General features: G+C 42.4%; 3 protein-coding genes across 3 annotated transcripts; 1 reads left to right on the forward strand and 2 right to left on the reverse strand.

Annotated features, from left to right (window-relative positions):
* Positions 1-20,100: 20,100 nt before the first annotated feature.
* On the reverse strand, positions 20,101-35,223 carry cldn19 (claudin 19). The gene is made up of 5 exons (XM_086117719.1): positions 34,104-35,223; positions 29,874-30,038; positions 28,992-29,076; positions 24,566-24,712; positions 20,101-21,584 (listed from the first exon to the last, which is right to left on the reverse strand). The coding sequence occupies exons 1-5, from the start codon at positions 34,324-34,326 to the stop codon at positions 21,548-21,550; spliced, it is 657 nt and encodes a 218-aa protein (XP_085973845.1). The 5' UTR covers positions 34,327-35,223; the 3' UTR covers positions 20,101-21,547.
* An 11,014-nt stretch (positions 35,224-46,237) lies between these two features.
* On the forward strand, positions 46,238-49,445 carry c8h1orf50 (chromosome 8 C1orf50 homolog). Its single transcript, XM_086117849.1, has 5 exons — positions 46,238-46,620; positions 47,497-47,612; positions 47,684-47,770; positions 48,405-48,536; positions 49,215-49,445. Exons 1-5 carry the CDS (start codon positions 46,572-46,574, stop codon positions 49,398-49,400), a joined length of 570 nt encoding a protein of 189 aa, XP_085973975.1. The 5' UTR covers positions 46,238-46,571; the 3' UTR covers positions 49,401-49,445.
* A 2,108-nt stretch (positions 49,446-51,553) lies between these two features.
* On the reverse strand, positions 51,554-59,134 carry ap5b1 (adaptor related protein complex 5 subunit beta 1). The gene is made up of 3 exons (XM_086117848.1): positions 58,869-59,134; positions 56,133-56,921; positions 51,554-53,542 (listed from the first exon to the last, which is right to left on the reverse strand). The coding sequence occupies exons 1-3, from the start codon at positions 59,004-59,006 to the stop codon at positions 51,626-51,628; spliced, it is 2,844 nt and encodes a 947-aa protein (XP_085973974.1). The 5' UTR covers positions 59,007-59,134; the 3' UTR covers positions 51,554-51,625.
* Between the last annotated feature and the right edge of the window lie 1,688 nt (positions 59,135-60,822).

Genomic DNA, 60,822 nt, shown 5'->3' on the forward strand with positions numbered 1-60,822 from the left:
TTTTCACTTTTTAAAAATTCATTTTCACAACAACCAAAAGCTGAAATAGTCAATACAAAATCATTACTTGACACTACTGTCTTTTCTAGCGGAGTCAATTCCGCTAAAGCAAAACTATACAAACTACACTTCTGTAAACACAGAAAAACACAACTGTGTCCAAGTGGGCTTATGGATCCGTGGTCTTACCATACACAGTACTGAAACAGCAACACGTTATCATGGTATGTTTCACGAAAACATTTGTTGAAAACAATAAGCATTAGCCACCCTGCAAAACAGTACATCTGATACGATAATTGAATTTGGTATAGGACTGTAATTCCTCTCGAGACAGTCTAATAAATTGAGTAGAGAGCTGAAGACATACCTGTTTTGTAATCGGAATGTCCTGACTTATTATGGATGAAAACGGGAAATGGGTTAGATTTGGATGTACTCTCCGCCCATTCTTCTTCATTGTCAGGCCATGGTTTAGGCCACGGTCCACCAAAGTTGGTTTTATGGCATCAGAAGTAATGGTCCTTGCATGGCCTCTTGGAAAACATCCTCTTCTCTCTCTGTCTTCCTCTTCCTCTGGCTCTCGCTCTCCCTGTCTCCATGCTTGCAAAGTTCTCAAAATGGCTTAACTGAGTTCATTTTGCAGCGGGTTGCTTGGTGTTCAATTTTGTAAATATTTTCATGTGTGTGTATTTTCAAATAAACAATGTGTTATATTTTGAATAGATGTCTTTTCCCAGCTGAGCTGTCTTCTGTGGTGAGGGAGGGGAGGTCAAGTTAGAAGCAGTGAGTGAGAGGATATTGAGCAAAGAATGAAACCATCACAACTCAAAATACTCATTTTTTTCCCAAGATGGAGAAAAATGAACATTAAAATACAGTACAGTACACTGTAGTTAAATGCAGTACTGTACTGTATTGGTACTGTACTGTACTGGTACTTGTACTCTATTTTTTAAACAGTACCATGGTTTGCATTTTCATACAAGTCTTGTTATTGACCAGTTCTTGCCTTGTTTCCACAGCCTTTCCATTTTGAGTTGTAAGTCGCTGATACTCAAATAAATATATATCTTTTTACTTTGTACCCTGCAACTGTGTCCAATTTGACAGTACACACTGGCCAGTATGGACACAACATGGGCAGAGAAGCTAGCTGAAGCTCTATCTGCACAGGGGACTCGCTTGTCCCAACAGGAGGAGCAGGTGGCTGCATCATACCATGGAGTCAAGGGGCTCACTCAATACCAGGAGACCTTCAAGGAAGCCATCACAGCCCACATAGGGCATCGTAATGAACAAATACAGCAGCTGTTCGTTGTCTTTAAAAAAAAAAAAACAACCACAGAAGCCGCCAAGCCTCAGACCCAGCCTGTCCCATCGGCTCCAGGTCACCCTATCTCCCATGTTGGAGCTGGAACCCAGCTAGCTTCTACTAAGTCTTTTTCGGGAGACCAGGACTGTGCCAGTCATTTATCATAGACTGTCAAATGCATTTTGAATTGTCACCTCAGGCATTTCCCACTAACCGAGCCAAACTTGCCTACATGACTTCTCACATGGCGGGGAGGATGAGAGCATGGGCCATGGCTGAATGGGCAAGAGACTGCCTGATGTGCAACTCCATTGCAGAATTCACAGAGGCTTTCCGTAAGACTTTAACCCTGTTTAATCTGAAACAGACAAAGCAAGGCAGCTGAGTGGACTGAGGCAAGGAAAGGAGTCCGTCTGTGACTATGCCATTCACTCGAGGACTCTGGCTGCTGAGAGTGCGTGGAACACCACAGCACTTTATGATGTCGTTCTGAAAGGGCTGGCGGGCAATGTTCAAGAATAGCTATTGCCGTTAGATTTACCCGCAGATCTGGATTCTCACATTGCCTTTGCCATTCAAATTGACAACCGGAGTTCTGGACCCTCAAGGAGGACACCAACAGGGGCCATTCCACCCGCAGCAGGTTCCAGTCCTTAGTTTGCCTTCCAGTCATCCACCGGCAGAACAATGCCAGTTTCTGCAGGTGGAGGAGGAGAAACCCATGCAGCTTGGTAGAACTCAGCTTACCCAGGCCGAACGCAAGTGTCATCTCAAGGAGAGGTGCTTTTACTGTGAGGAATCTAAACATCTTGTGGCTGTCTGCCCAGCCAAAGCGTGTGGTGAGCCAATTCACTTCCTCAGCTTTGCCTTCATGCAGTTTGACCCCTCTCAAAGTAAGACACCAATCCACCATCACAGAATTGAAAGCTTTAATTGACTCTGTGGCTGATGAGAGCTTAATGGACTGGAGGCTAGCCAAAAAGCTGGGGGCAAAAACAGAAGCCATCATGCCACCTATTATGAGCAGGGCCTTTAATGGTGATAACGCATGTCACCGAACCCATAGCCAATACCATATACAATCAGTGATCTGATGAGCTTTTACCTGCACCACTGACCTGCACACACTCTGGTGCTATGGTATCCGTGTCTTATGAGGCACAACCCTAACGTAGACTAACCTACTGGCAAGATTCTGTGGTGGGGAAAGGATTGTGGGAGCAAGTGTCTGCAACACAAGACTCAGGGGGAGGCTACCACCATTCTAAGTGCTGTCTCATTTCATCTTGTTACAGAAACCCAGTTCCCTGACCTAAGATCTGTGCCAACCTGCTACCACCATCTCAAAGAGGTTTTTAATAAAGTCAAGGCCACATCACTCACACCACATAGACCATATGATTGAAATAGATCCCATCCCAGGATCCACCATTACGAAGGGGCAATGGTACTCTTGTGTCAAGTCCCGAACGGCAGGCAATGAAGGACGATACTGAGTCTTCACTGAAGGCAGGACACATCCGGCCATCGCCGTCTCCTGCTGGAGCTGGATTCTTCTTTGTAAGCAAGAAGAATGGGTCCTTTAGACCATGCATTGGCTACAGTCCTCTCAATGAAATCACTATCAAGAATCGCTATCCACTCGTACTCGTAAGCGGGAGCACATAACTCCTACTCTGGCATCCCTTCACTGGCTCCCCATACATTTTAGAGTTATTTTCAAGATCCTCTTATTTGTTTTCAAATCTCTGAATAATCTCGCGCCACCTTACCTCTCTGAGCTCATCCGCCCCTACACACCTGCCTCAGGTCTGTGGACCAGACATTATTAGAAGTACCAAGAACTAAACTGAGGCTCAGAGGGGATCGAGCCTTTTCTGTTGCTGTCCCTCTCTCTGGAATGACCTCCCACTGAACATTCGGCAAGCCTCCTCGCTGCCCATCTTCAAAACCCTCCTCAAAACTCACTTGTATTCTTTGGCATTCGACTCAGCATGACTTCGATTTGTTCTTGGTTTTACTGTTTGGTGCTTTCTACCGACTTTATTACGGATTTGTCTTACTGTTTATTGTGCATGTTAAATTGAAAATGTTACAGCACTTTGTATGCAGCGATGGCTGTTTGAAAGTGCTCTATAAATACAGTTGACTTGCCTTGACTTGACTCCTGCTAATGTCATCTGTCTTTGCTCAGCTTCAGCAGGCCACCATTTTCACTAAACTGGATTTAGGAAAATCATATCTCTTCTGAATTAGAGAGGGAGATGACTGGAAGACCACATTTAATACTTCCCTTAGGTCACGGCGACCTGGGCTGTCAGGGGTCGGCCCTAGAAGGGCGGTACTGTCACACCGCGGTGAGAGTTGTTGGTGCTTGTCTGGTCAATTCCTGTTTTATTTAGAAAGAATGACTCTCCTCTCGTTTTCAGGTCACTTATCCTTCCTCCTGTGCCAGTGTAATTGGAGGCCCCCATCCTGATTGTTTCCACCTGTTGCCCCTTACCTTGTGTTTAAATAATCCATGTCTCCTTTTGTCATGTGCCAGTAGTACGTTTCATCCTTGTGCATTCACTCCAGTCTCTCGCCACAGACCTGACCAGTTCTTGTCTTGTTTCCATAGCTTTGCCATTTTGAGGTGTCAGTTGCTGATCGTAAAATAAATATCTTTTAACTTTGCACCCTGCAACTGTGTCCTGTGTCCAAGCTTAGTTCTATTCTATTTACACAATGCATTATGTAAATAGTAATGTACAGCAATGATTAAAAAACAAGAATATCAATACTTTTGTATTAATGTAAGATTTGAATAAAAGGGATGAGGAGAATATACGCATGTAGTAAACACAATGGAAAAATGTCAACATCATTCGTCGATGTTTAAAAAAGATTTCTGTAAACATGGAAAAGGTATTTTTTATCATGACAGCATAGCAAGGTGAGATGGCAAAAAATTGGAAATAAATTTTAAAAACGTAAAATTTAGCTGTTGTTCATGAATTAATGCATATTGAAGGTATTTACAAGTTTGTGTAAAATTGGACCAAAATTGGACATTCAAAAATGTATCACTCATTCCTGCTCATTTTAGACTATGACTGCAAGGGAGCTGGGGCTACGTATGCCTGCGGAATTTCATACGCTCTGGAATTGGATTTTGTTTACCCACTCTCAGTGGTGCAACAGAGCCATTTTGTTTTAGTTCATGACAACTTTGAAATTTCAGAATTTTCATCAGGCCCGATGAGTGTGCAAAATTTCGTGAGTTTTTGTAACTACTACTACTACAACTAATAATAATAATAATAATAATAATATCCATCCATCCATTTTCCGATCCGCTTATCCTCACAAGGGTCACGGGGGGTGCTGGAGCCTATCCCAGCCATCTTCGGGCAGTAGGCGGGGGACACCCTGAACCGGTTGCCAGCCAATCGCAGGGCACACAGAGACAAACAACCATCCGCACTCACACTGACACCTAGGGACAATTGTGAGTGTTCAATCAGCCTGCCATACATGTTTTTGGAATGTGGGAGGAAACCGGAGTACCCGAAGAAAACCCACGCAGGCCTGGGGAGAACATGCACACTCCATACAGGGAGGCCGGAGCTGGAATTGAACCCGGTACCTCTGCACTGTGAGGTTAACGCACTAACTACTGGACCACCGGGTGGCCCTAATAATAATAATAATCATCATCATAATTAATTATCACAATTCAAGCAGTGAGGAGCTTTAAAGGGCCTTCACAACCTTGGCCACAATGGGGTGTTGTCTTGTTGGAATACTGGCACATAGAAGCTGGAATTTTTCAAAAATGAAGAACATAAATTAAAAATATAGTTTGACAAAGTATGAGCTCTGCAAAGTGTGATGTGCCTGCAAAGTTCCTTATGTTTTCGCAAATGTTAAGACCATCAAAATCAGCAGCAACAGCAACCTCCATAAAAGGCCAAAAATGGGGCTGAATATGAAAGAAATTCAAAATGGCAGACTTCCTATTAGCTTCAGCATTTGGCTGCAAGAGACCTTTTTGTCGGTCTGGCGCTGTTACATATACCTTCAAAATGTCATTGATACAACCAGGACAGTGTTGCTAAAAATTTGAAGAGGGCGTTGTTGAGACATCATTTTAAAACTGCACAATAATCTGTTGCCTGGCCTGATGAGTTTGTAATGTTGCATATTTAGACCCTTAAAGGTAGTGATGTTTTGTTTGCAAACAACGCATTTCCATGACAACAGCTTTTGGTGAAAACTCACAAACTTCGTATTGCAAAATCATGAAGGCCTGCATTGTTTTCCAAACAAATATGACGTAAAACTGGTCAGCTGGGAGAAAAACATCAAAACGTAAAACACATATTTCCTTCAGTCAGTAGGTGGTGCTGCAATTATGCTAAAAATAAGTTCATACAGTCTACCTTCATACCTCAACTATTACAAAATTTGAGGAAATCTTTATGAACACGTGGGTCAAATTACAGCATCTTTGGTATTCAAGGCAGAGCTGACTTTGAAAATAAATTTAAAAAAATGGGATTTCCTATTATTTGTAGTATATGGTTCTAAGATATGGTTCTTTTTTGTAGGTACAGTATTGACCTGTTACATTAACCACCAAATTTTCATAGATGTAGATAAAATTTTAACTGGCGCTAGTGAGTCATTTCTGAAAATTCCACAACAAACATCTAAAATACGAGTGATTTTGCGAGGCTTCCAAACGTTCATCCAGCTTGGTGACACAAACAACCAGAGCAGCTTCTCTAAACATTTGCAGGGGCCATTGCTGACCCATATTAGATATAGCACAAGAAACCATATAATTTTGATGCTGTTGCTAGGCTTTAAGTATTTACATTTTAAGTTGTATGAGTTTTTGTGCCTGTTTAAACCCTTAAAAGTAGCTTTGTTTTCTTGGGGAAGAGCATGTTTTCTCCAAATAATAATAACAATAATAATAATACTTTTTTTCCAAAACAATGGGGACCTCGCAGCCATGACTGCTCAGGCCTTAACAATCCCCAATTCAACTTTACAATCAGCCTGGATGAAACTATGAGCCCAACAGCTGGACTAAGGGAAAGCATAGCCAGCATGCACATGACCACATAATTTCTGCCTAAAAAGCCTTGTTATTCTCAGTCTTTTTTTTTTTTTTTTGCCTTCCCTAGGACATTGTGTTGCAGCCATCTGGTGGAGATCACCACACTCCTCCCCGCACCACCTGATTGGCTATAATCTAAATGAGTCAATGTTCTTTATCAGGGCTTTTGACTACATAACTACTTTGTTAATATTTGGAGGAAGTGCTGGAGGACAGGGCGCTCTCAGCCAGTTGACCTTGAGGTCATAAGAACCTGCGCTGCAGAGTGGCACATGGCGGTGAATGACTGCTAATGATTTAGATGGTATCTTTTACACAGCCCAGTGAAAGTAGATATATCTGGGCAATCTGGCTGCTGAGAAAAAACAGAGGCTAGAAAATAAGTCCCACTTGTTTCAAATTGGGGTAATACTGTTTCATCAGCGCAGCGCGTCAATGGAATTCCCATTTGCAATGATGAGTAATTACCTACAGATGACCACACAGCAGCTCTGAATGCTTTCCTGCCAAGATGTATTGTGTGTGCAGTTGTTTCAGTAACTTAATCAGGAAATGCAGCAAATTTGGGGATTGTTTGTTTATTCCAAGGATAAGTAACTTCGGCGCTTTGTTGAAGAAGTCGAACAAAATCTTTGATGGCAGCTTCCCATCGGATTAGATTTAGCATTTCCTTTAGTGGAGCGAATGAGTACTTTGTATAGCCATATACGACACGTGTTGATGCATGGTATTACTGGAATTTCTTTAAAATACTCAAATAAACATTGGGTTAAAGCACAACGCCCAAGCCATGACCTCAAAGAGCACCCTCAAAAGCTCTTTCTTCTATTAATACATGTAAACACAGAAAATGTCATCGTCTGATTCCAACATCTGAGTGCCATTTACTTCTTCTCCATCCACATTGAATTCAGAACCACTGACATCATTTTCAAAGTCTTATGTGCAGCGATTTTTTACAAGGGGCCACGGCCCAATTGTGGGCTTTTAGCGCCATGCGGAGGGCTGTTAAAAATATTCCAGGTTTGCACCTCTTTCTCATGAAGGCCACAGGACTAGACAGGTGATCAGTTGTACAGTATATTCTAGAAATATTTCCATTTTCCATGAGACACAATGTTACAATTAGAGATGAAAGTCCTCCGGATTTTCCCGGAATTCCCGATTTTCTCATTTTCATGAAATTTCCTCCGGAAAATTGAGGAAAATTTGCCTAAAATTAATCCAGATATTAGTTGACAAAATTGAACGAACACGCGTTTGAGTTCGTTGTTTTGCTTTCACGAGCGTAGCCATGTTGAGGCACGAACACAAGTAACAGTAACACCCCTCCCCTTGCATTCTCGTGGCCTCGCCATATCTCAGAGATTTCGACATTTCGGCAAGAACGGAAGCCACAAAGGGTGCACGTGTGCACACAGAAGGCAGATTAATCATTGAATGTCGAGTATTTGAATAGCGTTTTCTGTAAACTAATTCATGCATGGTCGGCCAGGTTACGGCCCCAGCACAATGTTCAAACAGGTAGACAGGCAAGCTGACATACGTGCAATAGACGCGAGTGTTAGGAACACGTACAAATGGTCATGGCTTGCGGAAAAGGACTTGAACGGAGATTTATTTTGTCCGACTACATTAGAAAGGTCGCCAAAACTGGTAAATCGGTTAAAATTATATATATATATATATATATATATATATATACACAGTATATATATATTTGTATTTTCAGGAAAGTCCACTTTCATCTCTATACAATACAGGTAGTAGTAACGGCAGTTTCAAAGCTTTATATTTATTTGATTAAAAATATATATATTCCTGATGATGGTTGCATGGGGACCAACTGTTTAGCACATCTGCCTCACAGTGCAGGGATTGTGAGTTTGCATGTTTTTCCTGTGCCTGCGTGGGTTTTCTCCAGGTACTCCGATTTCCTCCCACGTTCCAAAAAAATGCATGGTACGTTAATTGACTAAATTGATTAAAAGACTCAACATAAGCAGAAATAAATTCACTGGTCCCCATTCTGAAGATCGAAGTATGTGAGGTAAGTTTATAAGGAACTGCAAGCAGACCTTCACTTGCCATGTTATGCCCATGCCTGCATGGATAATGGAGGGATGTATAGTCGACACAATCTAATGTGACAAAATCAAATATGTCATTATTTATTTATTTATTTTACCAGTAGTCAGATGTTCCTGTTTGCCATTTCCATGTCTATGTGTATCTGTGTAGATAGCCTGTACTATTTTTTGATATACCTGTACAGATGCTGTCATCAATATAATAAATTCCTGTGACTTTAAACGCTATACAATTAGCAGATATGGGCGTGTGTTGCTTCGAGAGGCCAAAAAGATCGCATTTAGGCTCCATGCATCCAAAGTCAGGTGTAAAACAGCATCATGATCTAGTTCAACAATATTTTGAAGAATTTATTGTTGGTGTAGTACATTAAAATCCATTGATATTTAACTCTGAGTGTGACTGTAGATTCATATTTATGAATTCTACAATTTATTTGGTTAATAGCTATTAATACCCTGCCTACTGCCCGAAGTCAGCTAGCTCCAGTACACCCGGATATAATGGTTCAGATAATGGATGGATGATATTTATTAATTGTGACACACCAATCAACGATATAAAACAGACACTATGTGGCGACAGATAGACAGGAGCTCCGCAGTTGGGACGAAATGCCTGCAGTTGGTTTCTCGACAATCATGGCACATCACACAGGGCAGCCTCATTCTGCGTGGCAAGTTATCTAGACAAAGGTGCCGGAGAATCCGGTGAAATTTACAAGCAGAGGGCCCGTAGACGGTAGAACCCGTGGGAGAACAAGAATTAAGTGCTTGCAATGTTGTTGTCCAGTGGTCCTTCTTCCCTTATTTCTGACTTTTAACTACCGGTAGTAATGCCCTGTCTTTTCTCCAGTACACATGGCATGAGTGACATGCAAATGCACAAATGAACACCTGCGATAAAACTCCTGCAAGGCATGAGTTCATCTCGTGTCCGGTGTAAATGCAGCATTAGAACGCTAATATGAGGGTGGGGACTGCTTGACTCACTCATTAGCCTGACTACCTCATTGAAGGGATAATGGCAGCACGTTACTATGGTTTTGCAACCGCGTGATGTTGTTTTCAAACAAATATTGAACAAATATGCAGAACAGATGCAGTGTGGCAAGCTGTAGCAACATGCCAAAAGAAAGTGTCTGCTTAAATGACCCAAGTATGAGAAAGTGAGTAAACGTTGGACCTCTCGAGTCAAAGTGACATGCACAAACTGGGATGGACCTAACAAGACGAGTTAATTTGCACTGCACATTTTAATGATCCTGACTTGGAAGATGAAGTGTTTTGGTTGGAATTTGGAAGGAAATGGCTAATTTTAAAAAAGGATGACCAGATGGTCATCCTGCTCTGCAGCAATGGTTTCTTTCCTGCTTAAATTGCCGTACTGCCTTTAACATCCGTGCGCCTCCTTGGACTGTCAGATTTAGGAGACAATTGAGCACAATCTTCGGACACTATAAGCAATGTACATTCAGTGATTTGGACTGTACCGTATTGGCCCGATTATAAGATGACCCCCTCTTTTTCAAGACTCAAGTTTGAAAAAAGACTTTTTGAACACCAAATTAATTTTTATACAGAAAATAATTACCGGTACAGTACATCTGAAACAAATGATTATAACAATATATTTGAGAGAAAAAGCATGTTATTTTGCCTCATTCAAATCTTAATATCTGAACATTTAAATATGTAAACTAAAGTGCAATCACATTCGTAAATGAATAGCTTCTGGTTTTTGAAATGTAAATGACATCATAACTTCTCCTCAGCTGCCAGTTAACCTGGCCGATCTTTGGCCCACTTTTCTCCAGATTGTCGCTACGTTTCTCCATTTTCTGTTATCTCTTCTATTATTTTCTTCTCTTTTCTTTCCTACCACTATTTTTTAATTTTCTTCTTCGTGCTACCCAGTGGGGGTTCTGGATCAATTTCACTGAGGGGGCCGGGCTGGGGCCAGGGGTTTTGATGGAGGGGCACATTCAACCCAGGGCTAAAAAGACAGATTCGAAATCTTATTTGTCTTTTTATTTCTTCAAACTTTGAAATTGTAGTCATAACATTACAGTGATGAAAAAAAAAACAGTATTCGGAGGGCTAAAATGTCTGCAAGCGTAACAATACGCCGTGTCCATCTGTTGAGAATATTCAAGCCAGGGGATGATATGGTACCAGCCTGCCGGGGACAAAAATTGCAAATACACTGAAGCTAGATGTTTTACATGCATATAATTATCCAAATTTTAAAAGGCAATGTCTTATATATTGATCCTGTTAAATAAAAATTTAAATAAAAAGGGAGACTAAAAAAGTTACACACTCACACGCACACACGCACACACACACACACACACACACGTGCACACACACACACACACACACACGCACGCACATGCACCCACACACTGTGTGGGTGCGTGTGTGTGTGTCGGCGACACGCGTCGTCGACTCGGCGCGACTGCGTAATCTACGCTCGGAGGGGGGGCCACAGGGGGGGCCAGAATCAGTGCTACAGGGGCACTGGCCCCCGTTGCCCCTCCCCCAGAACCGCCACTGGTGCTACCGCTATTTTTATTTTTATTCTTCAGGACAGGGGTTCGCTTTGGCCTGGGGAGTCAAGTTCAGCATTCGCTTCAAAGATATCTGGCGCCATCTAGCGTCTGAATGGATATAATGTCTAAAACACCGTCTTATATTCGGGCCAATACGGTACAAATTGTGTGAAGTTCCTCTGCAGACATCTCCCCAAGGTATGGGGGACAGAAGTCGTATATCCATATTGCTGATTAAAAAGAAGCATTCCAAGATTAGTTAGTTCTTTACTGGTTTCTCCCCAAAACATTGATGTAATTCAAAATGCAAGCAAGTTTTTCCTGATCAACACAAGTTTGTTAAGGAAAAATGGTCCATCTGGGCCAAATTGTCTCTTTTCCACTTCATTTATGTTGTAAATGCAAGAGTCAAGCTAACTCTTTGTGCTCCTGTTTGACAGTGGACAGTGTGGGATTCTGGTGGTGATAGTAAATACAATCTTCAACGAAAGGTTGATGCTGCGTTGCCATTAGTGTATATGTTTACTTGCTTGGCAAAACACTTTGGACAAGCTCTGACATAGATGATGCACTATAAAAGAACGATCTGTGACGTGATTTTAGCAAAAGTACAACGAGTAATCCATTCAAATGGATGCAGGATTCCATGGTTAAATGGTTAATGAATAGCAATCGTGGACTTGAGATATAAGTCCAGCCCCTAAGCACTATATATGACAATACTGTATGCATGACATCAATAACTGGTCTGGCGTATCACTTGAGCAATTTTTGAGAAGGCACAGGCAACTACTTGAACCATTTCCAACATGGCGCCTTGCATTAAAATGAAACAGGCTGACTACTAGTGTGCTATTTCGGCGAATAAAAGGCTTGACACAAATATTGGAACATCAGATATTTGTCAAACTTCACAGTATTGCTCCCTTTCACCATCAATACCTTAATTTGGAGGTCCCCATTAAGTCACCACCTCTCCAAGTAGTTTTGCTTTTTTTCAACTACGTGTACATGTCCCGTTTTTTGCACAGTCTGATTAAATACAGTCTGGTCACCATAAGATAGTCTGTAGAAGCTTCTGTCATCTGAGTGACGTCATTTCCACAAGGCCTTTTCCTCTCGGCAATTTGTCTAATGGGGCCTCAGTTTATGCATAATTTGGAATTCTACCATCAACAATCGGGAGTCCTCAATGTTAGATTTGCTTTAGGATTTACGATTGCTTTGCCCCAGAGGGATCACATGACCCATAAAGCCAACTACCATATTTTCCTATAAGGCGCACCTAAACACATTCAATTTTTCCAAAAGCCGACAGTGCGCCCTATAATCTGATGCGCCGTTTACAGTATATGGTGTCATATCTCTTTATCGTCCCCATTGAGTTGTTTCCCTGTTAGTGTTCCTATGCCATCTAGTGGTGATTATTAGCAGGAACCAATTGTAATCTGAAAGGGTTCTGCCTGACACAAATTCACATGTGCGTTCGTCCACACCCACTCAAACAATCAACTACTTTGTGAGCTCTGCACAGCCATTATGAAATAAAGATAATTCAAAAGTTGTTCGGGTTTGTAGCTGTTCGGGGTTGACCCCAAAAGCACGACAACAGACAGGGATGGCATTAGCCAAAACTTGGCATAATTTCAAGCTCAAGTTCATCTTTATTGTCAAATATGCTTACGTATGACATGCAGCATAGATGAAATTTCTTCCCCTCAATCCTCAGTGCAAAGATGCATGCAAACATGCTGTGCACACAGCTAAGAAGATAGCAGCTACACTGTATAAAAAGACATAATATGTAATCTGAACAGTATGAACAATATCGACGATATAGACAATACAAACAGCATAAACAATGGCACTTGTGGCTATTGTGGGTAAAGTGAAGTAGTGCATTGTGCAACATGCAATACGCAATATGCAGATGTCAGATAATGAGGGGAGGGTCATAGTCTGTGACAGGAGGCAGGGGTCGGGCAGAGGCAGAGGGTGGGGAGTGCGGGCAGAGCAGGGAGGGAGTTGAGTCTCCTGACCGCCCGGTGGAAGAAACTGTTTTTGAGCCTGCTGGTTCTGGCACGGAGACTTTGCAATCTCCTTCCCGACGGCAGTAGGCCGAAGAGGCTGTGGGATGGGTGGGTGGGGTCACCTGCGATCCGGATGGCTTGGCCGGTCAGACGGGAGTAGTAGATGTCCACGAGTGGGGGGGAGAGAGACACCAATGATCTTCTCAGCTGCTCTCACGGTTTGCTGCAAAGTCTTTTGGCAGGACACAGTGCAAGCACCATACCACACCACAGTGATGCAGCTGGACAGGATGCTCTCAATGGTGCCTGTATAAAATGTCTGCATGATGGGGGCCGGGCTCTTGCTCTCCTCAGTTTGCGGAGGAAGTACAGGCGCTGGTTGGCTTTTTTGGCCAGTGATGAGGTATTGTGGCTCCAGGACAGGTCTTCAGAGATGTGCACTCCCAGAAACTTGGTGTTGCTCACTCTCTCCACTGTGGCACCGTTAATGGTCAGTGGAGCATGCTGGGGGTGCGTCTTCCTAAAGTCCATAACAATCTCCTTTGTCTTCTCCACATTCAGGTGGAGATTGTTGTCTTTACACCACAAGGCCAGCCTGCTCACCTCACTCCTGTAGATTGTCTCATCGTCGTTGTTGATGAGACCCACTACAGTCGTGTCATCCGCAAACTTAACGAAGAGATTGGAGCTGGACGAAGGAGTGCAGTCGTGGGTCAGCAGTGTGAAGAGGAGGGGGTTCAGCACACATCCTTGTGGGGCACCTGTGTTCATCATAATGGTGCTGGAGGTGTTGCCGCCGACCCGAACTGCCTGTGGTCTCTCCGTCAGGAAGTCCAACAGCCAGTTGCACAGGGAGGTGTTGAGCCCCAGGTGGTTCAGTTTGTGGATGAGCTGCTGCGGGATGATGGTGTTGAATGCTGAGCTGAAGTCGATGAACAGCATTCTGACGTGTGAGTTCTTGGTCTCCAGGTGGGTGAGGGCTGAGTGGAGGGCGGTGGAGATGGCGTCTGCAGTCGATCTGTTCTGCTGATATGCAAACTGGTAGGGGTCCAGGGTGGGGGGGAGGGCAGACTTTATGTGCTGCATGACTAACCGCTCGAAGCACTTCATGAGGATGGGGGTGAGTGCGACAGGGTGGTAGTCATTGTAGCTGGAGGGCGACGACTTCTTCGGGACCGGGATGATGGTGGTGGCCTTGAGACAAGTGGGGACAACAGCCTGGTTCAGTGCGGCGTTAAAGATGTCTGTGAAAACATCTGTGAGCTCCTCAGCACAGTCTCTCAGGACGCGACCAGGAATGTTGTCAGGACCTGCCGCTTTCTGTGCGTTTGTTCTCCTCAGGGAACGCCTCACACTATCCTGGGAAAGCGTCAGCACCTGGTCGCCAGGAGGGGGTGGGGTCTTCTGTGCTGGGGTGTTGTTTTCCGTCTCAAAACGGGTGAAGAAGTCGTTCAGGTTGTTCAGCAGAGAGATGGAGCTGTCGCAGGTGTGCGGAGAGGGCTTGTAGTAATTTATTCGCTTTGCAAGGTCAACTCAGGAGAATTCAACTTAAACTTACTTAACGTGCAAAGGGGAGCCCAAAGAGTCCACAGGGAGAGGAAAATATCCACAGAGGAGGCGAAAACTTCATGAGGTGTCTACCAGGGCTTCCTGCAGGTGGTTACGACACGAACTTGCACAGAGAACTGGTTTGGGAGGCAACTTATACTAGCCCAAATGAGCTAATGATCAACAGGGTGATGAGCTGACGAGCCACCTCCTCACTAACAAAAGCTAAACTACTAACTAAACGAAGGAATTGTCTTCATAACTTTTGCCTTTCATTTAATTGTTTTATAATGCCATTTGTATTTATATGTTTCATGTCCGTGTTTGTGACCAGTTCTCATGGCTTTGTTATAGCTGCAGCGGTTGTGAAGGCTCCATATCAATAAAGCTGTATTGTATTGTATTCCATTTAGCGTAGCTCTATCTAGTGGATGCATAGCGCATCTGCAGCCACTATTGCAGCTTCTATTTCTATGTGCCTTATAATGCAATACTGTACGCCCTATATATGAAAACAGTTTTCAAAAGTTGGCTATTCATTGAATGTGCGTCTTATATTCTGAAGCACCTTATAGTGCAGAAAATACGGTATAATTGACAGGCTTGTTTTGTGCCTCTTCTATTCCATTTGTGTATTAATCATTTAGAGTGAACAAATCTTTAAAATCGTCCACTTACTGCAGTACATTAAAGCATTTTTTGAAACCTCGCTCCACTGATTATCATTTTATAGGATGTATTATTTCAGGGGTGGCCAACCCGCGGCTCACAAGCCGCATGCGGCTCTTTGGCTGGTTCAATGCGGCTCCCGGGCTCTCACACGACACGCGTCGAAAACGCCTCGGCAGTGGCAACGCCATTCAAGCAAGGCGCCAACTTCACAGAAGGTACTCCGTCAGCCTATCATCAATCCCGTTACTTCATTGACATAGAGAGCAACCGATCAAATGACTGCATCACGGCTCATGCGCAAACAACGGCGCTAAGCGCTAAGCTAGTCAGCCGATCATCAATCCTGTTACTTGATTGACATAGAGGGCAACCAATCAGATGACTGCATCACCGCTCATGCGCAAACAATGGTGCTAAGTGCTAAGCTAATCAGCAAATTACCTCTGATTTTAAGGCAGGGGTGCCCAATACTGCCATTGTGTGACAAAAGAAGAGAACTGAAGAAGGAGAAGAAAGACCCAAAGGGAGCCAAGAAATACAGGGAAGCAAACAATAAAGTCAAGAGAGAGATGAAGAAAGCAAAGGAGTCCTGGACTGAACAAAAATGCACGGAAATAGAGGAGGGCCTAGAAAGGAACAACACCAAGAAGGCCTACCAAGTGATAAAAGACCTTACCGCTGAGAAGCAAGGAAGACCTACGAGTATCCAGGACAAGGCAGGTAAATGCCTCACTGAAGACAAGAGATTTTAGACAGGTGGACAGAATACTGTTTTGAACTTTATAACCACCAGCTCAACGGAGACCCAACGGTACTGAATTGCCCTGTGCCAACAACAGAAGAGGGCTCACAATCCATCCTTAGAGAAGAGGTCGAAGCAGCAGTAAAATCACTGAAACAAAGCAAATCAGCAGGTAGTGACAACATACCTGCAGAATTAGTGCAGGCAGGAGGAGAGGCAATCATCACCGCTCTTACCATAATTTGCAACAACATCTGGAACACTGGGATATGGCCATCCTCTTGGACACAGTCATTGATCATCACTCTGCCCAAGAAAGGGAATCTTCAGCAATGTAACAACTACCGCACCATAAGCTTGATCAGTCATCCAAGCAAAATGATGCTGAAGATACTGTTGGAACCGACTGAAGCCCGAAGCTGAGACCATCATTGCGGAAGAACAGGCTGGTTTCAGAGCGAAGAGAAGCACCACAGAACAGATCTTCCACCTGAAGATAATCTGCGAGAGTTATCTTCAGCACCAACAACACCTCTACCACGTATTCGTCGATTTCAAGAAGGCCTTCGATAGGGTTTGGCATGCTGCCTTGTGGTCCACCATGCGGAAATATAACATCAACGCCAACCTTGTCAGGGTGATCGAAGAACTGTACAATAAGGCCACAAGTGCTGTCCTCCTGAACGGTAATAGAGGCGACTGGTTCCACACTGCTGTTGGAGTGCGCCAGGGATGCATCCTCTCCCCTACCGTCTTCAATATTTTCCTAGAAAGAATTATAAATAACGCCATAGAAGATCATGAAGGGACAGTTTCTATCGGAGGAAGAACCATCACAAACCTCCGATTTGCCGATGACATTGATGGCCTCGCAGGAAACAAAGAAGAACTGGCAAGCTTGGTGGAACATCTAGACAAAGCATCCTCTGCATTTGGCATGGAGATCAGCGCTGAAAAGACCAAACTCATGACAAACAACCCTCAAGGCATCACAACAGAAATCAAAATCAATGGAATCAAACTTGGCACTGTGAAAACCTTCAAGTACCTGGGTTCCATCATCTCAGATGAACGCTCCAGACCGGAAATACTGGCAAGGATAGCACAAACAACAACAGTGCTGACAAAACTCCAATCCATCTGGAGAGACAAAAACATCAGTCTGCGCTCCAAAATCCACCTAATGCGCTCACTTGCCCTCTCAGTCTTCCTATACACCTATGAATCATGGACCTTCACGGCGGAGCTACAAAGAAGAATACAAGCGATGGAAATGAAATGCTAAAGGAAGATCCTAAACATCCACTACACTGAACACGTGACAAATGAAGAGGTCCGCAAGAAGATCACAGACGCAATTGGACCACACAATGATCTTCTTACTACTGTGAAAAACGAAAGCTAAAATGGTATGGTCACACATCCCACTCATCTGGCCTCGCTAAGACCATCCTGCAAGGCACAGTCAGAGGAAACCGAAAACGGGGAAGGCAGAAAAAGAGATGGGAGGGCAACATCCAAGAATGGACAGGATTGGGCCTGGCAGAGTCCCAAAGAGCAGTGGAGGACAGAGACTGGTGGAGGAGAGTGGTGGCACAGGCTTCGCAGGCGCTCCAACGACTTTTAGAGAAGTCAAGGGATAAGTGAAGTGAAGAAGGTGCCCAATACGTCGATCAGAATCGACCGGGAGCCAGCGAACTGGTCCCAAGTCGACCGCAAGGGGTGGGAGGAGGAAATGCGTGGGGAAAAAAAAGATTTGTTTGTTTGTATCTTGAGTTTTCATTCATTTTTGTCCCTTTTCAACTCTTGCACATTGTGGTGTGCGTGCATATGTGCGCGAATGCACTGGTGGGCACCCGCGTGAGTGCGTGCTTGCGAGCGCTTGTGTGCGTGCGTATGCTTGCACGTGTGCGATCGGGTCGTTCGTGAGAAGTTGGTCGCTTCAAAAGTCGATCTTTGGCCAAAAAAGTGTGTGTGTGTGTGTGAGTGTGTGTGTGTGTGTGTGTGTGTGTGTGCACGCGCGTGAGTGCACGAGGAAGGGTATGATGTGGCTCTTTGCAGTAACTCAGTGAAAAAAATTGGCTCTTTGTCTGTGACTGGTTGGCCACCCCTGTATTATTTCATGTTAACATATTAAATAATATATTTCACTGTGCATTTTCCATAAAATATTACTTCCACCCAAGGTTAACATACAGTATATAGCAGCCTTCCTCAACTGGCGGACCGCGATCCACAACCGGACCGCCGACCTCCTCTGTCCGGACCCTCGGCAAATTGTATAAAATAACAAATTATAAAGTGATTTTTACGTTATACATTTTATATTTTTGGACTATAATCTTTACCGCGATCGCTTGTTAAAATTATCCGTTGTATTCTTTGCGTGCACTAACAGATGTAATGCAGAGGACCGCAGCAGCGCGACTGTGTGTGTGTACTGTACTGTCAACACAAATGCTCCATACAGGAAAGGTCAGAGCAGACTCTTCCTGCTCAGGAGATTGAAGATTTTCAGTGTTCCAGAGGCACTCCTGAAGAACTTTAAGGCTCAGTGGTTGCATCGGTTATCGGTCCTGTGCTGTGCTGGACTCAAGTGACACAGTGGGACACAAGAGGATGATGGCTAAGCTGTCATCCGTGCTGCGAAACCTTATCCAGCCCTCGAGGACGCTGACACCACCACAAAGCTCCTTCATAGATGAAGTGCATCAGCAGATTTCTACACGCTGACGCTGTGTGGAGAGATTCCACTGCTCTTTCATGCCTGCAGCTGTCAGAGTATTTCACCGGAACTTGGGATAATTTATTTTCAGATTCAGATTCAGAAAACTTTATTTATCCCCGTGGTGCAATTAGGACTTAACAGGCACGCTCTGCACAAGAAACATGAAAAACAATGGCAAACATGGGATACAGTGCAAAGGGCCTGTCGGTACTCATGTGTGCACAGCGCCCCGAGATCTTAGTTCAGAAAGGAAACCATTAGGGAGGGAGAGGGGAAAAAAATCATGCTCGAACTATCCTCTTCTGAGGATAATTAGAGTCTAGTCTTTATGCACGGACAATAGCTTGGGTTTTTTATTTTGTGGAATGTGCCTTTGTGGTATATACCCTGATTAGGTGATACTATTTTTTTTTCTTTCAGCAAACTGGTATATGAAGCAGTGAGGCAGGACTGGTGATCATGTTGAACCCACAATTGTTCTTCTGTTGTTTATTTTTTGTTAACACATTGAAACAAAATAACATAATTCATATGTGGATATTAGATTCCCTGAGGGAACAGGAAAATAACACCATACAAAGGCATGATCCAATATGCTCGAGATCTAAAACATGATTGGGTGTTATGTCTGCTCAAGTTGAGTAATTATGGTGTAATCATGACATGAAATGTCAATGAAAGAGTCCTGAGCAAAACCAAATATAAGATAAGATAAGAAAACCTTTAATCGTCTCACAATTGAGAAATTCCCAAATATGTGTCAGTTGTAATTTTTGTGCCATAAAAGGCCTTGCCCAATGTAATAAAACCAATTTTATTCACAAAGGTTTTCCAAGTACAGTGGAACTGCTGTGGTAGAATGGCTCCTATGTCTTGCAATTTGGAATCGGACCTACAGTACAAAGTAGGCTTTCAGAAATGTATTCCCCTGAAAGGGGCATATTACAGGAACAAAAAAATTCAATTGCTGATGTCGAAATAGTTGGGTATATGCAGTAGAAGTTGACATGGGAGTGGATTTTCGCTGCTGTCCAGTCCGACTACCCCAGAGAAAAATCCTGTCCTGGCCCAGACTGACCATAGTTAAATAAAAAAATAAAAATTAATCCTATCCTGTCCTGGTGAAAACGACTCCCATCCCATTCGGCTCCCATTCAGAATGTTTTCCACTCCCATACCATTCCCATTTTGGAGGTCAGCTATATTTTAAAAAAAAATAAAAAATTGTGCCCTCTGCATTTAAAACAACAAAAAAACCACTATTTGCAAATCAAGTTCAACCGTTATTAAATTGAATACACTACGAGGTATTTAATGTTCAAACTGATCAACTTTATTGTTTAGCTGGGACAGGGTCACATTTACAATCGTGGTAAGATCATCTTTTCTTTTAACAACATTCAATAAACCTTTGAGAACTGAGGACTTTAATTGTTGAGGCTTTGTAGGTGGAATCCGTTCCCATTCTTTCTTGATGTGCAGCTTCAACAGTCTACGGTCTCCGTCGTCATATTTTACGCTTCATAGTGCGCCTCACATTTTCAAAGGGAGGCAGGTGTGGACTGCAGGTAGGCCAGTCACGTACCCGCACTCTCTTACGATGAAGCCACACTGTTGTAACACGCGCAGGATGCGGTTTGGTATCGTCTGGTAGCAGGGGCATCCATGAAAGAGAGAGCGCTTGGATGTCATCATATGTTTCTCCATAACCTTCACAGACGTGTAAGTTACCCATGTCATTGGAATGAGCACAGCCCCATACCATCACAGAGGCTGACTTTTGAACTTTGCGACCATAACAGTCCGCAGGGTTCTTTTCATCTTTGGCCCGGTGGACACGACGTCCACAATTTCCGAAAACAATTTCAACTGTGGACTCGTCAGACCACAGAAAAGTTTTCCACTTTGCATCAGTCTATCTTCAATGAGTTCGGGCCCAGAGAACCCAGCGGTGTTTCTAGATGTTGTTGATAAATTTTGCATAGTCAAGATTAAAGTTGCACTTAGAGATACAGTACAGCGCTGAACTGCATTTACTGACATTAGTTTTCTGATGTGACATCTGAAGGATCAAAGGTCACTGGCATTCAATGTTAACACTAGATGCAGTGCTTACTCCGGATTCTCTGGACCTTTTGTTGTTAATATGGACTGTAGATGTTGAAATCCCTAAATTCCGTGTAATTGTACAGTGAAGAAAATTATCCTAAAACTGTTTGGCTATTTTCTCACACAGTAGTTCACAGCCATAAAATTCTAAATTCATGATCATTTTCTAATAATCTTAGTTGATCAGTTTGAACATTACATATCTTGTCTTTGTAGTGTAGTCAATTAAATATAGGCTGAACATGATCTGCAAATCATTGTATTTTCTTTTTATGTCGAACACCACATCCCAAATTCATTGGAATTGGGTTTGTAATAATAACAAAGTACTGTGTAGTTCATAATCGTTAAAAGGAAAATCAAAATTCATTGTAACAATTCACAGTTCAAGTTTCAGACTAATGTTTAACAGGAGATGCAAATGAATTTAAAAAATTAAATGTTCAAGCAAAGTTTTTCAATGAAGCAGATTTGGTCATGTCAATAATATCAAAATGCAAAAGATGGAGGTCTGGTGCAGGACAAGACGAATAAAATCTCAAATAGGTGTACAATATTCAGTCAGAAATAATGTATGTGAGTCAAAGGCAAAGAGGAAAAAGGAGAAAAAGTGGTTGGACAGTCGGAAAATCCTTGATAAAAAGCAGATCAGTCAGGGAAACTAGTTTCACTCAACAACTCTGCCCTGAATTAGAGAGAAGAAGTAAGAGAAGAATAGTATTAAAAGACAGAAGTGTATACAATCGATAAACCTGCCTGTGAACCAGAATACAGTACTGTAAGGAGAGCCGAAATGTAAAATCTGTAATCTTGATATATTGCATCTGATCTATTCTATAATATGTTGTTCTGATTCTTGATAGAGAAAAATAACTCTTGATTTGTTGAAAGGTTGAAACATTTCAAATTGGTAGACCACCGACAACCATACCTTTATTAATGTAACAGTTAGGTATGTAGTATTGTCTCATACACTGCAGGCCAAAACAACAAAACATAAAAGAGTAGAATCATTCTTGCAAGTGGCTTTCACAGAACTGTGATCACCGTGGACCGTCACTCTACTCACTTGGTATATGTTCATCATTGGCTCACCCAATATCCAAAAGCATTAAAAAAAAGGGTTGTGGCTTGCATCACCTCTTAGCAATGTTAATCACTTCGTCGGCCTCTGTCGTTATTTTGCACCTGTCTCGAGATGTGTCAGTTGGCTGAGGCATAGCGACATGCTGATCGCCTTTCTAACATTTTATCAACTGTGACGCAGCAAGAAGGTCTATTCCGGTTTCATCCAACAGTGTAAAATAATGTCTGTTATTATAACATGAGTAAATAATTTCAAATGAGACATACTGTATGTGTAAATACGGTGTGAAGTCTGGTAAGCAATTATTTCACCCTTGTACATCAAGGATAGACTACGTTGCTGAGAAATCTGACTGCTCACCGGAATTTCTGTCCCACCCTCACTATTTTGTGTGATCTTCTGAGATAACTGGGACCCGTTTTCCCATACGAATGGTGTCACATCATAGTTCGGGACCTTTGATGTTATGTTCTTGAAGTGTTTTGGGGCCATTAAAAAAATTGTTTTAATTGGTCTATTTGTAACTTTTCTTGAGTCTGGCTCATGCTTTCCTATTTTTTGGTTTCCTATCTGACATGCCCACTGTGTCAGCCACCGGGCTCTTTCCCGGCCTTTGTTCCTTCTCCAGCTGTATCTTTGTTGTCCTTGGAGGATACTCGTCACGAAATGTCACCAATCGTCATGTGCATGTCATCCATTCCCTTGACAGTTTAGATTTGCCATTTAGATTTGTGTTCCTCTGTTCTTGTTTCACTTTTTTTGTTTTGTTTTTTACAACGTGGTGCATCTGCCCTACATTTTCTCCCTTCCCTTGACATGCAATCTGTGACGAATCACAATAGTTATACGTTAATTGCTTCAGCATTTACCTATTATACATCATCTGGGAGGACCAATACTGGTTCAATAATGGAGAATGGCAGAAGAGATTTCTTGCTTGTGGGTCCTTAGCTAGCTCTACCCTTGTCCCTCCACCCTCTCGCAAGATGATTGTCATTTAACTTATAAGTCAAATGTGGTTGGTTGAACTTAAATTTATATGCAACAAAAGCATGGCCAGGTCGCATGAATGATATCCTCCTAATTTCAAGAATACTATTTTGAATGTTCATATCTTGATTTCAATAAGATATATCGCCCAGCCCTATTGTGGGCCTTTAGATGTTTGCAGTGTAGTAATATAGCACTCAACTATTTTGGAGGAAATTGTTTTATTCAACATAAATAAAATTGCTCTTTATTTATATTCTCAAATCGCTTTTACATCCAATCATTCACAAAATGTGGATGGCATTGAGTTGAGTTGACTACCACTCCAGTCCGAAGCCAACCTGCACCAAATTATTTCTGCATATCTGAGTGTTGACAACATACTGACTCAAGCAGAGGGGATTCGCGCAACTAATTTTACACTACACCTCATAGTGTTCACAAAGATGTGTCAGACTCGCTAAGGCCTTCTAATTGTCAGTAGTCATCTTTCTGTGTGATCCATGTAACATGAACGAAATCTGTGAATGGCTCAATTCCCAATGTGTTCAACGAGTGGTAGATATGACTTCCTTGACAGTCAATCGCTAAAGGGACAAAAAGATGTGCTTTAATGATATTGTTTTAATTCATCATAATGCACTGTTTATTTGTTTATTGCACTCTCATAAAGGAACGTTAAGAATCAAGGTTAAGACTGGAGTGTGTAATTTTGACTGGACGGTAATTGTTGCTGATAATAGACGCTGGCCAACGATTTAAAAGGGGCATTACATAATATGTCTTGGCTCTGTGATATAAGTTTATGATTAATTCATTATTCATTATTATGTCATGTACTGGAGAAATTGGTAGATATCAAAGTGATGACACAACCGTTTTCAAACCTTACAATTATTTATTGTTATTTGTAACAGCTTGGTCCGTTTTAAATTTTAAACGAGACTTCACTGCTATTACAGAATCATATTTCCCTGCATTATCTGACTGTCATTTAACTCCAGTCGTTATATTATTTGAAACGGTCATGATGTCACTTGGTGTATGGACATTATACACGGCACAGTTGACGCTTCACATAATTTAACTTATTGAGAGTTGCATGGTACTGGTCAAAAGAAGGGGTATTTATTTTTGGTCAAAATATTAAGATTTAGTATTATGCGGAAACAGTATATTTCTTCTTCTGCAGACTTTTTTTTATTTCTGTTTTTTCAATTCTACCTAGTATTTCTATTTTGTGCAGGTCCATCAGTGTATTAAACCCAAGTCAAGTTTTGCTTCTGCTCATCACAGCTGAAGTTATGATACACATTTTCAATCAGTTCACCTGCAAATTGTGGCAACACGAGCCTTTCATGTAATTTACAATACATCGGGTTATGTTTTGAATGAAACTGAACGGTTGTTATCATAGTTTTCACGTTTGCCTAACATTCTAGTGGTGGGTAGATGTCAAGTGATTATTCAGCCTGACTAAGATACTGCAATAATGGATTTGGTACAACAAAAGTGAATTGCTGTCTCTAATATTCCCGAGTGAACTCTTGTTTTGATGATTAAGGGAGTGGTTTGGGGTTTACACATACTCCCTGGCCGTGGAAGGCTGCGATTGCCGATAATACTGCTGGCCCTGCATGTCATCTTTGGAGCAGGAACAGCACAGCAAGGAGCCCCCAAGTACAGTCAGACTTGCTGCTGCCCAGCCCACAAAGAGGGCTGAGCCAAACTCATACCTGCATGGGAAAGAGAGAAATGAACACTTGTAAAACAAAACGTATTGAGGTACATAGCGGGATGAATAGGGGGAATATGAACCTGTAACTGTATAAAAAACAAACAAACACTGCCTTCAACTTATTTTTCAAAATAAAAATACCTTTTCAAAGCAGATTAAAATCTCAGTTTGCAGATTCCTTTTTGCGATTATCGCATTGGACATCACAACTAAAGATGAGGGTTGAGTATGTTGTGTGTTGTTTGTGTGTGTTGAATTCAAATGTGTATAAAATTTTAAAAACAAGCTGTTTTTAGTGCACTTGTGAAGGGTAGAGACAAAACAAACGCAAATAAAGCAAAGCATCAATGAAAGCAACAAAAGAGAAACTAACACTATAGTCAACTCATCACATACGTATTGGAAAACAATATGTAAAATGCAGTACCGTTTCAATTCATCCATCCATCCATCCATCCATCTCTATTCCGATTCGCTTTATCCTCACAAGGGTTGCGGGGTTATGCTGGAACCTATCCCAGCTGTCTTCGGGCAGTTGGCGAGGGACACCCTGAGCCGGTGGCCAGCCAATCGCAGGACACACAGAGACGTCCAACCATCCGCGCTCACACTCACACCTAGGGACAATTTAGAGGGTTCTATCAGCCTTCCACGCATGTTTTTGGAATGGGGAGGTGGGGGGGTGGGGGGGGGGGGGACAGTGTGCCTGGAGAAAACCCACGCAGGCACGGGGAAAACATGCAAACTCCACACAGGAAGGCCGGAGCTGGAATCGAACGACTGGTTAGTGCGTCGGTATCACAGTGCAGAGTTGCAAGGTTTGATTCCGGCTCCGGCCTTCCTGTGTGGAGTTTGCATGTTCTCCCCATGCCTGTGGGGGTTTTCTCCGGGTACTCCGGTTTCTTCCCACATTCCAAAACCATGCGTGGCAGGTAAATGGAACACTCTAATTTGTCTCGAGGTGAAAGTGTGAGGGCGAATGGTTGTATGTCTATGTGTGCCCTGTGATTGGCTGGCAACCAGTTCAGGGTGTCCCCGCATACTGCCCGAAGACAGCTGGGATGTCCTCCAGGACCCCGTGTGACCCTTGTGAGCATAAAGTATATCGGAAAATGGATGGATGGACAGAGACTGAAGAGCCCATTTTAGCCGGCCCAGATGCTTGGGAAAAAATATCAGTGTGATAAATTGAGTACCAGGAATTTTAAAGTGGAAGTGAAGTAAACTTTTTTCTTTGCAGTAATATGCGTTATGTGCCCCTACTATTCTAAACATGGTACCATGATTAATAATCCATTTATCGAATAAGAATTAAATTGAATAATTCATCAACATACCAGCAGCACCATTTTGGGAGGAAACATCAGCAGTCTGAGAATGCAATGGGCGAACTGACATCACGATAACCGTAGAAACATTCACATGTGCATGCTTGTGTGTGCATATGCGTGCGTGTGTAAGTCCATCCATCCGTATCTCTGTCAGTCTGTCTGTAAAAGTTTCTTTCACTGGCTGCAGCACACCGTCAAAAAACTCATTAATTTTTTATGTGCTCCCAGGGCGCACTGACGGAACACCATGTGACCCTGTGTCACGATGGTCAAGGTGGGGGTATGCCGTTGCAGCTCCGCACCTCAAGTTGAAGAATGTTCAACTCGGGAGTGGCATTGCGGTGACATCAGACAATTCAACCAACAATAGATGGGTTGGCGGGATGATTTCAGACCGCAAACAGCAAAAGACCAACAAGCTGTAGAACATTCATGCTCCTGGCAGGGCCGCTCGGCAACCGCTTCCAAATATAGGCAACCGAATGTGTCTTAGTGAACAGCGCTTTTCGAGGATGGTCGACATGAAAACAAAGACAAGGAATAGCATTTTTATTTTTTTGTGTGTGAAAATGATCTGAGGGTGGCACTTGCAAAAATAGCACGTAACGACAAAAGTAACATTCACTTGCAGTAAATTTTGTTTTAATGTGAAATTCATGTTTTTTGTCTTTGTTTCTTGGACCCAGTAATTTTGTGCACAAGTGATGCACTATTCATTTTGCGCAATAATAAAATCGATACAAGTTTTGAATTAAAAAAATATATACAGTATATATTTTTTCCAATTTACGAACGATTCGGTAAATGCACAAATGAAGGTTCCGGACCTCCAAAAAGGTTAAGAAAGTTATAAAGACTTTATAAAGACTCAGCTAAAACATCCTACATGAAACACTGTCATGATGCTGTTCTTGTGTGTCTCAGGCAGGGGGCAGACTTGAGCCCTCCCTTAAGTGTGCAAACCTGCTGCCAATCATCATTAGCTATGTATTTAAGGACTGGCAAACTGTCTGCAGTTTGTCTGATTATTTTGAACTTGTTGCTGCTCTTGTTGTTGTTGTTGTTAAGTCACCCGAGGCGCATCAGGATAATCCTGAGTTGCGCTCGACTGCTATTCGTGAAGCTTCTGAGTTCTCCCAAGTCATTCCCCAGCTGACGATGATGCCGTTCCACCATAAACGCCATAGGTGTTCGGCCGTTTCTTCCTCCTCTCCGCAGAGTCGGCAACGCGCGTCCTCACACCTCCCTAAGAGGTGTTGCCAGCATCTGAGGGCAGGGTGGTGGCTGGACCAGAAGCGGATCAGGTCGACGAGGTCTTTCTTCGACAGGGAAGATTCTTCGGCGAGGCTGGGTTTTGAGGATAGAAGGGTGGCAAAACGTGGGTGGGAGGGTGGGGGATGGATGCAGCTTCTGCGTAGAATTGCCCGTCTCGTTGAGGGGTCAGGTTCTAGATTTGGTTGGGGGAGGGATGAGCCGAGCTTTGCTTGTTCATCCGCCAAGTCATTGCCAGGGAGGTTGCAATGGCCAGGCACCCAGATTATCTGCACCTTGCCTTTGGAACCCAAGGCCGCGAGGGAGAATTGAATTGCGGTGATCTTGGGGTCCATGGGACTAAGGTTTGAGATGCCCTCCACCAATGACCTGCAGTCTGTGATGATGGAAGCCGAGGACCAGTCGTCGTTCTGCTGCAGCCAGCTGATGGCATGGAGCAAGGCAGCTTTCTCAGAGTGGAAGGAGCTGCTAAAGGTCCTCGTTGGCGCATTCCACCAGTGGAGCGTGGTGTCGTCACAGCAAATCACCATTCTGGCACCCCCGTTACGGGTTCCAGACACTGTTGAGCCATCTGTATAGATGTGCAGATCCGATGGGCCATTTAGATGAATGGTGTTGAGGACAGGAGTAAAAAGGACTGTTGGAAGAGTGGGGAATGGCCATCTTAAATTAGGTGCGGGACACGGTGTCTCCGGCGCTGGTAAGATGTTGAGTTGGGATAAATAAGATGAGGGTGGTAAAACTGCGCCAGTCTGAACGTTTCAGGCGCTTTTGGACGGGTTTGTGGAATAAAATTCTCCTATCGTCGGTAGTAGCGAGATGGGCCCAGTCATCTGCCTTATGGAGCGATAGATTTATAAAACGGGAAGTAAGAGGGGGGAGATTGGCTTCGAAGAGGACGGCTTCAGCCGGAGGTAAGCGGACCTGCCCTGTAATGGCTCTGGCTGCTTGCAGTTGGCAGCGTTCAAGCTTGTTGGTGTTGGTTGCCGAGAGCCAGGGCGTCCATGCTAGGGCAGCATATTCGGCAACACTCCTCATGGTTGCTATGCACACAGACCTGAGATCGGACGGGTGCCAGCCCCAGGAGGAGCCTGAGTGCTTGTAGAGGAGGTTGGTCCGATGTTGGATAGTCTGTGAGACATAGTGTACATGCTCGTTGAAGGTAAGCTGTCCATCATATTTCAGCCCGAGGAAAGTTGGTGTTGGGGTTTGTACAGAGAAGGGTGTCTCCGAGATAGATCTTTGGCTTCCATGAGGATTCTGCGGCATCCATGGTGAAGAAGGCTACCTCCGACTGTTGCTGCTCTTGCCCAAGTGATTGTTTTCTAGACCGTTTGCTCTCGTCACAGTTGATTATTCCTTTAGTACCTTGTTTTTGTAAGTACAGTACAGTCTTTGTTTCGTTGTTTGACTTTCTTTTTGTTTGTAATGTGTAAATTAGATTCTTGACATTTCGTTGGTTTTCTCGGTTAAACTATTTCCTTGCCTTTTGCAGGTGCCTTTTGTTAATGTATTGTTTTTCCTGGTTTGTTTGACCAGCGTTTTCTGTTCATACCCGTTTGGTGCGTTTTTGTTCTTGTTAATAAACTTTTTTATGGAGTTTTGTTTGGTGGGAGCCCTTGACTATAGATGGACTTTAAAGTACAAAAGGAAAGCAAAATCCTTGAAACATACCTGGCATTGGCTGGGGTATTTGGGTTGAAGAAATGATAAGACACCTGTGTTGCATACCAGGAAACAGAAACCAATGTACACAGACCTGTGAGAAAAGAAAGGATTTAGCACAGTCAATCCCAGTGGAGCATTTTATCAGGACTGCGAAAGTTTATGAAAACATATTAATATAAAATGTATTTCATTCTGTTTTAGACTGTGTTCAGTAGCATTATGCATGAAGGGTTTGAGTTAAATATTTTTGATGTAATTTCTTGCTTTTTTGGAGTATATTTTTTTGCACGTGTTGCATGTACTGAAATATGAAATCAAGGAAGAACAGATCTGTTCACCCTTATTTTGCACCAACCTTTGTCGTGAAGCTTTTTGTTGGTTAATTTTTCACTCTCATGTTGCATGTGTTAATTTTTGTAAATATTCCACATGCTTTTTTTTGTTTAATAAATGGGGTTTTACATGTATATATTTCGAACAGGAGTTTGTTTTTTGGGGGGTCCACATACATGGCTTAGCCGTTTTTGTCAGCTTTAGGGATAAGAAAAACCTCATTTTGCACATGTCTCCGCTCATCACTGTGACCACTTTTGGAGAAAAAAAAAATCATGCTCATTCGAATAGAATGACAAGATACGTTTTAATTTACATCTTCCGGCCTGCATTTTATTCTTTATTGATATTTTATCATCTTCACGTTTGACACAGTTATTTGATGGAAAAAAACCCAGACATTACTAAAAAATATTTTTACTGAATATCTTTTGAATGCATTTTACAATTATGAAGATAAGAACTAAATAACCACTTCTTTCTCATAGACTTCTGATTCCATAAATGTATGTATTTTTTGAAAGCCATGAAAATGTAAAAAATGACAACTTATACCTGCTAGAAGGAAGAGAGACCCTCCAGTCACTGCAATGCGTGTCTTGACTGCTGGGTTATTTTCTCCCACCTTTGTGCACTTCATGCCAACCACACTGATGATGATGCCGATTAGGCCAAGCAGTACTGACACCACCATTAGGGCACGACATGTCTGGATATGGACTAAAGAGAGGGGGCAGTAGAATGTAAAAGGAAAAAGATAAAACATCACGATAAAACATGTTCATTGAAAGTCATTGAAGAGACATGTGTGAATCAGATCACAAGTTGGCAAATCCTGGTGGATTTGCATTCGCAAAAAGAATGTCCTTCACACAAAGGCCTACGCACATAACTCAGTAGGGGGGAACATATTTCCAGATGATTTGCACACACACACACGCGCATATATATGCATGCATGCATGAAAAGTGAATATGTATTGTAAATGAATTTACTAAGGCATGAGGGTGGTGTAGTAAAGTCTGGTAAACAATAACATACTGTATATGCACCAGTACGTTCTGTTTTGACTGATATGCTAATATGCTACGTTAACAACAATGCACATTTAAGATGGCTCAAATGTTCGTGGCCTGTGTGTGTGTGTGTGTGTGTGTGTGTGTGTGTGTGTGTGTGTGTGTGTGTGTGTGTGTGTGTGTGGGTGTGGGTGTGTGTGTGGGAGGGAGGGAGGGGATGCCTACATTTGAGGGAGTGAATCATCATTGGCGTTTGCCCAAACACAGCCCATATTCATTCAGAAAGACAAAACGTTCTGCTGAGCAGTCAGTAGTGGTGGCTGGTGAAGTTTAACATTCATGCCGCAGTGATATCTTGAAAGTAGGGCATTTAAATAGAAGTATGCACCTGTGATTTCCTCATCTCAAACGATTCATTGAAACAAAAGTTAACAACAATGGTGGGTACACTAACAACAAAAAATGTCAACCTCTCTTGAGAATCAATTACAGTTTGTGCCCTTGAGCATCAATTACAGCTTGATAACGACGTCTCATGCCGTTCACAGGTCGACTTGGTGTCTGCTGAGGCACAGCATCCCACTCTTCTTGAAGGGCATTGAGGTTCTAGGGTGCAGAGTTTCAAGCCCCGACAGGGCGACACAGCTGATCCCACGGATTTTCAATAGGATTCGGGTCTGGACAAAGTGCAGGCCATTCCATTCAAGGTACACCAGTCTCCAACAACCGTTCCCTGACGATGCGACCTCGATGAGCTGGAGCATTGTCCTCCATGAAGATGTAATTAGGCCCGTGTTGATCATGTAGGGGCACAATCACTGGTTATTCAGGTAGTATGGGCTTGTTATTGTATCATTCACCAAGTGTCGAGGAGTTCTGTACTGACTGGACACACCCGCCCACACGAACATTGTCACCACCAAAAGCTTGTCTGATGACAACAGTGGCGGAAGTGTAGCGCTCTCCTTAACGTCACCAACATTTTTGGCGGTCATCATTTCTGCTCAACGTTAATCGACTTTCATCAGAGAATAGCACTGAGGCCCACTGATACCTCATCCAGCATAAATGCTCCCTGGCCCATGCAAGATGATGATGCCTGTGTCTGGTGGTGTGGTCAGGCACTCTTGCAAGTTGTATGGCACGTAGACCATGTTGATGTTATGAAACGGTTTCATATGGACTGATGTGACACTTGAGTCCCTCTCACCTCCCTTAAACGTGCCTGGATTGAATGGCATCCATCATGTGGTTTCTCAGGGCATTGTTCACAATGTAGCGGTCATCAGCATGGGTTTGGGCCAAGGGACGTCCACTTCTTTCCGTGATTTTTCCAGTCCCTCTGTCTCTATGTTGCAACTGCTGATGATGCTCTGTGACAGTCTAAGCTCAGTGGCCACTTCCGTCTGAGAAAGTCCTGTTTGAAGGATCACAATGGCAAGGTACCGTTGATCCATTGTTCGGTGTCGTCTTGGTCTCATGATGTCAAAATATCAACAGCATGACGAGGATGACTGTTTAAACACCGGCTCTAATTGGACCAGGACAGTTATTGGTCGATTCAAAGATCAAATGCCTGTTGTGAATTTTCCCATTAAGCTCTGCGTTGGAGAACAGCAGCTTGTGCAAAAAGTACTGAAACATTTAACAGTTGTTGTCCATGTGCAATCAAAAGCTGAGAGAAGGTCACATCAAGTTCACCTGTCAAGGTTTGAATGCATTTTAGACTCATCCTGGCATTTCACTTGAAAGCCAAATAACCCGAACCTTTTGTGAGTAGTATATATATAAATATGGATACTACTCGTGTGTGTGTGTGTGTGTGTGTGTGTGTGTGTGTGTGTGTGTGTGTGTGTGTGTTTTTCCCGGGTTTGCTTGAGTAGACTCCATTGACTGTCGGCCTATATGTACATTAGGTGGGGATATACACCAGAGAGACAATAAAGTATGTTGTTGGAATCGTGTTAAGTAAAGTCAGGCTGGCAAGACAACAACTTATTAACTCTAGGAATGCCAGCCGTTTAAAAAAAAATCTGATAAAAAATACTTTTTGTGGAAGGATGCATTTCAAAGCAGACCTTTAACTTTGGTGCTATTTTTTGCATTTGCGATACCTCAAATAATGTTTTCCATAAACAACACAAAAAAATAACACTTTATTTGCAAAATAACAGATTATTACAAGAAAAACACGGAATGCATGAATTATGCATGAACTTTGCATGAACGCTGAACTTTATCCATGTTCTTACCACCACACTGTTTTCGCACTCCACCTCACCACGCACGTGGTGTAAATGTCACACTCACATCGCGTGTGGGCTAAAATCTCATCAAACCCACTCCTGCCATCTAGTTGTGATTTAACATACTGAAATCATTCCCAAAGCCTTGATACTTAACTGAGGAGCTGCGGAATTTTACGTTTTGGCACTAAGTGATGTTTTTTTCGAATGTAATTTAACGTTTTTCATTATATGAGTTCAATATCTCAGAGTTAAGAGTGTAGCTTTTCTTGTAGAGTTCTTGTGAGTTAAATTTAAATCGTAGGGTTTGGAAGTTGCAAAATGTTATTTTGAAGCCCCACACTCCATCTCAGAAGGTGGCAATAATGCACCAAAACTGGTTTGCCAACTGCTAAAAGTCAAAAAGATGAAGAAGAATAAATGCACACACACACACGCACACACACACACACACACACACACACACACACACACACACACACACACACACACACACACACACTATTTAGAGTGTTCCATTAACCTGCCTTGCATGTTTTTGAAATGTGGGAGGAAACTGCATAGTTTCAGGGTTCGATTCCGGCTGCAGCCTTCCTGTGGAGTTTGTATGTTCTCCCCGTGCCTGTGTGAGTTTTCTCTGGGTCCTCCGGTTTCCTCACACATTCCAAAAACCTGCATGGCAGGCTGATTGAACACTCTAAATTGTCCCGAGGTGTGAATGTGAGTGTGGATGGTTGTTCGTCTATGTGTGCCCTGCGATTGACTGGGAACCGGTTCAGGGTGAACCCCCGCCTCCTGCCTGAAGACAGGTGGGATAGGCTCCAGCACCCCACGCGACCCTTGTGATGATAAGCGGATCATCAGAAAATGGATGGAGATATATATAAAGAGAGAGATATAGATATGCATATCATCAACTGTATGCATGTACTGGCCACAATTAGTATTTTTAAAAAGTAAACATTTACAACAAAATTAAGAGTGTTTTTTTTTTCAACATTTTAGCCAAACACTTAAGAATTCTTTTTTTTTAATCTATATATAATTTGCGTTCCGCAGATCGCAATTTATTTCATCAAAATAGTAGGACAGTATTTGTTAACATATATTTGGCACATACTGTATGCACTTAATTTATGACAAAGGAATCAGCATGTTAGTGTGGTGGATATTCTCTTATCCAATAATTCCCAACCTTGACTGCGCCAAGGCACATATTTTCAGCTCGAAAAAAATCGCACGGCACATCACCAAACAAAATTGTCACAAAAAGAGGATACATATGTCAGTTTCATCCTTTTTGACATCTACTAGAAGATCATTTATTTGTTCTCTGTTGCTGGCATAGATAGAGGGACAAAGATAAATGATTTGTTATTCAGAAATAATTTTCTCACCAATTAAGTGAAATTTGAAAATTTCCCACGGCACACCGTTACAGCTCTCACAGCATACGAATGTGCCCTGGCACACTGGTTGGGAATCACCGCTCTCGTCAATACAGTATTGAACATTGTACTCACTGTCAAGAGAAAGCATCGAGTCAAAGATCTTGCACTGGACCTGTCCTGTGCTCTGCGAAGCACAACTCATCCACAGCCCCTCATACAGACCCACAGCGGTGATAATTGCATCACCGACATATGATGATTGCTTCCACTGGGGCAAAGCTGTTGTGGCGATGATGCCGATCCAGCCACCCAAGGCGAGGAAGTAACCTAACAACTGTAGACCAGGGTTTGCCATCCTTCTGTTGCGCCGTCTTCTTTACCTCTGCTAGGTTTAATTTCTTTTCACGCACTCCTGTTGTCTTCAAGCGGTGGTTTCTGAATCCTGTTTCACTTTGTTCTTTTCTATCTGGTACCGTTTGACTGTCTCTTCTTGTATCTGAGTTAAAACAAAGGGCTGCTTTAACTCAGATATGTAGAATCACATTGAAACAGTTGCAATAATTTCTCTCCTGTTGGGGCTCCAATATGAGATTTTTGAATTCCGTTGATAAAATAGACCTAATGTCTTTTTAGTTATGAATAGTGCTGTATATGAAGTATGTTATCTGAAATGGTGTTCTCCGCATGGGCCCCTTCCAAGTCTGTTTTCTTTCTGCTGCTCTCTAATTCGTCCCTCCGCTCTGCTTTTCTTCTGCTCCGGGCTCAAGTGCCTCAGTGAGGGGCATAGAAGAAAGAAGTCGGGGAAAAACAGAAAAAGTCAATGGGGCTGAGGGTTACATTGAAGGACTGAGTTGTTGTTGGTCAACTCTCAGACCGTCACGCCTACAAGGAGGGCAGATATTGGCAGAGATTGGAGGAAGAAGCTTTGGGGGATGGAGCTATATTGGTCATAACAACTTCATTAATAAAAGGTTCAAATTAAATTCACTTAATTGCATCCCAATCCTTTGATGAAACATTCAACATTTTAACAAGAACAGACAACTTAAATTGATGCACCATAACATTTAACCTTAATAGATATTTGTGAACTTTACTTAACAACTGGCGGCCCGGTAGCTGACTGGTTAGCACGTCTGTCTCACAGGTGCAGGGTTCCATTTGGACTCTGGCCTTTCTGTGTGGAGTTTGCATGGTCTCCCCGTGCCTGGGTGCCGGGTACTCCGGTTTCCTACCACATTCCAAAAACATAGATGGCAGGCTGATTGAACTCGCTAAATTGTCCCTAGCTGTGAGTGTGAGTGCGGATGGTTGTTCATCTGTGTGTGCCCTGCAATTGGCTGGCAACCGATTCAGGGTTCCCCCGCCTACTGCTCTAGGATAGCTGGGATAGGTTCAAGCACCACCGCGACACTTGTGAGGATAAAGCGGATCGGAAAAATGGATGGATGGATACTCAACAACTGCGTTGAGTGCAGCGGTGGCAGCATCCCTGACTGGTGGATTCGCCTCATCGTGCATTGGTCATGGGTTCAATTCTGAGAATCTGGCTTTCCTGTGTGGAGTTTGCAAGTTCTCCCCATGCCTGCTTGAGCTTTCTCCAGGTGCTTCTGTATCCTGCCACATTACAAAAACATTTCTGCCAAATTAATTGAGGACTGTAACATATGTACGTGAGAATAGTTTGTCTGGTGACCAGTTCAGGGTGTTCCCTGTCTCTCACCCCAAGACAGCTCTGATAGGCTCCAGCATGCCCGCGACCCTATTGAGGGTAACCAGTTTGGAGAATGAAGGAAAAATGAATGATTAGTGGAGCGAAGCTCAAGTGAGGAATGAATAAATCCAATTTCTCCAACAGCCTTGCAGCAGCGATCCCTGGGCGCACTTCTCACAGTCCACTGTAGCAATGATAGACAGAGTCCGGTCATTAGATTCAGTGATGACGCCAATGACCAAAGCATTGCACGACAGGCTGCTAGCATGGTTTTTTTTTTTTTGCTTTTTTTTTTAACATCGTAATGTACATCACAGGCCTTCCAACTGTGGCTCAACAAAAACAACTTCATACTTTGGCTCAACAACCTTCATGAATCATTGGAATTCCACATTCCCTACAAATGACAGTCTTAAACTGGCACGTGCAATTATTTCTGCGAGTGCTTGTGTTATTTGTCAAGCCCATTTGCAAAGTTTATTTTCAAGCTGGCTGCTGGGCTTTCTTTCCTCTTTTGCCACACAACAGCTTCAACCACTTTGTGCTTGTTAGTGTTTCACCCGGAAGTGTTTTTGCAGGTTACTATTATTTAACTACTCTTCGTTCCACTTCTTCCAAGTTTTGCTCAGCAAAATTTGCATTCTGTAAAGTTTAGTCTTCAATTCTAAGTAATTCCAAAATTGCAAAGTGTTGGTGAGGAAAAAGAGCCATGCTCGCGGGTTTTGTTATGTTCTGGGTGTGAGCCGTTAGGCTGGACCTGGTAATAGGCGGTTCTGATGTCAGGAAAGATGAAAGAGGAAACGGACATTTCAGGTGAAAGAGCAAAGGATTGTGCGGCTTGTACTTTGACTTAAGTTGGTCAGCCTCTGTGTGGAGTGCCTGCACGTGACTGAAGTGCATCAGAAACTGAAGCTCGTCTTTCCCATTGCCTGTTCCCATTTCACACCACAGTGCCCCTGCATTGACTCTGAATACATCGTGTGAATGCTTAAATACGCGTCGGGTGTAAACGTAGCATTAGACGCTTTTGTGTTAGAGAAAATTGCCAGCCATGTTATTGTACCTTGTGTCTATTTTGCTACTTAATCTCATGCCCTCAACATTCTCGTAATTTTGCCAGTAGTACGTCTTTCCTTTCATATTTTCATAAGTATTGCTCTGTTTTTCTTGTTCTTTTTTTTTCTTTCTTTGCCTCATTAGCTTTTTGAGTTTCTATTTCCCTGTTAGCTTCAACCTCTTTTTGTGACACTCCGTTCACTTCTCTTAGTTTGTTCGGGTTGTTACTTTTGTTCCATGTCGACCTTTTGTCATGTTGCCTTTTGTTATTTGTATTCTCTGGATTGCATGCTCCTTCTATTTAATAAATACTGTAAAATCTCTTCAGTGTGTCACATTTGCAAAGGGGTTCAACTCACAGCCGGGACATGTTTAAGAGGTTGTTGTGACCAGTAGGTGTCCCAATATGTTCTTTTATTGATGATTATGAGATGGTATATGTTCAATCTTTAAAATGAAAATGTCAAAATATGCTCCAGCTTTTGTCAGTTTAATCAGCGATAGCTGTGCCAATCACAGAATAGTTGCCTATTGTCTACTGTACTCAGAGCCGTGCACATCTTTCTCCCACTCTCTTTTGAGAAACAATGGGCAAATCCACAAGGCACAAACACACACACAAAGTGGTCAGTGTCCCGCACTGTTTTTCAACTAAACCAGAGTTGAAGACACAATGGAAGTACTGAAAGCTCAGCACACGCACACACACGCATGCACAGACTCACACACACAAAAAGCTCTTCATGTGTAAGCACTGAAGGGTAACTGTATGCTCTGAGTGAAATACTTGAAGCGAATTATAAGAATGTCTCTTTTGAACACAGCTTGAACATGGCTTGATTCATGTATGGGGTATTGGCATTTGTGGAAATGTCTATGTCGTTGTGCTGGAGCCGATCCCAGCCGTCTTCGGGCAGTAGGCGGGGGACAACCTGAACTGGTTGCCAGCCAATCACAGAACATACTGTATATAGACATACAACTATTCACACTCACAATCACATCTAGGGACCATTTAGAGCGTTCAATCAACCTACCATGATTGTGTTTGAAATGTAGGAGGAAACTGGAGTACCCAGAGAAAACCCATGCAGGCACAGGGAGAACATGCAAACTCCACACAAGGCTGGAATAGACCCCTGCAGCTCTGCACTGTGAGGCAGATGTGCGAACCAGTCTACACCGTGCTGCCTAGAGGATTTGAACCAGAGTCCAAGGACATATCGTGAAATATCATTGACCACAGGACCACAGTGGCTTGTTTTTGTAGAATTTATTATTATTATTAGGGTCACAGCAGTGTCCACTACAAGGTCCCTATGGTTTTCTGTTGGGGGTGGGGGGGTTGTAATTGTTATTTATATTCTGCAAACAAATCGCATTTATGGGGACCTAAGTATGCACGAAAACTCACCAAATTTTGCACATTTATCAAGCCTTGTTAAAAATTTTATATTTTAAATTTGTCATGAACCAAATAGCTTTGTAGTGCAACCGAGAGTGGACAAACAAGATCCAATTCTGGTACATTTGACCGAGGCCTATGAAAATTGGCAGGCACGTGTAGCACCCCAACTTGTACTAAAAAGGTCCATTGCAACTGTCGCCTAACATGAACAAAATATTACCGATGAATTTTTCAATGTCTAATTTTGGCCCATTTTTGCACATTTACAGGGGTCATACTTTTGCACCTTTATCTTGGGTGCCAAATCAGGCGTGCCAAAGACGTTGATCGCGATTGACCGGTACCTTGTGGACTGGTCCCAAGTTGATCGCGAGGGGTGTAGAGGGGAAAAAAAATTGTGTGTCTGTGTGCGGGTTATCAATATAATATGTTGTTGTGTCAGTACAGACTGCACTCTTAGCATCCTATCAGTCAAGAGTCAATCATTTTTGGAGGGGTACTTGATATAAAAGGTTTGTGAACAACCTGGGTTACAATACCTACTGAGTCCTGTGTGCTTGTTATTTAAAGATAAAATGCTTACCCCAATGTTATCATTGCATTGTTTCTAACGTATTGACAAAATGTCTCGTTTCATCATCCGAATACAGAGCTTTTGTTTTTCAATTGAACTTTCTGTTAGAGAAATACACAGATTCCCATGTTTTTAAATGTGTCATATATAACCACACATTTTCAGAGGTTTGACTAAACCCCATGTGTTTTGGGATCAAACAATGAGAGATGTATTTTTTAACCTCAAAAAATATTTAAGAACAAGTGTAAATGTGGCGGCCCAGTGGTCCGGTGGTTAGCGCATCAACCTCACAGTGCAGAGGTACCGGGTTCAATTCCAGCTCCGGCCTCCCTGTGTGGAGTTTTCATGTTCTCCCCGGGCCTGCATGGGTTTTCTTCCGGTCCTCCAGTTTCCTTCCACATTCCAAAAACTTGCATGGCAGGCTGATTGAACACTCGAAATTGTCCCGAGGTGTGAGTGTGAGCATGGATTGTTGTTCGTCTATGTATGCCCTGCGATTGGCTGGCAACCGGTTCAGGGTGTACCCTGCCTACTGCCCGAAGACAGCTGGGATAGGTTGCAGCACCCGCCACGACCCTTGTGAGGATAAGCAGATTGGAAAATGGATGGATGGAAATGTTCAATCTGAATAACTCCAATGTACTTAAAACACTTAAAATAATTACATTAGCATCCTGTGAAATAATGACTTTTTTTTAGGATGTAGTTTTGATTGATGTTTGTATGCAGTTACAAGCCATCATGCCACTTGCAAATAACATTTGTACAATTGCGCTTTGTGGCAATTCTGTTCATTTTAGAGTTATATTAGCCTCATAATTTCCAACCTCCTCTCTATCTCGAAACATTGTTTAATGTTTGACAGTCACAGTTTTATTAACTTGGTTGATGTTGTTATAAAAGAAGATGTTGAATAACTCAACTCCGTACAAGCAAAGTGAAAAGACACCGGGAGAAGACGAGTGGTTGAAGGGGGCTGTCTGCTCGACAGAAGAGACTGGTTTGATGAGAACAGGTGAAAAATGAACAAATAAGACAAGGTTGCACCACATTTAAAACAACATTTGTCATGACACTTTGTGGATAATGCTGATTGCCCTTTTTCAGTTGGAATCATTAAGTGAACGCACAAAATGTCGGTCGTCATTGCCCCAAATCTCAGAATTGTAACTAAAATATGTCAGGGTACAGAACTTGACATCCAATGACCCATTCATTTTTATTTTGAAACTAAGATACTTTAGCGTATTTGTCATGAAAACCACGGATGTGTAGAATGAACTTCAATTGGCCAGTATCCACGTTTAAAGTCATGCAGCATGAAGTTTGGCTATGTGGGTTCATTCAAAGCTCATCATACACAGGACAGGATCGCACAAATGAATATAATTTACATACCCGTGTGCTAACCAGTCTTCTACCGTGCCACCTTAAGAATCCTGAAAATTGTAACGGGGCAATCCTACGCGGGCGTGGGGAGAACATGCACACAGGAGGGCCGGGGCTGGATTCTAACTCACGACCTCTGCACTGTGATGCGGACGTGTGAAGCAGTCAACCACTGCTGCGCCCTCCAGCTGTTCTCGCAAAAAATATTCAAAATTGGATAAAAAGAACATGTTCTGGTTTCTGTTTTTGACTACTTGATAGCCTACGTTTTAATAATTCAACAATCGCATTCAAAACAACACCAATATTTTTATCATTAAAATGGTTATGAATATAACAATATTTTATGTCTAGATTTTTAAACAATAATTTTACCAATTAAAAAGTAAATATTACTTGCCGACACGTCTCATTATTTCTGCAATCTTGCTAGGAAAGCCAGGTGAATTTCTAAATATTTGAATGAATGCAAAGTTTAAAAAAAAAAAAAGACTACCAGGCAGGTTAGCAAATTTATCAACAAATAGACCCACCATTAACAACATAAAGTATTTATTCAGTAGTTGGTAACATTGAAAGTTTATACATCTATCTTTTCGAAAGGAAGAAGTGAAAAATATTGCACATATGTACTGTTACTGTATATTACATAATCTATTTACGAAGGCACATCGCAGATTATGAAGGAATGTATATTGTCCTAGATCGTTGCCATACCTAGCTACAAAATTCTCAATATCCCACGAATGCCTCTGTCTTGACCAAATAAATGAATGGTAACAAAGACAAAAGGATCATACATACAGGCTAACATTGTACAAAGACGAACACGAAAAGGAGAAAATATTTATAAATGAACCGCTGCAGATGGGGGGGGGGGGGGGGGGGTGTTGTATGCTTATATTCAGTTCAATATAGTGTATATTAAGCAATGAGCAGTAATAAAATAAGCCATCAATCAGGTGTTTTTGTACGCTTATACTAAAGTTTAACATAGTGTATATTGAATAATGAGCAGTAATAACAATCAGCGATTTATAAACACTTAAAATTCCATACATAAACACGACAGGGTCATTAGGTGGGATGGAGCAGCGACATCTCCTGAGAGAAAGAGGAAATGCAAAAGCATCTGATTTTTAAAAATTATTATTTTAGAAGATAGTGTTTGGCAGAATAATACCGATCTATGATTTTAAAATATTTCTCGCCCTATTTGCTTGAATATACAGTATTTGTATGGTGGAGACCAGTATTTCTAAGTGTAAATTGTCAACAAAATCTGGCCAGTGGTTTCCGTCTCACGAGACATTGAGGCGAGCATACACTAACTTTTTCGCGGAGCAAGTTTAAAATAACTCCCCGTGTGTAAAAAACAAAAACAAACAAACAAAAAACATTATATTGTACGAGTGTTGTGTATTTAGTTTTTATTTTTTGTCGCCGTCGTACGTTGGAGCGTGTGTGCGTGTGAGAGTGTGTTTTGTGTACGCGCGAAAGTATGATATAGTATTTGCTGCCCATGTTTTTTTCTTTCTTATTTTCTGTGTGCCGCCTATGTGCAAGAAGAGGGTTGACTTCAATTTACTTTTACAATTTAATGTGTCCGATGTTAAAGCACGCGAGGGCGGGGTTTTAGAAACAGGGAGTCGGTTCAGGGGCCAAAAAACAGTATAATCAAGTATTTTTTGGATCAGCTACTGCTCCAAACAGAAGAGACACTCAGCAAACTATGTGTACTCAAACTAAAATAAAAAAGAAATAACACAAACACCGATTATAACTGTTTTATTTGAAAGGCTGGTCGTTGAGCGGTCCAGTTGGAACACCGCCGTTTTCATGCTGTGCACATGAAACCATCTGCTGGCCAGGTTTTATAATCACAGGCAGCTGTATTTTAACCACATACTGTCATGCAGTGGTCCTCAACTAGAAATGCTGTAGGTCCACTTTTATTTTATTTTTTATAAGACCAAGGTCATGCACGGCGGTCATGGGGAGCAGGGCTATATGCCCATTTAGTATGGTCAAGCCAAGCTTATACAAATCAACACTCCTCACAACCAACCAATAATGGGGTGCATGAAAATAACAATTATTCACTTTGCCAGCACACAGCAAATAATGAGAGGTATTGTGTTGAGGCACAGGAACTCTTTTATTTTGTTAAGTTGTGCCTGCTTAATAATAGAAATAGCCCTTTTAGGGAAACAAGACATTTTTACTTGAACTTTGTTAAACAGTAGTTGTCTTTTTTTCCCTTAATTTAACAAAAGCAAAACAAAATACTCATTTTACCAAAATAAATACTAAACATGAAAACAAAAATATCCTTTTCATTTGTACAATTCCCCTTTTCACATCCCCTCTGAAATCACTGAAAAATATATCAGAAGAGGAGTTAAGAACCATTTTAAATACTGACACAAGGGAGCACAGGAATGTGCAGTGCTGTTCTTCCACTAAAGGTGAATGCAATGTCTGAGGCATGCAAATATTATTTGAGGACGCCATTGGGATGTTCATTTACCATGTTGCGCTATTCTGCTGTTAAACATCTGCAAAGATCCCCGGGTAGACGGGAGCAAAACTGCACACAATCGAAACCTCCCGCGATTCGTCTTGTCTAATTGTCTGTGTGCGGCTCTCCTGGGCTGAACTGTGAGCACACTGTGGCGTTGCGAATGCGTCTGTTTCCTGACACAATCATCCATTTTGAATGTGTGTGTATTAGGGATGGACGCGTGCTGACGCTTATGTATGGGCACACCTTCAGTTCAGAGGAGCCAATCAGCGCATCGTATATGCCAGTCTTCCTCAACTGGCGGACCGCGATCCACGACCGGACCGCCGACCTCCTCTGTCCGGACCCTCGGCAAATTGTATAAAATAATAAATTATAAAGTGATTTTTACCTTATACATTTTATATTTTTGGACTATAATCTGCGCATTACCGCGATCGCTTGTTAAAATTATCCGTTGTATTATTTACGTGCACTAACAGATGTATTGCAGAGGACCGCAGCAGCACGACTGTGTGTGTATAATGTTTGACTAACTGGAGACCCTGATGCGCTGATTGGCTCCTCTGAACTTAAGGTGTGAAAAGGGGAATTGTACAAATGAAAAGGATATTTTTGTTTTCATGTTTAGTATTTGGTTCCCATTGCCGGCAGTAAGTCGGAATCGTTTCCAGTGAGGGTAGGACTCCGCCAAGGCTGCCCTTTGTCGCCGATTCTGTTCATAATCTTTATGGACAGAATTTCTAGGCGCAGCCGAAGCGTTGAGGGCGTCCGTTTTGGTGGCCTCAGTATTGCATCCCTGCTTTTTGCAGATGATGTGGTGCTGTTGGCTCCTTCAAACAGGGCTCTCCAACTCTCACTGGAGCGTTTCGCAGCCGAGTGTGAAGCGGTTGGGATGAAAATCAGCACCTCCAAATCTGAAACCATGGTCCTCAGTCGGAAAAGGGTGGAGTGCCCCCTCCGGGTCGGGGAGGAGATCTTGCCCCAAGTGGAGGAGTTCAAGTATCTTGGGGTCTTGTTCACGAGTGGGGGCAGGAGGGAGCGGGAGATCGACAGGCGGATCGGTGCAGCGTCTGCTGTGATGCGGACGTTGTATCGGTCTGTCGTGGTGAAGAAGGAGCTGAGCCGAAGGGCGAAGCTCTCAATTTACCGGTCGATCTACGTTCCAACCCTCATCTATGGTCACGAGCTATGGGTCGTGACCGAAAGAACGAGATCCCGGATACAAGCGGCCGAAATGAGTTTTCTCAGCAGGGTGTCCGGGCTCTCCCTTAGAGATAAGGTGAGAAGCTCGGTCATCCGGGAGGGGCTCAGAGTCGAGCCGCTTCTCCTCCACATCGAGAGGAGCCAGATGAGGTGGCTTGGGCATCTGATTCGGATGCCTCCTGAACGCCTCCCTGGTGAGGTGTTCCGGGCATGTCCCACTGGGAGGAGACCCCGAGGAAGACCCAGGACACGCTGGAGTGACTATGTCACCCAGCTGGCCTGGGAACGCCTCGGGATCCCCCAGGGAGAGCTGGAAGAAGTAGCTAGGGAGAGGGAAGTCTGGGCTTCCCTGCTAAAGCTGTTGCCCCCGCGACCCGGCCCCGGATAAGCGGTAGAAGATGGATGGATGGATGGATGGATGTTTAGTATTTATTTTGGTAAAATTAGTATTTTGTTTTGCTTTTGTTAAATTAAGGGAAAAAAAGACTACTACTGTTTAACAAAGTTAAAGTAAAAATGTCTTATTTCCCTAAAAGGGCTATTTCTATGATTAAGCGGCACAACTTAACAAAATAAAAGAGTTCCTGTGCCTCAACACAATACCTCTCATTATTTGCTGTGTGCTGGCAAAGTGAATAATTGTTATTTTCATGCACCCCATTATTGATTGGTTGTGAGGAGTGTTGATTTGTATAAGCTTGGCTTGACCATACTAAATGGGCATATAGCCCTGCTCCCCACGACCGCTGTGCATGGGACCGGACCTTGGTCTTATAAAAAAAAGAAAAAAGTGGACCTACAGCATTTCTAGTTGAGGACCACTGGTGTATATTGTCGGCATCCAATTTTCCCAAATTGTAATATCATATGATATAGCAAGTGGTATAAAGTCTTTCCTTCACTTTGGGAAAATGGCACAGTTTTAAACAGGCAGAGGACAGCGAAAGTGCTTGTGGAAGCAGGAAGAGTCAAGTCAAGTCAACTGTATTTATAGAGCACTTTCAAACAGCCATCGCTGCATACAAAGTGCTGTACATGGAGCAATTTAACATGCACAATAAACAGTATGTGCTTGTGTACGTTGGACAATAACACTTGGCCAATAGAAAGAGGAATAAAAAGAGAATGTGCTCATTTGTATTCAGAAAGAATTGATTATCAACGGTTTTCACGGAATAAATTCAGATACGGTCATCTTTGTCCTTCCCAGTGGGGTGTTGTTATTGTACTTAATTTCTTTGGAACACAATACCGACCTAACCGTTGAATAAAGTAAATGGTGGAGTTTACCTCTTTATTTAACGCAACTTAAATTGCGTCAAAAATGCTATTTGCGAGGCAGTGCTGCCCGAGGATCGAAACTACATGTCCACACCACACTGTGTTATGGTTCTGTTGCTCCATTCGAGGAAGGTAGGAAGTTGAATTTATGCCACGCAGAATGTCCCAGTTCCGACCTGAAAGCGTTCGAGTCGTATGTAAACCGAGGTGGCTGATTGTGATTTTTTTTCCCGACTCATCACAACAAATTTTGACCTCCAGCAAAGCTTCTTCATTATTTCCTTAATTTATCGAAATAAAGCAACATTGATCTTCATAACATTTCATTCATTTCAGCAAATAAATTCATGCAGGGAGATAATGGCATATTCACTCAAGTCAGTAAAAATCACGTTATGTTACATAAAGGCATTTCGAATAACTAAATGTGCTAACTAAAATTAGATAAGAAAACCTTTATTTGTCTCACAATGGAGAAATTCCCAAAAATTAAGCTAATAATAAAATAAAATAAATAAAGCTAAATATGTGTTTATAATCTTATAAATTATGTTACGCCATTCACAGTCTATTTCTCCTTGTGGTCGTTATTGTCGAGTGACGTCACACGAAAACCGGTCTGTGAACTCGGGAGTTCTTTTTTCCGGATTTCGCAACTCGGAGCTCCAAGTTCAAAGGGGCGTTTTTGTGTACTTTTCCTCGTCGGAAGTGAGAAAAGACCAATCTCGCATTTTCCTTGAATGTAGCATGTGCCTATATAGCATAAGAAAAAAGCTGCTTACTTGCCGTCGGGGGGAGTAAAACCACGCACTGATAACTGTATTAAATAATTTTGTCCCGATGGCAACGTAAGATGGCTGCCCTGTGGCTTCAGCCGCGAGGTGCCTGTTGACAGGCCATTCATATTTGGGGCACGTTCAGAAATAATCTCCAAGCACGTACCAAATCATTCTGACCGTTCGGAAATTCAGTGCGCACACCGTCTCCCCGAACACACACACTGTCAGAGCAGAGCATGGGCGTGGGCGTCAGAGTGAATTTCCAAACGCGAGAAAAAGTCCACACTCTGTGCACGATTCTCGTATGGCGGCGCGAGAACCACTTCCGGGTCGCGTTCGATGAATCGACAGTGGTACGGAGGAGCTGGAAACGTGACTTAAGATCCACCCCTGTGTTTTCGTCGACAAAGTAGCCCGGGGGAAACAACTCGGACGGTCAGTGTAGACACGGCTGCAACACGGCACATTGAGTTCCCGTTTGCCTTAAAGGGCAGTCAGTGGCTGGGATCAAGTACTCAGATAACGAAGGAAAGTAACGAACTACTCAGATAACGAAGGAACGCAACGAACTCTGCTGTTCTGGTAAAACAAGCTGGTTACTTGACTGGGCCTGAGCAAATTCGCTTTAATAATAGTCCTTTCAAGAACGGCTGACATAGAAAAATAATGGATGGAACTGTCAGCCTTCCAAGCCAGCCCGACAAAACAACCAAAGGTAAGGAAATGTGTAATAATCGGCTTTTACAAAACGCGTCACCACTCTCATTATGTAACCCAGGAGTGATATAAGTCTAAAGTTAGGTGCATTTAAGCGTAGGGTGTAAAAGTGAGGAAACATTTGAATCACACGACTCCTTATTGTGTCATAAATGTATAGATAAAATGGCTCAATCATCATTGGTAGATCTTAGATATCCTGTATATATTTTCGACATATGGCTGGTTCGCAGAAAGCTCGGTCCAGGAGTGTGACATGAGAAAACCAAAAATTATCTTCTAAACAAGGTCAAAATGATATACTGCACGTTTTATATCAGAAAAAATAAATTAGATATAAAGTCAAGACTGACTTTATGAAAAGAAAACCACTGCCTACCTGAGTGGGGGAGCTGACAGGGAGGCAGGGACGCACTTTGGCAGCGCGTTAAGTGCAGAAACATAAGTATCGTAGCTCGCGTGTACCTTTTGAAAATGCTTCTCCTGCCGCTCCAGATTTCCATTCTTTGACAATATCATCAGTGAATTTCAGATCAAACAAACCTTCAATGAGAATAAATAAAAAATATATATCTCAAATGCTCTGATCGCGAGCTGCAATTGCAAACAGCTGGCAAACAGCAGTTATAGAATTATAACACCAGGTTAGGTCATCACACATTTAATGACCGAGGTTATTTTCAGTCAGGTGGCGTACCAGGAACATGTAACATATTGACAGCAGAAACTGTTACGGCATTGGACTTTTCCCTCCTCCCCGGAAACGCTTCGCTTTGCTCTGGATAAGATCCATTCAGATGACTGTATTTCCATATACAGTGGATGCATATCACATGTGAAAACATTTGATGTAAACATCAGTTTGGTTCTGTAGTGACTCTGGTTGAGAGCAGCGTCGCTCCTGGTGGACAGCAGCTTGTCAACGCTTACCAGACCACTAGAGTGGGGGACGCTATGGATCTTGTTGCTTTGGCGACACAACTGCAGAAGGTTTGGACTCCGTTTTTATTTTAAAAATTTAATGGATGTTTTGTTTTGTTGAAAATTATCTCTTTTCTCAGGCAGACGATTTTATTAAAGCCAATGCCTGCAACAAACTGTCAGTAATTGCCGACCAGATTCGATATCTACAAGAGCAAGCAAAAAAGGTGAGTACACCAGCAAATTGGGAGATGAGGACATCACTAATTTGGCACATAAAACACAGATTTTCTTGAGACCACAGCAGTTATTTAACAAATTATTTTATCATACATACAGTACATTGGAAGAAAAGCAGTCAAGACAGTTCTGGAAGGTTACACTAAAATTAGGGCTGGCCAACACGGTCGTTCAATAAAAATTATTCTTTTTTTCCCGCCGTTAAAAACTGTTCCCAGTAGGGTTGAATGATTGTGGAAGATGATCTTGTGATTGTGAGAGATTTTTCAAAGTTTCTGGGTTTCCTTGACCAGTTTGCTATTGCACAATTTGCATTTTTCACATTTACGAGGGCAACGGAAATCCAGCTTATCTTACATCTGCAGCATCGAGTTTTGCTCTACTGAAGGCGCTGAAGATAAAAAAATTGACCCATAAAGTCGAATGAATTGATAAAATCAGTGAAGAAAAAAAAATTGACCTATAAAGTCGAATGAATTGATAAAATCAGTTAAACGCCCAGCCCGATGTAAATATCACGGGGGAAGAATTTATGTTCATTTCCTTGACAGACAATTAAAAAGATGCAATTTGACTGGTGCTTGATTGATTGAAATGATTTCTCTTTATGTATATGTCTAGACCTTAGAAGAAGCAAAAAGAGATGCTGACCTCCACCATGCTGCCTGTAACATAGTGAAAAAGCCAGGCAACATGTATTACCTCTACCAGCGACCATCTGGACAAAAATACTTTTCTATTATTTCACCAAAGGTAGATTGTTGTTACCTTTATTTATATATATATGTATGTAATGTGTGTGTGTTTTTGTTTGTTTTGTTGTGAAAGCTGCGGTGTACAAGCAGATTTTTTTAACACTTAAATGCTAATGTTTACCCCATACAAGCACGCACACATAGTGGTACCTCTACTTACGAACGTCTCTTCATCCGAAATGTTCAAGTTATGAAACGTCTCAACAGGAAAATATTGTCTCTTGTTACAAAAGAAATTTCAAGATACGAGAGGTAAAAATACAGTATGGGCTGCTACCCGCAGTTCTGAGTTTCCTGAACACAACATACTTATAGCTGCTCTACCATTGGTTACTACCTAACATCTTCCTGGCATCCCATTGGCTAAGAGGGACCTCTACCAAATATGTCTCTGTGTGTACATAGAAAAAATATAGATCTGTATCTCTGCAGCGTCCTCGTCATTCGCATTTATTTCTGAATTTTGGGGGGGGGGCCTTGAACGAATTAGGGCATTTACATGGAAAACGCGTCTCTACTTACTACCGGTACATAAATGTCTTCCAGAACCAATACATGTCTTAGTAGAGCTACCACTGAATATGGCACACTAAGTTTGGCCCAGAACCTTGTTTGTTCCTAACAGCCTGAAATGACTAATGTGCGATTATTCTGTGAAATATGATCTCCTCTCCAGGAGTGGGGCTCAAGTTGTCCTCACCTCTTTGTTGGTGCATTCAAACTTCAACACGACATGTCCTGGACTCCTGAGGATGATGTGCAGAAAAGGGATGCAGAGATTGCTATCATGGGCAAGTTACTGAGCCAACAGACAATTTTACCATCTGACAGGGAACCTAATTTCAAAGGCCTCTCTAATTAAGAGTGGTGCAGCTGAATAAACCTGAATATTCATCCCACAATGAAATGATTCTGTGATTTTCTTTTTTTTTTTTTAATTGTTGTGCACTGCCAGATGAGAAACATGCAGAAACATACAAACTCGCTCCAAACACAATATTGAATGAGTTTTAAAATCTAATCGGGTCAGAGCATTTCACAATTTGTCTGCTGGGTTTGGGATGAACCAATATTTTATTGAATCATGAACCTAAGATATGAAACACTTATTGTGAACCCACCATCCCATGAGTCGAGGAGAAAAGAGATGATGGCATAATAATAATAATAATAATAAATTTTATTTATAAGCGACTTTCAAGACACCCAAGGACACTTTACAATAACAAAAACACAAAACAATACGGGTTGAGCAGCGGCAGCCAAAACGCGCCAGCGTTCACTCAACCCGGAAGTCAGAAAGAAACCACAAGGGAGGGAGAGGGGGGAGAAAAAAACCCACGCTCAAACTACCCTCATTTTGAGGATAATTTGAGTTAGGCAAAAAACTCCTGCACAAGCATATGACAGTTACAACAGGTCACAAGACATAAACAATGAAGACGGTGAAACAAGGGAATGTATGAAGGAGGGGCTGATGGTGGGGGACTAGCTTCCGTGCATACTTTCATCAGGGGAAGGTCGAGATAGCAGATGTTGTTTTGGTAGCAGGCTGCCCAAGAATTTAAGACAGCCTTGAGTCCGTGGCTTATGTCTCTTGAGTGGCGTCGATCAGCCAAATCCGTGATTTCTGTCAATATTTGAGCACGGATTCCAGTTTCTCCAAGTTCTTGGCCATCTTGCAGAGACGCTCCAAAACCGCAACAGTTTGTGGTTGAGCACAGTCTGAGTCTGAGTGTTGGACATCCGCACTATGCCATCCTTAGACCGGCAGCCTCTTCACTTCCAATAGAGCCGCTCCCGTCGGTTGAATTTTGCGATAGATCAGGAAACTGCTAACACCAAACAGCAGCATACCTGTTATCGGATGGCCGATAATGTAGATGTCATCCACATCCTCAACGGACAGTGTTGACAGGCACACCATTCTCCGCTTCCTCCAAGGATCTAGGGTGTACCCAGCAGCAAAAGTCCCCGAGGGGCAAATAGGCTCCCCACTGCCTGCTCTTCTCATTGAGAAAATCTTGTCGATGGCATCGAGAGACCAGCCTACCAATTCCATGTTTGTTAGGATTGGGGGTAAGGTTTAGATGACACCAATTTCTCAAAAGAAAATTGGGATATAGGCTTCTTGGATCTGTAAAGATTGCATAATTAAATTTCCTTTTCATACACTTTAGGATGATTTTTGCCTCCAACCTTCCACACAGCCATGACTCAAAAGTCATAGACAATAATAATTTGTTGTTAAAAGCATTTTTAATAATAAAGGAATTTGTCATGACTGAACCTTAATTTAGGGTCATGTCGCTGTTATCGAGTCAATTTAATTTGTATATAAAAATCACTTTCAATAAAGTCAAATATTTTTCTTTACTACATCTAAATGCTCATAGTCTAGCCCCCCCCCCGGACCGGGAAAAAAAAACTGACCAAACTGTGCACGTCACCCTTAGAACATGACTTCAGCATTTGCTTTAACATAATCATGGCTTACAGAGGAAACAGTCATCATAAATAAAATTGGGAGATAAGGGGTAGTGTTTTTCAGAAAAAATATTGATAGACCAGATCTTTAACATGTATATGATCAAATTGATGCCAAATCTATGTTCAATGAAATTATGTGTCACAGCAATGGAATAAAATGTAATTGTAGGAGTTACATTCAGACCTCCAAACACCGACATTAATAGTTTGAGTAATACTTTGGAGCATGCAAATAAATAATAAATTGAAAACATGTATTAGTGGGGTCTTTAATATGAATAAACGCACATTTTTTTCTATCCAAGCATTAGCAAACCAAAAGTGACAAATCTGCATCCTTGATTGATAATGTATGGCCAATTCAGTCATTAAACACAGACATTCTTCCATCTTTCTATGGTTGCTGGAACTCAAATTGATCCGATTTGAACTAAGAAAAAGGTTGACATTTAACAGAACTATTTTGGAATAATTACAAATGTGAAACTACAGCATATTGTATAAAAACACTTTCTACATGTGAAATCAGTTCTATCAGCAATTTATTGAGAGAAACACAATAGTGGCACTTTTCATTTCAAACCAAAACATGGTACTTCATGGGTTACTGGTAACGTTTTCAGGCAAAGACATTAAAAGGTTACCAAGGAAAGAACTGATGTGAGGCAGTAGCCGCCAGTTATCTGTAACGATATTGAAATGGACAGCATCCTCTTCTGAAATGATTTTCAGCAGTATGTGAAATTGTGGAGGAATGAAAAAAACACATTTTAATTCGGCTTGATTGGCTGAATCTGAAAAAATGAACGGAAGCAACTGTTTTTCCACAATGGAGCCCAGTTCCTCTGCTTGCAGCTGGCCACAAAACAGGGTGGTAGCATAATCTGCTTTCTCTTCCCGACTTATTTCATCCCAAAGGTCCTTAAAAACACCCAATTTAACAGCTGTTCCCCAAGTGGTGGGAACAGCCAATGGCAGAAAGATTTGCTGAAATAAAACGTGGATGTCTGGCAGTGAAGTATACCAGGAAAGGCCATTTAAGGTGTTGAAGATGGCACTGCAACTGAGAGTGATGGGGACAGGCAACCTGGGCTTCAATACCAGTTTCACCACGGGAGACCGTCTCTCTCTAAAAAGACAGGGCACGTTGAAGTCACAGAGTTCTTCATAGATGTTATCCCTTAAACTGAAGTGCAGGTGTATGCTGAAGACCTGATCAAAGCAGGACAGGTTGTGCATGGTATGGTTGAGCTGGTAGTGCAAGGTAATCTGTGAGCCAAAGCAAGGGTCTTTGAACTGGGCCCTGTATGCTTCCAGTCCTGGGCTGTCCTGTTCCTCACTGGGGCTCGAGTAACTTTCCAGGATTATTTCATTTCTCTCCTGTGGCTCAGGATACTTTAACTCAACCAGCCTAAAAACAGGTTTTTCCGTCTGCTGAATGGTTAGCACACTTGTCAGTCTCTCGGTGTCTGCCATGATGCAGGATAGCGAGTGTTTGATATTTTGTCCTTCCTCCCTCAAACCCTGCTTTATAATCCCAATCAATTTTTCTTTGGAGAGAGTAGTCAGGAGGCTGTAATATAGTCGAGCACGATCTTGAATGTCTGCGTCGCCATAGTAACAGATAAGATGTTGCAGGACGTTGGCCAGAGAGGTAAATAATGAGTCTAGGCTGGGATGTGTCATCAAGCGCCGGCAAAGCTGCAGCACACTGTTTCCCAGACGCCAGTCACTCGTCAGACACACTGAAGGTGTAAAGATGATCTTGGAAAGTAGTTGGAGCGTGGTCTGCTGAGGGATTTGCTCTTCTTCTGCCACTCGAGCCAGCACCTTGAGGTGCCAACTGAGGTCTGTTAGGGTGAACTGAGCAGGCGGTGCCTCAACTATAACGCCCTGCAGGGCCCTGCAGAGTCTTGCAGACCAATTGCATTCAGGGAACAAGTCAGAACTTTGCTCAGCCAAGTTGAGAATGTGTGGAGCCAAGTGGGTTTGATGATGATAAAGCGTGCAGAGTTTTTCTGCAATACTGTTAGCATATCTCTCCATGTGGCAAAAAGAAACAAGGAAAAGGAAAACTGCCCTGAAAAATGTGGCGGCAATCTCACGACTGTGTCCTCTGATCATTATGTTCAGTAGCAAGCCGAGGTGTTCATAGAGATAGACTAAACTCCTGCCTTCCTCTCCATCTTTTTCACCCTCCTCCTGGCATACCACCAACAGCAGATTGAAGCGGGCCAGCATCGTAGCATAATCATTGAGGAGAGTGGGTGCTAGCGTACATGCCAATTGGGAGGTTAGCAGCACAGGTGGACTTTCGTTATTTCCACAGCTGATGGGCCTATTCTCAGGAAAATGCAGCATATAGTCCAAGAAGAAAAGCTTCTCTGGTTTACTTAGCAGTGGATGCTGGGAGAGAACAACCAATCGTCTCAGGACGAAAGCTTCATCGTCAGTGCTGAACAGGCTGTCGGTGTAGGCGCACTTCATCAGCAGAGTGCTATGAAGAAGGCAAACCTGAAAAAAAGGAAGTTTCAACTTAAGCAAACATTGCTCACACAACTCAGTGGGGCTCTTATAAAGTCTTAACCAAGAAGCACCAGTTGTACATTCCACCAAGGTCACTGAAAAGTTGGACACATATGTAAGAGCCCATGACCTACAAAAGTCTCCTGGAGCCATATGCTAAACCTACCAAGAATTTTGCTGTTTTGTTTACAGATTTTATCATTGAACACTGTTGCCATGCCAAGAAGAATTACTGCGACACTAGCACTGCGACCTTATCCATATTTGTATTTATATTGCACTTAATTGAACAGTGTTTTTTTTCTTCTTTCTACCCACAATCTTGCTGCTGTAGACTGGAAATTTCCCCAGTGTGGGACAAATAAAGGATATCCATCCATTTTCCGTACCGCTTGATCCTCACTAGGGTCGCGGGGGGTGCTCCAATCAGCCTGCCATGCATGTTTTTGGAATGTGGGAGGAAACCGGAGCACCCGGAGAAAACCCACGCAGGCCCGGGGAGAACATGCAAACTCCACACAGGGAGGCCGGAGCTGGAATCGAACCCCGTACCTCTGCACTGTGAAGCCGACGTGCTAACCACTAGACTACCGGGCCGCCCAAATAAAGGAGATCTTATCTTATATACTGTATATATATTTAAGGCTTATTTTGTGATTGTTTTAAAAAAAATGCTCACAAACGCACACTCCAAATACCTAACCAAGCTCATTAATCAGAAAGCTTCACAGAAGCCTGATAACGATCCTGAACCAGGTGTCTTGGGAGACATCTAAAACAGGCTGAATAGGGGATCTCAAGGATTGACTTGGGCACCCCTACCTTAAACCATTTTTTGGTCATATATTCGAACCCGACTCATTACCTTTGTGTTCTCGATCACAATAAAGCCCCTGACCACTCAGGTCCTTGTTTGTGTTACTTCGACATCACCCAATTAATCCAGTAACCATGTCAAGATCTTTGTAATGCCCATCTTAAACGACATAACTTTTTTGTTGTTGATTGCTATGTTAATTTAAATGATTTAGACACAAAAAAATCCCAAAAGACCTGTCCCGATATGAAAAAGTACTAATTGCCCCCCCCCCCGGAACCTAATAATGGCTTATGCCACCCATAGCAGCAATAACTGAAGTCAAGCATTTGTGATAATTGGTGATGAGCATGGCCTGCCACAGGAGGTGCTAAGACAGTTCTACAGGGCAGTCATCGAATCAATCCTGTGTTCTTCCATCACGGTTTGGTTTGTTGCTGCCACTACAAAAGGACAAAATCCGACTGCAATGGACAGTTAGGACGGCGGAAAAAATCATTGGCACCGCCCTACCCACTCTTGAGGACTTGCTACTGTGCCAATCCTACTGGACCCCCACCCACCCTGCTCACCACCTTTTCCAGCTACTCCCCTTTGGTAAGCGCTACCAAACCATGCGCACCAAAACCAGCAGACATTCAAACAGCTTCTTCCCTCTTACCATTCACTCCCTAAACAGTATCTCAAATCGATAGTGGCTCTTTGCATTTTTGCACACCTATCGAACAGTATTACTGCAATGATCGTTGTAGCTCCAACCATGAACAATTGTCATTTATTGTCCAATATTCCACAGCACCAGGCAAGGACTTTCTGTATAATGACAGTTGTACCACAATTACTGCTACTGGCCACTTAAAAGTGGTGCAACAATTATCTGCACAAACCGCACAACTGTCATAGTATTGTATTGCACCACTGATCACTTTATCTCTGCTTGAGGACTCTGCACATTGTCGCACAGCTGTCATTGGGTCGTACTACTGCACAATAGTACCCTAACATTATGGAAAGTCTTTTGATACTTATGTGTCATGTCCTTGTTTATCGTAGTTGCTTGTTATTGCAATACGAGTGTAGCCTGTAAAGATGATACTTGGCCAATAAAGACGATTCCGACAATGAACGAGAGCAGCGACTTGGTTTCAGTGTTGCCAACTTAAATACATTGTGACTGTAATTAGTGACTTCTCTGATCATGTTAGCAACTGTTTAAAAAATATATCAAAAGCATCAACATCAACTGTGGTCATCATGCTTGAGACAATCTCGTGTTATCAGCACTTTCATTTCCTGCATAGTGGTGAGAAGAGAGGAATTTGCCCTTTTAATGATTGGGTAGTCATAAGAACAACTAATGTAATGGTTTGTGCTCATAATGTCATTACAATTTAAAAATATAGCAAAAAAAAAATGTGGATTTTTTTTGTGTGTGAATATTCATTAGTGATTTAATATAATATGTGGAAATATCATTTTTATGTGACTGATTAACATTTTTTTCACCAGTTTTGAATTTTAATTTTCTGATCACAAGCGATACCTTGTGACTAACAAAGCTGCCTTCCACTTGTTCACCCGGTACCTGTCAGCTGCCTTTGGAGTCCCATAGGCCAAAAAGGCCAGCTGGAACTCCTCCTTCAGCTTGACGGCATCCCGTACGGTTGGGGTCCACCAAGATGGTTCTGGATTTTAAGATTTGGGCTTCCAAGTAATAATAAACTACATATAATAACGACTTCATAAGCAAAGAATACAAACCTCGCTGGTTCCAAGCATACGCAGAAGTTGAGCTCTAAATATGGATGGTCGAACAACAGGAACCATGGCAACCACCTCCATCAGTCTGTGTAGAACTGCCGCTTGACACAGTGGAGTAAGAAGAAAAGAATTCTCCAGAGTGGTAGACAGGACTGAGCGCAAATCCTTGCAGTCTCGCCCAGTCTGAAGAATAGGAACTGTGCCCATGTGGCCCATTATTAGGGAGGATAAAATGGCTGAGTCTTTATCTACTTGAGCTAATCTCTGGTCTGCTTCCCAGTTGACAATTGTATTTTCCCCGACCAGTAATTTTAAATAATCATCACCCGATCCAGGATCCATGGCAAGCTGATAAACACAATTTTTCAACACCAGAGTATTGAGTCTTGCATATGACTGATGAAGTTTCGAGGTTTCTTTGGTCCAAAGCCCACCAATGAGCTCAAGGCGCTGAGAAAGAAGGCCGGGGCAGCATGTCTCCAGCTCTTGTAGGCATTCACATGCTATTGCTCTCAAGAGAAGAACACTGTCACCATGCAAGTTGGATGTGTCTTGCACTATCTGAAGGAGCAGATCCAGGAAGTCCACACATACGTGTATTTTGTTGCTCACACAAGAGGTACAGATGAGGACAGACGTCAGGGTGATGAGGAGGGAACTGCGAAATTCAACACACGTAACTGGGCAGTGGGCAAACACTGACAGGAGCTCCAGTACTGTTTCTTCTCCAATGGACACTGTAGGACAGAGGAGAGCCGCTTGCTCACATAGTGGGGACAGCAGATAGACCTGAGATGGACGATAAATAAGAGCAAGACATTATTACGGACGGATATCGGGTTAACATTTGGCAATCAGTGGCAACCTTGAATGAACCCCGATAAACTTTGACGTGAAACCAAGATAAGCTGTCTTTGAAAAGACTCGCAATTATTTGACGCTGAGTTGGATAGGGTAGGGGCTTTACTGATGGAGAAGCACATTGAGAATGTGTTCACATTTAAAGTTGTTCAGTCCATTGTGAAACATTGTGTCGGGTCAATGAAAGATTTAATCGATTGATTTTGACACCTCTACTTGATAACATTTGTAGGTTTTCATATTTGATTTTTTTATTTGTCTTGCTTGGGTTCACTTACAATCTGCATTTTGTTGTTTCTCAAACTCAAAGTATTAAGCACCAACATGGATTTCCTTCCATATAGTGGTTATTTGTTTTTATATCTAAAAAGAAAAATATTAGTAACCCCCTCCTGATGAGTTTGTTTGGGACTCAAGGGACATGTTTTCTTTCATCTAACTATTAGTTTTAATTTATGTGAAAATGGAAATTATATCCTTTTTCACTTAATATTTTTTTGTACTGAAAATACTGTTCTGTTTTTACAAAGTGCAACGCATGTTGTTTGCTTCTCATGGTTACAAGACTCTATTTGAAAAATATGAACTGGTTAATTCCCTGACGAGCAACTCGCCGCTTAGATGTTTTCCCGTAAATGGCACAAGAACTACAGTCAATGGAAGCGTGCCAGCTCGTGGAATAGTGGTAAGAGTGGATTCCAAAAACAAGAAAGCAGTTAATATTGTGTAATTTATGTTCTTTATTGAGATTTTTTGTTGAAAATCCCAGGGCTCTTTTTTTGTTTATCTCTCTTTATACTGTATATGTATGAATACCTTCTTTGGTTTGCTTTCTGTGATTTGTAATTTTACTTGTTCCATAAAGATTATTAGGGAAAAAAAAATAGTCGTAAAAGCGGTCGCCCCGAAGGTGATGATATTCCATCGCGTCATGTTTCAGATACCGCTCTATACATTTGTCTAATTATTGTTTTGTTTTTTATACAATAATAATAAGAATAATTCATTTTATTTATAAGCGCCTTTCAAAACACTATAGGACACTTTACAATCAGGAACAAGAACAATAAAACCACAGTGTGGGTGAGCAGCGGCAGCCAGACGCGCCAGCGTTCACTCAACCCGAAAGTCATTGTTCAGTGCGTCTTTGTAACAATACAACAACACATAATGTATTTTTTTTAAACTATGGTGACAATTTCTTGCAGACAGTCGGAAGTTGTAAAAGAGCCGTTTTGATTCGCGGGTTTATCAAAGATTAAAGAGTTGTGCAGTTGAACAATTTCGATGAAGCCATTGAAACACAAAAATAAGTGGAAAAACTATTTGGGCTCAAATAAAATAAAATGTTATGGTTGGGGTAAGGATAAGTAGGGGTTAAAATTAATCTAAAATTAGGTTGAAATAAGAGTTTAAAACGAGTTCAAAAGTTTAACCAATAAAAAACAACAACAAAAACAAGTTATGGTAAGGTCATGATTAGGAAACACACAATTACTGGACTGACATTGCCCCATTGGCCACAGCGGGAATCAGGAGCACGGTAACCTATTTCACTGCCACTCAACTGTAATCAATGTAAAATAGCGATTCAAGCCAGATCCAAAATTCCTCCCTCCGGCGATTGACCAATCAGCGCCGTTCACAACAAAAATAACGCTTGGAAGAGTTGCCGGTCACGGCAAAATAACCACTGCCTGGAGAATAAATAACCGTTACTGTAGTAAATGTACACATTATTCTCTATAAGTGTTAGCATTTACATAGAAGAATGTGTACATTTACGATCTGTTTTAGAACAGAACAAGGTAAAGTAGGTATCAGCCACTGTAAATAAAATGTATTATTATTATTATTATTCCATCATGAAGGTACCTTAGTATTGTTGGTAACTCTGTCATCTCGGAGCTCACGGAGCAACTCCGCAAGGAAAGTATCCGCCGATTTGGAGGACACGAATCGGGAGGGACTGCGGAAAAAGTCTGAAATGTTCACCTTCCAGTTTACCGCCATTGGAAAACTTCCTGCAAGAATCCGCTGCTGTTTTCAAATGGTTAAATACAAACTGACGTAAACTGCTCAGATGACAGCTGACGAGTACGTCCTGCATCCTCTTCTTCTTCTTCTACTTCTTTTTCTCGTCTTCCTCCTCGTCCTCGTCCTCCTCCGCTTGCTCCTCCTCCCAGCCCTCCTTCTTCTTCTTCTTCTTTTTCTTCTTCTTCTTTTTCTTCTTCTTCTTCTTCTTCTTCTTCTTCTTCTTCTTGGCAAACCAACTTTTGGATCATTCTGCCACCTATCAGACTGGAGTGTAAAGCCATAGAAAGGCAGGGGAAAAAACTAAACTACTCTCTCCCTCTCCATCCACTATCTGATCTGCTTACCATCACACGGGTCTCGGGCGTGCTAGAACCTATCCCAGCTGTCTTTGGGCAGCAGGCGCGGTACACCCTGAACTGGTTGCCAGCCAATCGCAGAGCACACAAAGACGAACAACTATTGTCGCTCACACTCACACGTTGGGACAAGTTAGAGTGATCAATTAACCTACAATGCATGTTTTGGAATGTGGGAGGAAACTGGAGGACCTGAAGAAAACCCCCACACTCAGGCATGGGGAGAAACATGCAAATTCCAAAGAGGAAGGCCAGGACCCAGAATGGAACGCTGCACGTCTGCTCTGTGAAGCAGACGTGCTAACCAGTCATCCACCGTGGCACCCACATTCCAAATCATTCCACAAATTTTAATTGAGCCTCTCAGCCTTCACACGCAATTACTGCAGAAATTGCATTCTCTAGTTGTGTGACCTATTATAATTTATGATTCTGCCCACTTTTTTATGTGTATATAATACAATATACATCCGGTTTACACCATTCCATTTTCAACATATTCCAAATATATACGCCAATCAGTGTCCTATTTTTCTCATTCCACAATTTCAGATTTTTTGTTAAAAATGTCCCCATTCATTTCCAGTAGAGCATTCAACATCCCCCACCCTTCAATACAATTGTAAATTACTTCACATACTCTGTTATCATGGCTGTAGATCACTCGGTAGTGTCGCTTCCCCATTAATTAAGGGATTGGTGGTTTGAATCCTGCCTTTGACTGTACATTGATTAATTATATGAGAATCCGTTCTGTATAACTTCATATCAAATAATGTCCTTTATTCATACATTGGCATTCAATGTGACGGTAACACATTGTCTTCGCTTTTAAGATTTGACATTGAGCACGTCTGTGGTGGCACAATGTTTCGAGCAACTGATAAACAACAACCTCTGACAGCCTAGTATCGTGTTGATTTCATATCATTCAGTTCATTTCATAATCGATGTTGGAATAAGTCATTGATGCGAGCAGCTTGGAATCGGTTTCCACACGGTGACAGTGTGCATTTGGGTGTTAATGGTTGTTTGTCTCTCTCTATATGTGCCATGCGAGTGACTGGCAAGCAGTTCAGAGTGTAGTCAGCCTTCCGCCCAAAGTCAGCTGGGAAAGGCTCCAGCACCCCCTGCGACACTTGTGAGGATAAAGCGGAAAATGGATGCATGGCATTCGACATGACAGTGACACATTGTTTCTCCTTTCTGTTCATCACTTTCAACGAAGTCTCTGTGGTGCAGTTGGTACTAGCTTTAGCCTTCATTGCAGAGTCCAGTGTCAGATAGTTTTCAATCTTTCAAACTTCATTTTTTAAAATTAATTTAATTTATATTTAATTGGGCGGCCCGGTAGTCCAGTGGTTAGCGCGTCGGCTTCACAGTGCAGAGGTACCGGGTTCGATTCCAGCTCCGGCCTCCCTGTGTGGAGTTTGCAT

The sequence above is a fragment of the Hippocampus guttulatus genome, chromosome 8 (genome assembly GCF_054856545.1).
Source record: "Hippocampus guttulatus isolate MCC_2025c chromosome 8, RoL_Hgut_1.0, whole genome shotgun sequence".
Classification (NCBI taxonomy): domain Eukaryota; kingdom Metazoa; phylum Chordata; class Actinopteri; order Syngnathiformes; family Syngnathidae; genus Hippocampus; species Hippocampus guttulatus.

Coding starts and splice junctions, on each gene's coding strand:
- cldn19 (XM_086117719.1), bottom strand. CDS start 34,326: ATGGCAAACCCTGGTCTACAGTTGTTAGGTTACTTCCTCGCCTTGGGT. Junction 30,039..34,103: donor CTCGATGCTTTCTCTTGACA/GTGAGTACAATG, acceptor CCCTCTCTTTAG/TCCATATCCAGACATGTCGT. Junction 29,077..29,873: donor GTCTCTCTTCCTTCTAGCAG/GTATAAGTTGTC, acceptor CTTTTCTCACAG/GTCTGTGTACATTGGTTTCT.
- c8h1orf50 (XM_086117849.1), top strand. CDS start 46,572: ATGGATGGAACTGTCAGCCTTCCAAGCCAGCCCGACAAAACAACCAAA. Junction 47,613..47,683: donor TGGCGACACAACTGCAGAAG/GTTTGGACTCCG, acceptor CTCTTTTCTCAG/GCAGACGATTTTATTAAAGC. Junction 47,771..48,404: donor TACAAGAGCAAGCAAAAAAG/GTGAGTACACCA, acceptor GTATATGTCTAG/ACCTTAGAAGAAGCAAAAAG.
- ap5b1 (XM_086117848.1), bottom strand. CDS start 59,006: ATGGCGGTAAACTGGAAGGTGAACATTTCAGACTTTTTCCGCAGTCCC. Junction 56,922..58,868: donor GAGTTACCAACAATACTAAG/GTACCTTCATGA, acceptor CGTCCATCTCAG/GTCTATCTGCTGTCCCCACT. Junction 53,543..56,132: donor GTATGCTTGGAACCAGCGAG/GTTTGTATTCTT, acceptor CCTTTTTTTCAG/GTTTGCCTTCTTCATAGCAC.